This window comes from Cupressus sempervirens, chromosome 4 (assembly GCF_028749045.1).
Source record: "Cupressus sempervirens isolate cs-2001-9-10 chromosome 4, ASM2874904v1, whole genome shotgun sequence".
Taxonomy (NCBI): Eukaryota; Viridiplantae; Streptophyta; class Pinopsida; order Cupressales; family Cupressaceae; genus Cupressus; species Cupressus sempervirens.
In genome coordinates, this window is record NC_143121.1 from 581,667,849 (window position 1) to 581,739,937 (window position 72,089).

The following is a 72,089-nucleotide window of genomic DNA, read 5'->3' on the forward strand; positions in this document are numbered from 1 at the left end:
GTAACCCTGCTCGACATGAGGGATTGTTACTACTAATTCATGAGCATGTCAAAGTATAGATGATTAGAAAAAATCCCTTGCTAAAAGTGGAAGCTGACAATGGTAGCTCTAGCTACTTTTCTGATTATGATGACACTTAGAGCATAAGCTCGGAGGGGGAGGGGAATAATTCATTTGGAAATAAAATTAGGCTCAAGAAAAGAAGTCATCCTCTCCAATTACCCCAAGTAGAAAGATTCTAAGGGGTCATGGCCAAAAAAATCTCTGGTCAAGATGAGATGGACTACAATGAGGATGAGGAGGGCGTTGCTTCAGATGATGAGGGTAAGGAGAAGGAAGAGGAGAAAATGGTAGAACATGCTGGGAAGAAATGGAAGAGGAACGATACGAATGATGAGAGGGTTTTGAATCAAGGGGTAGAAGTTATGAGTCTCCCTCTTTCCCCTATCCATCCCCAGTCCCATCCTGAGGAGAAGGAAAAGGTTGATATAGGTGGTAAAGAGGGGGAAGTGCTAGTGAAAGATAGGAGAAAAGCTTGGAGGAATTTCAATGTTAGGACTATGAAGATTGGAATTTTTAGAGAAGCTATGAATCCTTAGATTCTAGTGGCTAACCAGGAACAACCCTAGCTTGAAGAGCTCATTGACCCAACTATTGTGGCTATCACTAATAATGCTACAGAGATGGGAATGAATCTTTTGAACAATTCTTGTAATAGCATGATTTATAGTTTTAGATCAATCAAGTGGCTATATCATGAGCTAGAAGAGGTCAAAGAGAAGGTTGGCTAGTTGGAGGGTAATAAGAAGAATATAGATCATGAGAACCTGGAGGACTAGTAGGAAAGATTCAATCTAGCTGAGAGAAGAATAAAGAATGTGGAAAACTACAACCATAATTTGACTAATTAGATGATAACTCTAATCAATTTGATCAATGAAAACATTCTCTCCTTAACTAGTGTGCTTAAAGACAAAGGCATGTTGGTTGGTGAGGATGGTAAGGATAGAGGTAGAGCTAGCTCTAATGAAGAGTAGCCCTCTTGTTCTATCTTTTCATTTTCTTGTTGTATCTTTTTTGGCTTTTGGTTCCCACTTTTGCTAAGTACTATTAAAAGACAGGTTTATTTTCTAGCCTTTCCATTGGCCTCTATTTCTAGCTGGGCCTTGTGCTTATTATTAGCTATTAGACTTGTTTTTATCTAGTTGGGCTTCTATTACTTATTTTCAACCATGTTATTATAGCTACTTTTTGGTTTCAGGGTCCCTGTAAAACCTATTTATCTTATAAAAAACATGTGTATTTAAGTATAGAGGAATTTTTAATTTTCAGTTATTTTATTTCCTCTTTAAGTGGGTATTTATTTAATTATAAGGGAGCAAGTTATTTTAATTAAATAGGAAATAGTTAATTAAATTAAAAGAGGGGTTTTTCTTTTAATTAATTAAATGTGGATGAATTATTTAATTAAAAGAGAGGTTTTCTTTTAATTAAATGGGGACTTATTTTATTTAATTGAAAGGGAGATTTTACTTTAATTAAATAATAATTAGGATAAAATGATCAACTTTAGAAATGAAATAATCAAATTTGATCAAGGAAATTGACTTGAATTGATTTAATAAAATATTGCAAACCATGTTGGAAATATTCAAGACTATGCTAGGTTACTTAGAGGGGAGGGGTGAATCAGTCACCTTAAAAACTTTGCAAAATTTTGATCTTAATTGTAATAATCCAATAATCATTTAATTCATTAAATCAAATCTAACTACATGCATAAGAAATTGAAAACATACACATTCATGGCATAGAAGCACAATAATTTGATGGCCTAGAAACCTTCCAAATAGAAAGTAAAACTAGGGTGGGGATGATACCCACAAAACTTCAATACTGCAGCATAAAGTTGGTCTGTTAAGACTTACAATGATCACTTCTAATGATTTTCCCTATTAGGAGCAATCAGGACTGTTAGGTCCACCTTGTTAGAGGTTTTACAAACATATAATGAAGTATGCACTCAGTAAAGAGATTTGACAAAAGACTGTTAAGTCTACCTTGTTAGAGGATTTGGACTGGTTCACTTGTTAGAATGTAATAGTAGATCTCTGACTTACAATTGATTTGTTGATAGAGACTCTTTGAGGTACTGATCACCTTTATGTGATAGATATGACTATGGTTCTCCTTTTTTGATATGGCCTTACAATATACTTTGTTGTTGGTTCAAATTCACATGCTTTTTCATTGTTACTTTTTTTGATGCAATACATTATGTGTGTGTGTGTGTGTGTGTGTGTGTGTGTGTGTGTGTGTGTGTGTGTGTGTGTGTTTGTATATACACACATATATATATGTGTGTGTGTGTGTGTATATGTGTGTATATAATATATATATATATATATATATCAATCCAATTTTCAAAATCACAAAGTCAGCCAATATACAAGTTAACACCAATATTTCAAAGTTGGCTCAAGTGAAGACAATTAGGTTCTGAAGACTAACTTGGTGACGTTCTAATACACAACATGCACTATCATTACTCAGCATCATCATGCATTTGGTAGAAGTAGAAGCTTGGTCTGTACTAATCATCTCATAGTAGTCTTAAAGTCGGTCTGCACTGGTGACTCAGTAGACACAATGTAACTTAGTAGAAACTAAGTTACTCATTTACCATGACTTCACTTGATAAGAACTAATCATCATATGGCTCAATTAACACTAACTTTGATTCACATGAACTGATAGCTTGGTAGAAACTGTGAAGCTTGGTAACCATTGATCTACTCAAGTTAAATTGTTGGACTTCACACTACCTAAATTCACTTGGCAACCACTAGAATTCTTAGTAGGAACTATAAAGCTCAGTGGCTATTGAATTACATGGAAAACACTATAGGTTGTTCAATGAGCTTCGTAACCATATAGAATATGAATAAGTGTTGTCACTAATAACAAACTTGACTTAATGTCAACAAGCTCCCCCTTTGGTATTAGTGAAAACATGTATATACATTACAGTGTGATACTAGCTCAATATTATTTTTGAGATTTTTCAAAATTTGTCTTTTTAAGTATATAAAATATACTTTCCTTTCCTTTGCATGATTCTCCCCCATACAATATACATACTATTTCTCATATTTTGTTTCTCATATATACATACTATTTCTCCCCCTTTTTGTCAATAATGCCAAATATTAATTCAAAACTTATTTACATAGAGACACCAATATAAGAAAGAAACTCAAAATGTAACTTAAGTAAGAATGCTAAAGTCTTATCCCAATTTCCTTCCAAAACTTTGCACATATGTAGAACAACTTGGAATTTTGTAGAGAGTTCTATCATGTGATCTACAATTGACAAGTTCTTGTCATGGATCAATTTTTTTGAGTAAACAATGTGCTTCTGCATTGTGTCCATGATGGGAAGGATCATATCTGAATATATATCAATGAAGATAGGATCCTTGCTTCTTCTCTCAACAATTCTGTCTGCACATTTGACAAGAATATGATTTTCATATGATGTGCAGAGCTTTAACTAGGGTCAAGTTGCAACTATTGTGCACTAGCCTTTATGTCTTCATTAATCTTTGTCATTTTTCTCTTTATTTCCTTTGTGAACTCAGTAACATTACATAATTTTCCAAAAAGTGATGTTACATTTGTGCAAGATTTTTCAAGATTGGTCAAAATTGAGGAGAGCTCCACTTGCTGGATGGCAATTTGTTGAGCAATGTGCTCAAGCACTTTGTTATAAAATTTATTTTCTCCTCTCTCAATCAATTGGTCCTAACCAGTTGAATCCTTGTTAAACTTCTAGACTACTTTTTCCAATTGAAACAAAATCTATTGAGAAGTATCAACTTCAACACCTATCACTTCAGTAAAAATATTCTTAGCACTTTCTATGATATTATATTCTTTGTCTCTTTCCTCTCTTAATTTCTTCCACTTTGCTTTCTTCTAGAGGATTTGATTGGCTATTTGCATTTGATCTACAATGGCATTATCAAAATCCCACTTTGGAATTTCAATCTCTTCATCTAGATCAATATCCTCCTCTATCTCCTTTCCACTCAAAAGTTTTGTACTTGGTTGAGTCTTAGGTTCAACTACCTTTTTACATAATGTCTTAGAATCTAGAATGGAAACAATAGTAGAGATAGTAGGGCTAGCTAAAAAAATTGATATAGTACCAACAGATGGAATACTGACTAGTATGCTTACTAAATCCAAAATTGATATACTTATAGAAGTATCCAAAACTATAGAAAACAAAACTGTAGAATCTAAAATTGTAGAACTTGAAACTGTACTTATTTCTAATGAACACAAAATTATATAACATGTTTTACTCATTGCTAATGAACCTGACTCAAGAACTGAAGAAGAGGGAGTTTGTAGCTCAGTAGATGAAGTGGTAGACACTTCCATTAGTGATGTGCTGAGCTATGAGGGAGTGAAGAGTGATTGGACATTTGATGTATTTTTTGTGGTCACAATCAAACTTGTTGAAGTTTTCTTCAAACTTGATGTAGCTATTGATTCTCTTGGAGAATGAGGAAGTGAGGAAATGACTGTAGCTATTATCTTCATAAGATCAGTCTCCTCATCATTTTCTTTGGCTTCCTTGATAGCTTCTTCCTCTTTATCTTCTTCAACTTCTTCATTGTCAAACTGTATTATCTTAAAGTGTGTTCCTTATTCCTCATCATCACTATCATCATCCTTGACTTCTACTAGAAATTCATTCTATTTATGCAAGTGATCAATATTCTTCCACATACCTGTAGCATTCTTGACTACATGCTCTATATCTTTTAACAAGATTAAATAAGTATTAAATCTAAGAGTCACCTTGTCTTTATTTTTCTTCATAAACTCTTTTACCTCAGCATTGGTAATGCTCAGTAACAATTGCCTTAGGGTTTGTTCATAGATATCTTTTGCTATTTGCATAGTTGAGTCCCATCTTGGCTTCAATCTCTCTAATAGATCATTAGAAATCTAGGAGGCTATCTGATCAGGGGAATACTTTATTTTACCCATCTTGGTTAGCACCAATTCTTCAATCTTCTTCTTCTCAACCTCTATCCTAGTCTCACACTTTAGTTATTTGAAGTTAGTTATGCCTACACCTTCTTCCAATTGCTTTGGTTTTTCCTAGAAGGTGGGAGGAGGCTTGCTAAATACAACTTCACTACCTTTCTTCCTAGATCTCCTGGTAAACACTATTGTGGATGGCTTAGGTGGCTTGGTGATGATCACCTTTCCTTTCTTCTTTATATGTTCTTCTTCCTTTTCTAACTCTTCTTCATTGTCTACTTCATGATCATCTTCTCCCTTACCCTTAGTCAACATAAGAGGTATGCTGGTTTTGAGTTTTTCTATTCTCCTATTGCCTTTGTTAACCACCTATGGAAGCTTGATTTCAAGCTCTATTCTTGCCTTGGCCTCATCATATGTTCCAAAGTGTGGGGCCTTTGGATCAACTGGTTCATTTATCAAGGCTTCAATTATGTATTTTGCTTCATCAATGTTCACCTCATAGGGAAGAGATTTTATCCATACAACTCTTAGTTTTATTGCCTGATTGTAGACTTTGTCACTATCTACCATGAAACAAACATCATCTTTGTAGTTTTCAACTAATTTATTGGGATTCTTGAATCTGTTATTCATTTTCTCCTTGAAGACATCAAAGTAATTATCCATTATGCCAACAAAATTCTGACCCATTTCTACAATATACTCGTTAATCTAACACAAAATTGGCACATCCTTTCTCCATATGATTGTACCTTTGGAAGGGAAAAACTTTTGAACATAGAAAAATACACATGTCAACAATGAACCAAATTTACAAGGATTTTTCTTGGATGTCCTAATACTTTCCATGTTTTTGTTAAACTATTTCAACAACAAGTCTGAAGATCATAGGATAAATTGTTCTTCATGACCTTGAATGCCAAGTCTACTGCTTCGCATGAAACACTATTTAGATGACTAGAACTGTAGATCATGTGTGTGATCACATCTATGTCAAATTTCAATTTTGCATCTATTACACTACTTATCTTCATACCTCTACCATCCCACTCGGCTATGGTTTTCTTCTCTAACTCCACCTGACCTAGGGTTTTAGTAGTCTTGGCTTTGGACTACCAAAAATTTAAAAATACTCCAAAATGCTTCCCCAACCTAAGATTTGTGATAGTCTATCATCCACTATCTATTTGGATCACTTGGTGAATGTTTCATAACTTGATAACCAGACATGTGTGACTAGTTACTCCCGACCTTGCTCAATAGAGTCCATGACCCAACCTTACTCGATAGATAAACTAACTGGTGATAACTCATGCTAATCTTCTATGATCCCCTTGTATCTTGAATACTCATTTAGATCTTAGCTTCCTTTCAATTTTGGAAATATTTAGATGTGATCATGATAACATAGTTCCAATTCTTGCTTAAGAACTTAGTTGGAAATGGTAGAGTCACCCACTTCTTGAGTGACATAACCATTATTTCTTAGACTTGATTCCTTAGTGGATTTAGGAATCCATTGCTACCTCATTTTCTTTCTAATTTTGCCTACTTTAGCATTTTTTTCATCTTCAATTCTACCTATATTCATGCAATTCTTGGCTAGATTACCAAATTCTATACAAGTGAAACTTCTTATGGTGGTATCTCTTTTCCTTGTGTGATGTTTAACACAGTTCATGCCAATGTGTCCATACTTTCCATAGCAAAGACATCTACACTAGGTGTTATAGTCCCAACCAAATATTGCTTTCATAATTTGCTTTGTTGGATTGAATGTCTTGGTTTTGTAGTCTAATGCCTTGTGACCTTGTTTCTTGCATTTGTGACACTTGCCTTCAAATTTTGGTTTCTCTTTACATTCATTAGCCTTGTGACCATGTTGATTTCAATTGTAACATTTACCATCGAATTTTTCTTTACCATTACTCCAAAATTTATTTAATGTATGACCTATCTTACCATAGTGATTGCAAGTAGGTCTTTGATTCCTTTGAGCACCTTGTTGGGAGGATTCACCTTCCTCTTTGTATCCAATTTCTACTTTACCTTTTTGTCTATAGAAATTCTTCTCATTTAGTTTATTCAATCGATTCATGTCTACTTGGGATTTCATCATTCTCTAATTGATTTTCTTTTCAGTATTTAGGTCAATTTTCAATCTTTCACTGATTTGTTTTTTAGATCTCATCTCACTTCTTATTCTTTTATTGATTTGTCTTTTTGAATTTAGATCATTCCTTAATCTTTCATTGGTCTATCTTTGACTCATGATTTCTTCATTTGTATTGGAGATTTGATCTATAATATCTTCATGCTAAATGGATTGGTTCTAGATCTCATCTATTTCTTCTTTCATCCTATTCCTTTGTTCCAAGAGTTCACATAGCCTTACTGACTGAATTTCTTGTTCTCTTGTGAGCTTTCTTATTTATTCTTGTAGGGAACCATTCTTATCTAAGAGTTCTTTGATTTTATCATTTTCTTCATCTTCTATTTAAAGGGTAAAGGTCTTTAATCTTTTCTTCAATGTATTGGTGATCATTCACTTGATTTGCAAGTTCCTTCCTTATTTTCAAGGATCGAGAAAGTTGCTCCTTAGCTTTCTTGAGTTGAGCAATGGTCATTTCTAGATCTAGCTTTTCATTGTCAATTTCCTTATCAATTCTAAATATCTCCATTATCCTTGATCTTTGCTTGAGCTATTAAGCTTTATCCTAAGAACCAAAAATCTCTGATACCAATCATTGGAAATATTCAAGACTATGCTAGGTTACTAAGAGGGGAGGGGTAAATTAGTAACCTTAAAATTTTTGCAAAATTATTATCTTAATTGTAATAATCCAATAATCATTTAATTCATTAAATCAAATCTAACTGCATGCATAAGAAACTTAAAACATACACATTCATGGCACAAAAAGACAATAATTTGGTGACCCATAAGCCTTCCAAATAGAAAGTAAAACTAGGGTGGGGATGATACCCACAAAAACTTCAACACTGTAGCATAAAGTTGGCTTGTTAAAGCTTACAATGATCACTTCTAATTATCTACCCTATTAGGAGCAATTAGGATTGCTAAGTCCACCTTGTTAGAGGTTTTGCAAACATACAATGAAGTATGCACTCGGTAAAGAGATTTGACAAAAGACTGTTAAGTCTACCTTGTTAGAGGATTTGGACTAGTTCACTTGTTAGAATGAAACAATAGATCTTTGACTTACAACTGATTTGCCGATAGAGATTCTTTGGGGTACGAATCACCTTTATATGATAGATATGACTATGCTACTCCTTTTCTAATATGGCCTTACAATATACTTTGTTGCTGGTTCACATTCGCATGCTTTTTCATTATTTCTTTTTTCATGTATCATTCATTCATCCATATGGATATGATACAATATATTACATATATATATGTTTATATATATCAATCCAATTTACAAAATCACAAAGTCATCCAATATACAAGTTACACCAATATTATAAAGTCAGCTCAGGTGAAGACACTTAGGTTCTCAAGACTGATTTGGTGAAGTTCTGATACACAACTTCCACTATCAATACTCAGCATCGACATGCATTTGGTAGAAGTAGATGCTTGGTCCATAATAATCATCTCAAAGTAGTCTCAAACTCATTCTACACTAGTGACTCAGTAGATATAGTGTAAATTGGTAGAAATTGAGTTACTCAGTTACCATGACTTCACTCGGTAAACACTAATCATCATATGGTTTGGTTAACACTGACTTCACTTCACATGAACTAATAGCTCAGTAGAAATTGTTAAGCTTGGTAACCATTGATCTACTTGAGTTGAACTATTGGACTTCACACTACCTAAATTCACTTGATAACCACTAGAATGCTCGATAGGAACTACAAAGCTCAGTGGCTACTAAATTACATGGTGAACACTGTAGGCTATTCAATGAGCTCAGTAACCATATAGAATCTAAATAAGTATTGTCACTAATAAAAAACTTGACTTAATTTCAACAAACCATTGATTCAAGAAATTGATAAATTGAGTAATGAGGGCCCATAGTCTAGGTGACCATTTTAAGGTGCATACACTAGCCTTTGTAGATACTTTGATGAAGAAAGATTCACAACTTTCTGTTCATGAAGGCTCAGTTGACCTATCTACTAATATTGAAATATAGATTCATTCATTAGCTGCAACATGTGATAACTGGGATGCACATTAAAGATTATCATGGAACTACACAAATGATTCCTAGACAAACACAATATCAGTATAAAACCCAAATGACATAAGTTTCAAAAAGGGGGATTATGAAGTTTTTGGGATATGAAGAAGTTTTGGATATCTACTCCATAAGAGTAATGAAGAAGAAACAAAAAGGAAGCATTTAAGAAGGGGGGGTAATGGAGAAATAAGGTATGAAGGATATTCAACAATTTTGCAAATTTTGAAATTTTGAAGTTTTGTATTGAAGCCATGTAACTAAGACACATTATATGAAGTATGCATTAGACTAGAATGTATATGCCATGAAAAGGTGTTCTTGTCACTCATTTCAAAGGGGGATATTTATAATCTCATATTGGTTTTGAAAAAGTAGTGACAAAACACTTAGTCATTATTCAAAAAAGATCAAAAATTGTCAAGCATTATAGTTTAGATAGTACATGTTGAGAAATATTATAGTTAGTGCCAAGCACTGGTAGGTTCTGAGAATTCAATGCATGTTGAGTCATTTAGATGCTGAGCTAAGTGAGGAAGCCAAGTAAATAGTATGTGCTAAGTGATTTTGGTGTTGAAAAAACACTAGTGTGTCGAGCTATTCAGAAGTTGGGTTACAGTATTAAGAGCATCGTGAAGCTCGAGCATTAGTGCCTTTGGATGTCGAGTGAAAAGTTTATGATATAGATGTTTGTAATGGTAAAAACTTCTATGTAAATGATTTTTGGTCTAACATAATCATATTTTACGATTATGAAATACAATTATGGAGTCATAGTATGAATCCCTATACAATACATGCAACCAATCAAACTGAGGGAAGTATTAGGTGACAATAAGGATCAACCATTGTCATTGATTCTTACCTAATCCATCACCACCAATGTTTATAAAACAAGAATAAACCCTAAGAAGTTTAGAATGTGTATATGAATAGATGAATGCTAAGTGTTTAGAGGGCATTCATGGTGGCTAAGATGGCCATGACAGAGCTATACATTATAGAATCAATTTGAGAAGAACAAAATAAAGAATTGAAAGGACAAAGGAGACATATCTAATAAGGAAAATCAAGGTTTGAAAAACAAGGATAAGATCTGAAATCAAGTAGAATGGTTTTGATCGAAAGATCATGGTGTTGAATCATTCTAACAAGTGATACAGAGAAAATCTCTTAACCGAGTAGTACTAATAGGCTATTGTAAATCTCTTAATTGAGTGTGTACTTTATTGTAATTTTAAATCCTCTAATAAGGTGATACCTAATATTCTTTATAAGTCTTTAATAGTGTAGACCTCTCATAAGGTAGATCATAGATTATGATCAAACACATCCTAGCCATAATAGGCCACAATTTACAACTGCAGTAGTGAAGCTTTGTGGGTGTCATCCCCACCCCAATTTTACCTTCTCATTGGAGGGTTTCTAGGTAAAAAAATTTATTGTGTTATGTTTAATTTACTTTATGGTATGGATGTGATGCATGTTATGTTATTTCAGTTTACAAGTTAAGTTATGTGATGGATGTTGGTAATATGTTTTAAGAGGCAAGAGTTTTAAGTGTTGATTCACCCCTACCCTCCCACCCCTCTTAGAACTTACTTTCCCATTGTTATTTCCAACACAACCTAAAAAACCATATGCATAGTATTCTAAGATTTTTTTAAGTTATAGTCACACATAAAAGAAACATAAATGGGCTATAGGAAGCTATATCATTCAAGCCATTGTGTTGGTTATATTGAAAGTGATTAGACCACTACAACAAGAAGTAATTGGATAAGCCAAACTGATAATTAATATATACTAATAATTTCTTCTAATGTTGAAAACACAAAAAATGTGCACAAAGGGTACATTTCTAAATGATTTCATGACTACTTCAATTCCATAAACATGAATATATAGTAGAACTTCAACTACCAAATATATTGAATGTCATAATGAAGAGTCAGTGTGCAAGTTCTAGTATGATACAAGACATTAATAGTAAGTGTCATTGTAATGAATGAGTGCATAGGAAGAACAATCTAAATCATGAGGGTCTCGAGTTTTATAAACAATGAAACACGAAGTGTTTGGAAAATATTGTGCATGAAACATGTAAAGCTATATGGAAATGGTCATCCCTATAGAAGTAAATCCCTTTCATCTCTAATCAAATGTGGCTCAAACTCACATAGTAAATATAAGTATTTAGAGATACACTAATTATACATGCATATTATATCAAAAGAAAGTGAAATCATGAGCATGGGTACCAAAGAAAGTATATTTATTGAAGAAATAAACCAAAAAAAAGAATGAAAGAACATGATATGAAGATCAAAGCATGATAATAAAAAAATATGATATATTTTGAAATGTGCCCTTACCCATAAACATTAAAGACCCCTCAATGTATTGAAGGAGAAGGCCTATGAACCACACAAAAAGGATATGGAAACACCATGAAATCTGATGCAAAGAGCACAACAAAAGTGAACTTTATGGGCCTTCCAAAAAATTTCTAAATTATAGAACTAACTCCATTCTAGCACTCCTTAATCCTTACTTTGTTCATAGACCTAATCGGCCTAATTAGGTTTGGATTACAAAGAAAGTACCAATGAATGGGTACATAGAATCAATCCAAAACTTTAGATATATTATTCCACTTAATTCATAAGTAGGGATTCACATTTATAATATTTTCCAACCATTCAATAAATGCAAGAATGTCACAACTTTTAAGAATAATTTCTCAATGAGGGCAGAATTTAAAACCCTTAATCAGTCATTTATAACTTTAAAAAATGAAATAATTTTAAAAAATCCTTTTCGAATGTTCAATAAAAGTGAGTTATCAACATTTTCCCCAAATTGTAGCCAAATCTAAACAAGAAACTAAAAGTTATTACAATTTCCTCAAAATCTTTCATATTACAACAGAATCTAACCAATCTACTCCTCCAATTGATAGATCACAACCTAGAGTGTCATCTTTTCATCTGAATAGATCATTATTCCATATGGCCCTCCCTACGAATCAATTTTTTGCTACCTTTAATGGAGGGAGTCCTCTCATCTTAGCCCAAAGACATGATATCCCAATATCTGCTCTTAAAAGTCTACCAGATTTTACCAGTGAAACTTCCATTTCCCCAATAGAACATATTTAGAAAGTTTCAAACATCTACAATATACATGGTATTACAAAGGATGATGTTGTTGTTAGACTTTTAGCCTCATCATTAAAGAAAAAATATTTACAATGGTATAGGGGATTACCACATAATTCTATCAATAATTGGGATGAGTTAGGAGAAATATTATGCAAACATTTTGAAGATAAAAGTGACCACCTATTACTTTTAGAACAACTAACTATGATTAAGAGAGGACCACATGAATATATGATAGATTTTAATTATAGATCCCAAAATACATGGGATAGAATACCTGCTACAGTAAAACCTTCCCCTAGTAATGCTTTCATGTGTTACCTAAGAAATTTCAATATCGATATTGCTACTACTTTACAAACCATGGGAGGGGATACCTTACTAGCTGCGTATGAAATTTCTATAAGAGCAAAAAATACCTTGATTCAAGGAGGGAAGTTAGCTCCAAGGCCTCAAATGCCTTTCTTTCTTGACATTCCTACTCATCCACCTATAGTAGCCCCTATTCCTACCACATCCACAATCCAACCTCTTGCCATAACCCCAATAGCCTCCACATCCTCCAATGAGTTAAGAGAGTTGAAGAACATGATGCAGGCCCTAATGTAAATTATAGACAAGAAGTTGCAAGATCAAGGTTCCAATCTATAAAAGAAACTAGAAGACAAATTCTTAGTGGTGTAAAAGATGAGCAACAAGGTAGTGACCTTAGAAAGGAAACAAGCTCAAAACAATAGGCCTTCCCAACCTTGTCACCAAGCCCCATGGATGTAAAATAGGCCTATGGGTAATACCTCAGCTACAAATGGAAATACAAATTTAGTAAGGACATTAGTCCCTAAAATTAACCTTTCTCAAGAGAAAGATGGTTTTCCTTCTTGCAATCATCAATATGAATATATCCTATGCCATGAGGCAGAATCATCTTAGGCACTAACCATACATGATCAAGAATCATGATAGTAGTATAGTGCTAGTAAACCTACTAATGTTTCTCACCTATAGTAGTAGGGTGATTGTTCTTTTATGAACCACCAGGTATAGGAAAATTGTCATGCTAACCATGATAACTATGATGTTATAGCTCATAATACTAGAAGAAAGAGAAGATCCATTGAGAATGCTACACCTCCTCCATCAAACCAGGTTTCAACTTTAGGTGTTTCCCCTCATATTCCAATTATAAATGCATAATGAAATTTTACTCTACAATAGAAGAAAAACATAAGAAACAAGAGATCTACTAAACCTCAAGCTACTAAAATTCAATCATCAAATCCTATAGGCCCTAAGGCTCCATTCAAAGTAGTTGTTATCCTCCCAACATAATAGATCAAGTGAAAAGGACTAGTGTTCATATTCCTATGTGGGATGTTATCACTATGCCACCATAATTGGAGCTACTACAATAAGAATTAAAGAGTACAGAGGTGTCAAATCAATTAGCCACCTTAGATGATGCAACAACTTTCATGCAACCAACAAAAGAAGGAAACACAAATTAAAAACAATCCTCCTCCCTTTTATGTCTCTTTGATTATAGGGGATAAAATAGTTCATAATTTCATGATAGATTCTAGAGCTAGTAGTTCTATGATGCCTAAATGTGTAGTTGAACTCCTTGGTATTAAATATGAACCAATGGTTAGAGATGTACTTCAATTAGATGGTATCTCTATTAAAATGTTAGTAATCCTAAAAAATGTTTAAATGGCATTGCATGCATGCCTTGGTTGTACTGTTACTCAATACATATCAGTCATTAAGGTTGATCCACATTTTCCCATCTATCTTTCTAGAGACTTCACTACATAGATAGGTGGTTATATTGCATCAAATTGGTCCTATATGTTCTTTAGGACAAGATATGAGACAAAAGCTTCCATAAGGGTAGAACCTTTGGCCCTTAATCACATACAGACCTACACACCTAGCCCTATAAACATGAATCATTCAATCCATGAGATAGATGATCAGGGCATGACACAGGGACCTACCACTCCCCTAATAGAGGATCTTGATTATCTTTGAGATGAATCAGCCACTACTTTTCAATTTGATCTAGTGCAAGTAGTTGAAGAGATAGGCCTTGGTACATATTGCATATTAGAGAAGGGTGCTTCTATTCCTAATCTCATAAAAATAGAAGAGGACATTGACTAATTATGGACCATGTTCTTTGATGGCTTGAGAAACAAGAATGGCTCAAGAGCTGGAGTGATGCTTGTCTCTCCTAGTTTGGAGAAATTTTACTTCTATTATAAACTCATATTCAATTGTACTAACAATATAGCCAAATATGAAGCATTGCTTCAAGGCATCTAACTTGCAAAAAAGAGGGTAATCAAATATTTAAGGGTCTTTGGAGATAGTGAGTTAGTTGTTAACCAAGTAAGGAGCAAGAACATCACAAACAATAATTTGGTCAAAGAATACAAGCATAGAGTTTGGGATCTTCTTGATGGCATCCAACCATTTAATATCAAAAGTGTCCCTAGAAGAGATAACAAACATGATGATAGACTGGTAAAAATAGGCTCTCATTATGATATACTATAGCATGTTGAGGACAAAAGAGAGTAACGCATCATACTAGTTATCAGATCTATAGTTCCATATAACCATGCCAATTGGCAAGTGTTTGACTCTAATGTGGAAATTGTCAACTTTATGCAAAGAGAAGTAGAAATAGAAATCAGTCTAGGCTACAAAGTCAATATGGTGATCAAATCATGAACCTTAGCTCCAATAGGTTTCCTAAGGGTCTAGTCACTTTAGAAGGTGTTTTCAATCTTGATAATTAAGCAAGGATTAAGGGTTTGAAACTAGCTACAAATAAAGAGGATCACATACCAGTTGCCATTACTGATGGAAAGTTCTCACTTTGGGAAAGGTATGCTCTAAAGTTGAATAAGAAAATTTTTGTTCATTTATGTCAAGAATTCAATGATGTATTCACATGTACATGTGATGATTTAAAGGTTTTTGACCCAAGTTTGTTTCAACATACCATAAATTTGAATAGTGATGCAAAGCTTGTTAGGCAAAAGAAAAGACTAGTTAATCCTAGGATTGAACCTATGATGAGAAAGGATCTATCCAAGATGATAGAGGCTAATATTATTTTTCCTATCAAGCATTCCTCTTGGGTAGCCAACCTTATTTCTATTAGAATAAAGAGTGGAGAAATCAGATTATGTGTATATTTTAGAGACCTAAATAGGACCTCTCTTAAGGATCACCATCCTCTCTGGTCCATGGAACAAATCTTATCCAAGGTTGATGGCTCTAAAAGATATTCCTTCCTAGATGGGTTTTTGGGTTATAACCAAGTGTTAGTCTAGGAGCTTGATAGATACAAGACAACCTTCACTACTAAATGGGGCACTTATGTCTATATAAAAATGCCTTTTGGATTGAGCAACATAGGTGCTAACTTCCAAAAAGCAATGGAGATGGCTTTCAAGAGCATGCTTGAAAAATTTGTGTTGGTCCACCTTGATGACATAACCATCTAGTCAAAGAATGTGGTAGACCACTTTGGTCATCTTAGGCAGGTGTTCGTCAAGTGCAGGGAATATGATGTATCCTTAAATCTAAGCAAGTGTGTGTTTGCCACCAGTCAAGGAAATTTTCTATGGCATATTGTGTCTAGGGATGGCTTAAACATTGATCTATAAACATTAAATGTAATTCTTTCTCTTCCACTTCCTAGTCATAAGGGGCTACAAAGTTTCCTTGGTGGAATCAACTTTATAAGAAAGTTCATTCCTAACCTTATTACCATGGTCAAACCCCTTATAGCCATGTTGAAGAAGAATATGTTTTCACTTGGAAAAAGGAAGGGAGAGCCATTTTTAAAGAAATCAAAGAAGTAATAGCATCAACTCCTACCCTTATCAATCCCAACTTTTATAAGGATTTCATTCTCTATACCCTTGGGGGTGAGTCAAGCATATCAATTATCCTCACATGGCTAAATGATGTAGATGAAGACCAACCTATAGCCCTATTCAGTGAAGGCATAAATAATTATAATGACAAATACAATTACATGGAAAAGAAAGTTCTTGCTATCATAAGAGCTTTAAAGAAATTCAGACACCTATTATCACATAACAAGGTCTAGCTCCTAGTTCCATATGCAAGTGTGAAGGATTTCCTCTTGAACAAAGATATCAGTTAGAAAAGCGCTAGCTAGATCACCATGTTCATGGAATATGACATTGACATCAAAATCACAAAGCTTTTAAGAGGTAAAGGATTGTGTGAGTAGATGATTTCATCCTAGGAAATGATTGAAGAGGTTATACTATTATTAGTGGATGAACAACTAGTAAAGCATGAAAATATGAATACTTGGATACATGATATGAAAACCTGCTTATTGGGAGGAGGATACCCACAAGGATTAGATAGAGATAAATGAAGACAATTTAAATTGTAGTCTAGTCCTTTTGTCCTAGTGGATGGGATTCTTTCTAGTAGAGATCTCAATGGAGTCTTATTAAGATGCATTAACCCTTATCAGAAAAATAGAATGATCAAAGAGTTTCATGATGGCCTTGATGGTGGCCACTTCTTGGCTAGAACAACCATTAAGATAATGAGATTTTGTTATTATTGGTCAACTCTATTCAATGACTACCATAAACATGTGAGGAAATGTGAGATGTGTACCTTATTTTTAGGTAAACAAAGGTTAGCAGCTCTTCCCCTCCATTTTATTCAGGTTGATCAAACATTTTCCTAGTGGGGGTTGGCTTTCATTGGTCCAATCACTCTTCCTTCCAACTCTAGTCACAAGTGGATCATAGTTACAATAGACTACTTTACAAGGTGGACAAAAATAGTAGGTTTGAAGGATGCCATAGAGACTTCAGTAGTGGAATTTCTTGACGGAATTGTTACTAGGTTTGGTGTCCCTTCAATAATTATACTAGATAATGCCAAGTCCTTTGTTTGGACTCACATTTTATCTTTGGCAGTTAATCATGGTATTTATTTGAGCACTTCCTTAAATTAATATCCCCAGGGAAATGGATTGGCTAAGTCATCCAATAAGAACCTAATCAAGATTATCGAAAGGACAATTGAGGAAAATCAAAGGTGTTGGCATTCAAATTTAATGATAGCTCTTTGGGCTAATAGGAATACATCTAAGAGAGCAATTGGGAACTCACCCTTCATGCTAGTATATGGGAGGAAATCAAGACTTCTTATTTTATTAGAGTTTCCCTCTCTTGAATTAGCTCATCAATTGGATCTAACTGAAGATAATGCCATGATAGTTAGAATGGCATAATTGATTGAACTAGAAGGAAAAAGATAGCAAGCTATGTTGACACTTAAGACACATCAGCAACAAGTCAAAAGGATTTTTGATAGGAAGGCTAAAGATAGGGTTTTTAAGGAGGGAGACCTTTTTCTCAAGTGGGCTACACACAAAGATAAACTAGGAGACACTCCAAGTTTGATGTTATGTGGAGTGGCCCCTATGTTATCACCAGTTGTAAAGAGGATAATGTTTTTAAGTTATCTAGGCCTAATGGTGATATTCTATTAATTCCAGTCAATAGAATTTACCTCAAGCCTTGATTCTAGGGAAGGTTAAGGGTTTCTATACATAATAAAGTAGTTTCTTAGTTTTCAATAAGTGCACAAGTACGAGCTATTTCTCTATGAAATAGTAAGGTTTTGAGCTTTTTGCAGTTGTAGAGGTTGTAATTTTCTGTAGTTGTTTGCAAAGCAAGGCTCATTTTTGTGACTCTATAGCCCAATGGATTTCTCAAGGCCACTAGCTATATGTTAAGAAGGTATGCATCCCCTCTAAGTTGCCAGAAATGTTAGCCATTTAAACCTCCTACTCTCACCTTATTTTATTCTCTTGTTGCCATCAGTGAAATTTGATTAGAGATATCTATTCATGGCATCAAGTTTGTACAATATGCCAAGAATGTGGCTAAGACCTAACTAAAACCCTAGTTATCCTTTTTAGTGATGTAATTTTTATTACATTTTTTAAGGATTGGATTACACATGTGTCACTTAAGTTGGATTACCCTTGTGTCCTATTCATTTAAATCATTTATGCATCCACCTTTTATTTACCTAAGTCCATTTTTAGTGGAACCCAATGCTGGTGACGAAACATTGGACAAGTGTCAACATTCTAGGAGGTCTTAATGGATCAAATGAAGAAATGTCTCAAAAGCCCGCAATAAATCATGGTCATTGATCTGGAAGAAAATCAACATCTATCATATTCTCACTTTTCAAAGTTGCATGAAGGATAGCCAAAGCGAGAAAGTGATTGTTTGACACATGGACATAGTAGGCCTAGGTGTAGACCACAAAAAGTGTGTTAGAGAAAATTGATAGAGTGGCATGTTTTGGTTAATTAAAGGTGCTGACTTTTACAAAGAAATTCAGTTATATAGATATCGTCAGATCTTGTTAGATCAATGGTTGTTGTATTCTCACTTTTTGAAGTTGCACAAGTTTAGAAAAAGTGAGAATGCATCATAATGACATGTGAAGATGGTAGGGTCAGCCCATATTGTGAATTTATAAAGGTTGTTGTTAGTATTAGGTTCTAGGTGGCAATTTTTAATTTGCTACAGATACAAAGCACAAGGAAAAGCATTTCTTTGTCATAGCTATTAGATTTTAGCAAATCAACGCCTATCCCTTTCTCACTTTTTAAAAATGTATGAAGGATAGCCAAAGAAAGAAAGTGATGAAATGAAATTTGTCCTATTTTATAAAAGGGTACATGTAGGAGACGACATGATTGCAAGTGGTTGGATAAACTCTAGTTTCTAAGTTACAAAGGTGCAAAAGATAGTAGTAGTTAAGTCAAATGGTTATCCTATCACCGCAAATTGCTAAGAGTAACCCAAGATTAAGGTGGCAAAGCTGTAAAAGCCTATTTTTGTAGTTTCACAAGGTTAAGTAATGAGTAAGGATTCAAGTTGTGAGGTTGTGATGGCATGCAATAGTTAAGGGTTATTACAACATTACAGGTGAAAAAGAATTGAAGATATAAACAGTTGTGAAGAAGTGACATATGAAAAACATAGTCAAGTAGATAGTCATTTCAACATTGCATAGTTAAGTTAGGAGCAATGATTTTGAGTTGAAAAACTATGAAGAGAACCTAGAAGTTAAAAGAAATAACTAACACATCATTACAAGCATTTAATTTGAACTAAAAGCTAAGTTGCAAATGTGTGAAAGAGTAATCAAGACTTTTAAGGTCTGAGCAGTTGTAGCATTGCATAGAGTTAATGTTAACCTTTAGTTTAAGTTGAAAATTAGCAAAATAGTTTGATTGCACCTTCATGGGGTTAAGGTTGTAGTTAAGACTTAAGGTTGCAAGACTAGAAACAAAGAGAAAGTTTTAGTTAGTGGCTAAGTGTAATATCACAAGGTTTTAGCTATAGCTAAGGACTTTGGTTGTGAAGCTATGAAGAGAAGTGGTGGTTAGTCAGAATAATGTTCACAACATTGCATGATTCAAACAAGTCTTGTGTATGATAGTCCCAAATTTTTAATGAGGTTAGAATAATGCATCATAGTATCATAGGTAAAAGAAATGTTAAATTCTATATTGTGGTGAAGATGTAAGAAGTAAGTTTCATCATCATCACAAGGTCATAATGATTAGTGAATTGAAGTTATAAACAATTATGAAGAAGTGATAAAGCTTAGAATGAAGAGGTCATAGTTTCAAAAAGCCATGCATTCAATGAAGAAATAGGGTTGCAAAGAAATGAGAAAGAGGAAGTGCATCATCATAGGCTTGACATAGCAGTTAGGAAGAATAAGATCATTTGGCAGAATGCTTCAAAGATATGAGGCTATGTGGCAAGGTCGAACATTGAATTCAATTGACTTGATGACATAGCTTACCTAGCACTATTATAAAACATTATCAAAGTAGCTCAACTATGGTGAAAAAATCCTTTGATCACCTGCAAACATCCTTTGATGTTCTCAAGGCCTAATAAATGAAAAATGCATTCCTCCAGCACCATGGTAGTTCATCTACTAGTCAAAGTAGTTATGGCTATTGTTCTCTATCTCTTCAAGGCTTGAGTTACACATAAAGATCACATTTCTTGTATATGGATGTGCATGCGATCAAATCTTCCTTAGATTAGTAGTTATCTATCTCTATAGCTTGAAGACAGTGGTTGATATTTAGGGTTTCAATTAAAGTTTTCCCAGTTATGCCTAAGCTATAAAGGCAAATTTTGTAACTATTTTAAGGGTTTGTCTCTTCTTTGGTTTTGTATTAGTTGTATTGGATACTCTACTATTGTAATTTCCTTTTCTTTTGAGTGAATATATTACTCTATTGTACCTCTTTCTTCCATTAATACATGTGCAAAACCTTCTTGCCTCCTGTTAATGTATTTTTTTTCATTCGTCAAGCTATTTTTTGTATCTATTTTCCTTTCAATGATATAAATTTAAGTTCCTTCCTCATAAGATTCCATTAGTTTCTTATTTGTATGTGATTTTCTAGGTACTTTGGGATTATATTGATGAACTGCACAGTTCTAGGTAGAGATAAGACTAAATGTACTATTTGGTGCATCACCCCTCTAGATTAGACTAGGTAGTTTTATTTCATGCATTTCCTTCTCCCTTTTCCTTCAAAGAAGTAGTTAGGTGCATCCTAATTGTGAGGAGGTTAACCTTCTCTAGACTCAATCTCATTGTTCAAGTCTCACAACTTGGAGATTGTTTCCATATTTCATAAGGTTTCTTTTAGTTCAAACATCAACTAAGGGTGCAAACTTTTGTGACAATAATAGTTTCAATGTCCTCTATGATTTCTATTCTCTCTATGACTGTTGTAGAGCTATCCATCTCTAATGATCTAGGCAGTGCTACTATTGATGAAGGTGTGATCACTTCATTTCTAGGATATTCAATGTATGCTCTTCTCACAAGTTCTTAATATCTTATTGACAAATTCTTTAGTATCCCTTGTGACCTCTTCTTTTAGACCTCCCATGAGACTTATAACTCTCATTCTATCTTGCACAAGTGGATAGAGTTTTTGCATGATCCTTTACATTTGTGTAGTGTTCTTTACATTATAACATTTTCTAATAACCTCTTCTCTCAAAGTTTCCTCTTCCTTATTTGTTCTCAATTTGACTTTATTCATCCTTCATACAATTCTTTCAAAATTTATCCATGACTAGTAAGTCAAGGCTTCTTAACCTTAATCATGTATTAGATTATGGTTGCATCTGAATTTCTCTACTCATAGACTAGATATCTATTATAGTATTTATTTAGCCTCTTGAAATTATCTTTGTTTAAGATAAAGTCATTTAAATTCTCTATTGTAAGCTTCCAATTTTTATTTTTTTTGTATACCCTATTCTCATTGTTGTGGTTGTTTTGGTGTCATTTTTCCTTTTTCTAGGATTGGTGGCCATGTCTTTAACTCCTTATTGCTTTGATATTTCTTCTTGTTCTTGTTTCACTTCAACTAATCTTTTCAATCTCCTTGTGGTAGTAGGTGTAGAACATTAAAAATGAATTATTCTAACATTTTCCATGCACTGATCTAATGTGACTAATGGTGATGATGGTGTAGGTGTTAATGGTGCACTTCTAGGGCATGCTTGAACTAGTAGTGGTGGGACAACTAGGACATGTTTCTATCCATTCTACTTCATCTCAAATAAAGTTTGTTTGACATTTGTAAACTCTTGTGGTTTCATCTATATTTCTTTAAAAATCTTATTTATCTCCCTATTAACCTTCTTCCTTTCTTCTTTTTCAATCTTGGTTTGATAAAACCATTCTTATATTATCCTCACAAGTACTAAACCTTGAACTATTAGAATCTAAATCAGCATTTAGGATCCTTTTTGTGTATCTTTAAATTGCTTCATTTGTAATCTCATAACCAAGTGGGCTACATACATCACTCTAGGATTGACCACCTCTATGTTAGTGAAATCAGTATCTACCATGAAACATAATTCATCTTTGTACTTTTCAACCATAGACTTTAGAATTCTTGTCCTTTGCTTCATGTTAGATTGAAAAGTTTCCACTATTCCAATCAGACATGGACATGAATGGAAATCTCTTAAAAAGGTGGAGAAACATATAGGTTATCAAAGACTGAAATTTGAATTGAGTATTCTTGGTTTTCTTTATCCTTTCTAGATCTTTTATTAGTTGAATTTGTTGGAAGTCTAAATTAGGAATCAAGATATTGAGAGGGGGGGTGAATCAAGATCTATAAAACTTTTATCCCTTAAAACAACTTTAGTGTTTTCACCACATTCTCCATCTCATATCTAATTCATGCATAACATAACTTGAAAAATTAGATGATGTAATGTATAGATCTAATTATCAATCACATACATGAAATGTAAACAAATAACACAAATATTTGGTTACTTAGAAACTCTCCAAGGTGAAGATAAAAATTGGGTGGGGATGACATCCACAAATCTTCACTACTGTAGTAATAAAGTTAACCTATCAGGGTTATAATTTTGATCACTTCTGATAATCTACCTTGTGAGAGGTCTACCCTATTAAAGGATATTAAGACTATTAGATTTTAACTTGTGAGAGGATTTTAAACTTACAATAAACTAAGGACTCAGTTAAGAGATTCGCAAAAGGTCTATTAAAACCACTCTATTAAGAGATTATCCCCAATTTAATCTGTTAGAACTTTCTTAGTACGTAATCCTTCAATCTACACTATAATTGCTGATTACAGATCTTTTCTCTTCAATTTTGATCTAATATTTAATCTAATATATCTTTACTCTATCCTTCACTACTTGATAAGGTTTCTATCTATGTTTTATAGTATCCAAGCTTAAGTCTCTTCCCTTCTTCACAATGTTTGCACTTTCACACTTTTATCTACTATGTGATCACACACATAACCTGCTCGCTCTTCTCCACACCCAAAAATAGGGTTTAGACATTTCTTATTTAAAGATTTCTAAAGATTTTAGTAGACTCTTCCCTATTTGCTTCTTCATCTGATTGATTGTTCACTGCTCATAGGGATTTGTGATCCACATCTTAAGTGTCAAATAGCTTCTATAACAACCTCTAAAAATATTACATGTTGTGTCTATGTCAGCTTGAAATGGTTTACTTTAAATTTTGTATTGTTTCTAACTTGGATGTCAATTATATGTTTCTTGGCACTTAATGTCTCTAATGTTTGGCATTCATTGTTCTTTTTGTTGTAGCTTGGTCTCTACTATACACGGCAACTTCTATGTAACTTGGCATCAATGTGATTTGTCATCTTGGCATTCACTAGGCTCATCTTATACTAAAAATATTTAGTGACTAAAGACTTGCTCATGTCCTATAGAGCTCATCATATACAAGTTTATTTATAAGTCTTCATATGACTCGGCCTAAATAGAATAGCTCAGTCACATTGATGAGAGACTAACCTTGCCTCATATATGACTAAATGTTTGACACTAATAGACAACAAGATTTAGAAAATACCTACAATCTCCCCCTCTGACATTAGAGGAAAAAACACTTTGTCATTATTACATCATTACAATAAAAGAATAAGAATAAGAGTACTCCCCTAAGCCTATGACTCGGTTCTTATAGAACTTCAAAAAATTTGCCAACTAAACAATATAATCAATACATATATTACATGATTCTAAGTAGTTTAATTGTGTTTGTGTCATACCATGTTGATCTTCCACACTCTGACTCTGACTTTTTTGTACTCCTTTATCTCATCATTATCCCATTTAGTATGTAATCATAAATATTACATTCCCCCTTGTTTTTGTCAGTCATGGCTTTTGATGGGGTTGAGTGGGTGGAATCAAACCATATTTTTCAATAAAAGGTTTGTGTACCTAGTTGATCATGGAAAGAGCATAATCCCAAGTGGTTCTAGTTGATTCCAATACATGAATCTACAATTCTAATCAAGAAGCCAAGTCAATTAAACTATCAACAATCAAAAGATTATGATCTACCTGAATTAGATATTTTGTTGATTTTAGTTTACATTGTATAACCTCCAAATAAGGTATCAACATTGACTAGATTGAGATCATTTTGGCCTGCATATTGTTGTCAACTAGCTATAATTTGGCCAATTTACCCTGTGTAAATAATAGCTTATTATAGTGTATTGTACTAGATTCAGCTAACTATGAAATAAAGCTACCTATTTGCTTCATTTTAGCCTGAATCCATTGTAAGTTTTCCTAAAAATTAGTTGTGAGTCTTGAAACATCACATAAAATATTATACAAATGTTGTATCTTATGTACAAGTTATTATGTGCTTTGTATATTTGCATGCAATTCAACCTTTCACTTTATATTCAAATTTCTTCACTAACCATGCCATTAGTTTCTCATTAGCTTCAATAATTATTTGTTCAACAATCTGTACAAGCTGGGAAATAGTTGGGGCTTGCTCATCAATATTTTGTACCTCAAATGTATCAACAAAAATGTCCTTTAAGTCATGCAACAATTACTTTTTTTGTTCTCTTCTCATTTCTTCATGTTTTTTCTTCTTTGCCAAAATCTCTTGTAACATGATTGTTTGCTCCAAAGTGAGATTTTCTAAGCCCCATTTTTCCATCTCAATGATTTTGTCCAAACTAATAGAAATATCTAGAGAATTTTCTTTGATTGTTTTTCCTTTTCTAGGGGATAGAGTGTTTCTTCTTGATATTTCCTTTGTAGGAGTAGCTGATGGGGTGTCAGCGAAAGTTCTTGTCTAAAATTTAGTGCTTGAGAGAAAAAACTATAGCACTCAACACTATATTCTCTTCTCTTTTTCCTATTTCCTTGATTCCTTCATTGTGAGGTCCTGAAACATTTAGTCCTTCTTGAACTGTGGTAGAATTTTCTACACTAGTTTCTTTTGTTGCCTTCTTTACTTCTTTATCTTCTTCTTCAATGTCTGAGGGATTTGCTTACCAACTAGTGTGTCAGGTTTGGTGGCATGAATAGGTGAAATTTTTCCTTGTGGTTTTAGCACACCTGAACTCTCTTCATCTTTGTGATCATCTTCAATGGTTGTGGTCTCAATTGCTTTCTCCTATTTTACTCCATTAGTGGTTAGATAAAAAAAAAAAAATTTCACAATAACTCATTTTGTTGTACTGTTGCTTCAATTTTATTTTGAAGAATCATAAAAATTCTAAACTTAGGAATAATTTGGTTCCTATACTTATCCAAAAATGTTGACTTCTAATCTTTCATGCTTGATCAACTATCATACATGGCACATTGTTTAATCTACTCAACTAATAGAATTTGTGAGAAAAAATTCTCACTACGAACTCAATCACTGGATTAGTGATGGTAGAGATGGATACACTCATCCATTTTACTCAACCTTTGTGTTAGCCTCATTTTTTCTCTACTCAGACAATGTACATTCTGCTTGTTTTCCAATGTTGGATACCATGTAACCTTGTGAATTGTCTTCTTTGATATCTCAATAGGTAAATTAGCTAGACATAACTTTATGTCATGGGTTCTTCTTAGCACTACCTTAATCCATTCAATCTTGAAATTCCTCAAAAAATCTAGGGCTTGAGTTAGCCCTTTCCTTTCAATAAATTTGAATTCATTCTTCAATACTCCATTAAATAATTTTTCACATGCCTCTTGAATCTCATAATCACCAACTTCTCCAATCTTACACATGTAACAAATTTGTACATCATGGATTATAATTACTATAGGTGATAATGATGATAATGCACCCATTAAATCTCCTTTCATAGCAATCTTAGGAATAGCTCAAAAATTTTGTGGAGGACAAGTGTTGTTCTTCACCAATTGAATGTTACTTACCTCTACTCCTTGGCTCTTTCTTATTAATGATGAAGCTTAATTATTTCCTCATTAGGATTTAAAATTTTGTCCTCTAAACAACTTGACACAACTTAAATCTTCACTCGATCAATCTTTCACCTTATAATCACTTTTTCAAATCACTCAAATTGCTCTCTCACTCATATTTTGTTGTTCTTTCAAAATCTAAATGCAAGGTGTGAAAAAATGACTTCAAAATTCCAATATGTACTTTCTTTTTCTCCTATTAGGGTCTCCATTAATGTTGTGTTCTATGTTACGTGGAATCCAGCTATCTTGGTTCATATTGTGCCTTTGAACTCAGACTTCACTATACAACTCAACTAATTCCATCTAACTTGGTCTATACATTATTTTGATATTGAAGTACTCAATCCATATTGCAATGCTTGGTCAATATAGACAATTCTTACTAACATTTGATACTCATTGTGTAAATGATTCTATTGCACTATTCTTTTCATAGATCTATTCTTATGGATATTTACTTATGTATATGTGAAATTTAGCATATTTTATGTTAGGAACTAATGTAAGATAGAGCATTAAAAGGAAAATTCCTTACCTACCTTTCTTGATTAGTTTGAGGTGGTGTGATCACTTTCTCCATTAGATAGGGTGACCTTGACTTCATTTGTTCCACTGCCTCTAGCTTCCACCTTTTTTCTTCCAAGTTAGATTCATCTCCTTCTTTGTTTGTTAAAACTCCACTTTACCTTTACCCTTGTTATATACTTTATTTGGTACTAGTGCTCTATTCCTGCAATTCTTATTTGCATGTCCAACCTAGTGAAATTTTGAACACACTTTCTTAGATGCATTCATGTTTGCCTAGCAGGGTTTTTCTTGTGATCTACATTCATATTCTTTATGTCCAAACTTTTGACAATTATAAAAATAACATTCAAATCTAGGTGTTGTAAATGTATTATTTATTCTTGATCTACACTCATGTATTTGATGTCCTTGCTTCTTGCAGTAAAAACAATAACCAATAAATTAGGGTTTTGCATACCATTTTTGCTTCTACATATGTTTGTAGTATGACCAAGTTTTCCATAATGATAGCATGTAGGCTTGCCTTTTTACTTTGAATTCCTTAGCTCTCTACTCTTCGATGATTCTCCTTCTTTAGTAGTTGAATGTTGCTTTATATGTTCTTGTCTAAAAGTGCTTCTAAATGACTTAGGACCTATGCACAAGTTCTTTCTCAATCTTCAATTCATTCCTTAGTAAGTCTGGCTATGATCTCAGATTTTTGAATTCCATGTCCTTCCCATTTAACTCCTAATTTGTAATAATTGATTGATTTATCATTTCTAGTTGAGCTTTTGTAATATTTTGCACATTAGATGACCTTTCTTTAAGTCTTATAGTCATTTGTCTTTTGTCTTCCTTAGCCAGAACCTTGTCTTCTTTAGATTTTTTCTTTTTTTTTATCACTTCACATAGTATTAATGACTGAATTTCATGTTCCCTCTATAATCCTCTAACTTTTACATGTAGGCTATTGTTCTTCTCAAGTAGATTTGCAACTGTTGCATTACTTTCATTTCAATTCCCAGTATCAAATAGTCCATTAGTATCAACTTCTTCATAATTTATGTCATTTAGTTGAATGGCCATATCCTTTTTCTTTTTTAGAGATTTCATGTCTTGCTACCTCAAGTTGTTGTAGTATGAGTTGGATGTCAATCACTTGATTGCTAATAACATTTCCCAATGTAAGCCTCCATCTCCAAGATCTAAACTCTCAAGCTGTTAGACTTTCTCAAGAGAACCAATGATGTGAAACCAATTGTTGAAAGTCTAAATTGGGAAACAAGATACTAAGAGTGGGGGATGAATCAAGATTCTTAAAACTTTTATCTCTTAAAACAATTTTAGTGTATTTTCTCATTTCATGTCTTGCTACCTCAAGTTTTTGTAGTATGAGTTGGATGTCAATCACTTGATTGTTAATAACCTTTCCCAATGTAAGCCTCCATCTCCAAGATCTAAACTCTCAAGCTGTTAAACTTTCTCAAGAGAACCAATGATGTGAAACCAATTGTTGGAAGTCTAAATTGGGAAACAAGATACTGAGAGTGGGGGATGAATCAAGATTTTAAAAACTTTCATCCCTTAAAACAACTTTAGTCTATTTACCATATTTTCCATCTCATACCTAATTCATGCATAACATAACATGTAAAATCAAATTTTGCACCGTGTAGATCTAACTATCAAACATGTGCATGAAATTTAAACACATAACACAAATATTTGGTTACCTAGAAACTTCCAAGGTGAAGGTAAACCTGGGGTGGGGATGAAATTGACAATTTTTCACTACTGTAGTAATAAAGTTAATTTGTTAGGGCTAAACGTTTGATTACTTGTGATTATCTACCCTATGAGGGGTCTTCCCTATTAAATATTTTTAAGACTATTAGGTCTTACCTTATGAGAGGGCATTACACTTATAGTAAAGTAAGGACTTAGTTATTTTGGTCTAGTCTTTAATCTGATATATCTTTACTATGTCCTTCACTACTTGATAAGGTCGTTATCTCTATTATGTAATATCAAAACTTAACTCTCTTTCCTTATTCACAATGTTTGCACTTTCACACTTTGATCTACTCTATGAGTGCATGCATAACTTTCTCACTCTTCTCCACACCCAAAAAAATGGTTTAGACCTATCTTATTTAAAGATTTTTAAATGGTTTTCTAGACTCTTCCCTTTTTGCCTCTTCATTTGATTGGTTTTTCACTGCTCATAGGGATCTGTGATCCACATCATAAGCATAAAATATCCTCTATAACAACCTCTAAAAATATTAAATGTACTTGAAAATGACATCAAATGAGTCATTTGTCTTCTTTTCTACCCATATCTATGTGTGTTAAGGTGTCTTATCTTTAATAAACGTTTCATTGAATTTATCTACATACTCTTTCACATTTTTCTTCTCATATTTTTTTTTCCATTCCTTCTATAATGAGGTGTCATTTCATTCTATGATCTTATGTTATTTCTCCTCAAATTGTTTCCAAAACCATTTAATTATCAAAATATTTTTGTATGACAAAGGTCATTGCAATTATAACATGTTATGGCATTGTTTTCATATCTAGGTCCTGATTGACTAGTCGGTAATCTACAATCTCTAGCAATTTGTCCATAAGTGTTACACTTATAACACATAACTCCATTTCTTATGAATTTTTTGCACCAATAGTTTTACTAACATAGGGTTAGTACCTTGATACATTCTATTATTATTTCATCTAGGTTTCCTACATTCATTAGTTCTATGTTCATTAGTATAACAATTATGACAATAACCAAGAAAAGGGTTAGTATACTTACCTATACAATCCTTCTTCATGTGATCAAATTCATTGCATGCAAAGAATCTTCCATTAAATTATTTCTTTACTTATTTATATTTTTTAAGTACTTCTTTGTTTAGAGCTTCATGTTGTTAGTCAAGTTGTTGGATTACTAGATTTGGTTTTTTAGAAACTTAAAATCTCTTAGATGATTCTCCTTTAGTGTATCCAATTCATGTCTTATCATACATAGGTCATTGTGTCATGATCTACTCATCAAGTTTCTTAATGTTGGAATACAACTTCTCAAGATAATGATTTTTTTGTGTAAGCTCCCCTTTCACAATAGTGTTATGCTTCTCAAGAGCTATAAATTGTAGTTTGTAGATTCAAGCTCAGATGTCATATTGGTCAATTTGGATTTTAGATCTGCATTCTCAAATCACAAATCTAATTGGCTTTAATACTAATCTTTCATTGAAATCATCTTAATATTTATGATCTTAAATTCATGCTTTAGAATCTCATTCCCCTTCTTAATCTTATAAATTTCATCACTATCCTTTATCTGATGATTTGACTCATTTTTCTTAGAATTGGTAGATTCAATCTTCTCTTTCAACTTCTGAATGAAATCTTGTGTATCTTTAACTTTGATTTTTTAGGTTGTCTCTTTCTTCTCTAATAAAATCAAGTTCCTTAAGAGACTTCTTTAGATTATTTTGCAATTGATCCATATCCATAGAGATATTACTCAAGTTGTTAGTCCTTCTCTAAGTAACTATCCTCTAATACCAATTGTTAGAAATATGAAATACTAAGAGTGGGGGGTGGGGTGAATCAGTATTCCACAAACTTTTGCCCAACTATGGGTATCCCTAACAACCTTTAAACATGAACATGTGATTAAAATAAAAAGTAAAAATAATAGTAACACAATGCAACTCATAACACCATTATTATTAACTAGTGAAACCCTGGCCAAGGGAAAACCTTGGTGGGGATGACACCCACAAAATGACCCACTAATCAAAAAATGGTTGTGAAAGATATTGACATTGTTCAAAGTTTATTACATTTGTATAATGTATTTATCCTTGTTAGAGGGCTAGGCCTTGTTAGAAACCTTAACCCTATTAGGATTTGGTCTTTTAGTTACAAAATTAGCAAGCTAAATCCACTTCTAAAATATGCATATACAGTGATATATTTTGAACACAAAAGGTATGGATACAAAAACCTTCTTGACTTTCCTAATATCTTTAGTACTTAATTTATCCTTGGTGTCTCTCTCTTCAAAAATTTACATATACTTCCTTTTCTCTACTCTAATACAAATTTCATATTATGCAATTATCACAATACAATGACATAGTCATCACATCACTTTACATCCAAAACACTTTGCTTTGTACTCATTTGTTTTTTTCCTGATGGCTTTCAAGTGTTCACATGTGTCTCAAAACATAAAATTACTTCATGCTAAGTTAGGGTTAAAATATAGGATTTCATCCCATAATAGTTAAGTAATTATTTTGGTAAACCAAAATAATTCCTTAACACAATTTACCAATTCATTCCCTCTACTTTGTACTTCCTATACATAATTGTAATTGATAAAACTCTAATAAATTTGTATGTACAACTCATTATGACATGCTCACTTGGGGATATGATATTCAATGTCCATACTACCTCCTATTATCTGTGCACATGCCAATTCACTCTCTATGAATCTCTCCATTAAGAAAGGTGTCTCTACTAACAGTTAACCTTTGTTACACTTAGATAATTTTTTGAGTTATCTCATACAAAATATAACTCTAAAGTTTTCCTAATCAATATAGCATATATGTTTCCATAAATGACAACCTCATAGTATCCCCTTAGCCAAATTTCCAACAATCTATACAATCCCTGGATGAACCCAACCAATTTATAACTTCATTTATGCATTTAATTGATCTTTGACCAAAGTAAAAATACAATGATATATATTTCATTATTGAACACTAAAATTAAATAAATTAGGGAAAACATACCTTATGACCTCAAATACAAGGATCAAAAGGATTTTAACTTTTAATGTACACTCAAGGAACTCCTAGAGGATAGTGCAAAGATGAAGAGGGTAAGTATTGAACAAAATCCAAGAATAGTGGCTCAAGAGCTCAAGCAGTTCCAAGTGGTTCAAGTGTATAACTAGATCTAGATGGTACATGTAATGTAGTTGCAAGTAGTTTAGGTACTCAAAAAATTCTAGGTGGCTCAGATGTTCAAGAAACTCCTAGTAGATTAGGTTCAGACATTAAAGATTCTCTAGTAGATAAGATTGCATCTAGTGCTCAATAGGATTTGGTGATGTCTAATGTGTTATCAAGGATCAACATAACAAGAAAGATGGACGGTAGAAGGATTATCGGTAATAGAACCATCAATAAGACTCTAGAAAGAATAGTTCCAAATAATGAACATAATAATGGGGTCATAGTTATATAGAATTTAGTAGATATTGAGGTAGGAAGATCCCCTCTCATCTTAGTTAGTGCATTCCCCAGACCCCTGACCTTCCCAATAGGGGTGATACCCAACAACCCATTTGATGACATCAACGATGAAGGTATAAGATTCTGATGGATAGATGCTCTTATGCATTGGTTTGCATGAATTCTAGATTACAGGCTTGCTAGACATTGCATATAAATATTGTATTATAGTATTTTTTGATATAGTTGGGCCTAGTGTTATAATGGTAGATCTATACAAGCCACATATCATTTATACTATTCTTGCATTTTTAGATTTTGTCTCATTGAAATAGTACTAGTGTAACTTCTTTATGTTTTGTTGGACTGTGTTACTTATAATTAATTGAATGAATGAAATAAATCTTTGACTCAATCATCCCAAAACTGGATTGAACTATACATTGAAGAGATGTGGATCGAAGTGCACACTCTTATTAAAATATTTTTTATCTTGAACCACAAAAAACATACAATAAACTAGGTATTAATTCATCACTTTAGACTCTAAAAATATTTTTTACAAAATGTTGCTCACACCCATCTAATCATACCGTAGAACCATCAAGATCTAAAACTTGAAGAACCAACAAGCTTGGAACCCCTAAGCAAGAGAAAAGAGAAAAATAAATAGAGAAAATAAGAAATTTAGATGCAAACTATAGAAGAAATGTGTAACTTTGTATCTAAACTAGATCTAGAAGAAATCTAGATCTTAACTAGTTATGTGTAATCACTCCTTTCTCAACTAAAAATGCTCCACCTATTCAAAATGTCTATTTACAAAAATAAACCAAATATCTTCCTCACCATTTGCACTACCTTTTCATGCTTGTATATACCCATGATTATTATTTTCTACACATATATTGTATAATAGTATGCGCATATATTATTCATTATAAAATTTACACTTAAATTTTAATCATTTATGCATTTTACACTAATATTTTAGGCACTTTGGATACATTAATTATGCATCCTAACTTTACTATTATTTTCAAATTCCCACTCTGCTATCCCCTTTCCAATTTTTAGTTTGAGTACCACATGATGATGTTTTATTAGAGGCACAAGGTCACACACTAGAGTAGTCCAAATAAACTAAACATGCATGATCTTGCAAAAACCCTTCACCTTCAACCATCATGAATTTTCAACCTCTTATGTTAACTCGATCATTAACTAGTTAATACTCAATTATAATTTCTATAAGTATTGTGCAAGATCACACCACTTTATGTAGGCCACTAGGAACCCATGCAAATGTATGCTTTCTTACCATGTGTCCCTTGCAAATTCACCCATGTCATGTACATTGGTATTTTACAACCCTCAATATGCCTCATCATGTAAATATTTTAGATATTATGGAAGAATATAAATACCAAGGAACAATCTTTCACAACAAACTCAACTAGGAAACTTGTAGAGATAAGTAGATACAAGGGGAGTGGAGGGCTTCCTTTTTACTAAAAAATAGTGTATATAGGAAAAATAATTAGATATAAAAACCAAGAAGATTTATTTAGGGTTTCTAGTCACTCTGGTCGTACTATATGGCTATGAGGTTTGTGAGAGAAGCCTATATAACCACAAATACAAGAAAATAGAAAGAATACAAAAAAAACCTTATCATTAAGAACCTTAAATTAAAATCAATGATACCATATGAGATCCTCTTGGATGAAGAAGGAGTGTTCCCAATAGAAGCTTATGCACTTATTCATTTTCTAAGATATCTAAACAAGGTTGAAAATATGGACACATAATGTTGGCCCAAATTTATGGTTGAAGAGGGATTAAATAAAAGAAATAAAATGTGGATGAAGTAGAATGAAAAATGGCTAAATAAGGGGGACATTGAAATATTAAAATTCCACAAAACCAATGAAGAGATAAAAAGGATTGTACTACAAATATTTAAGGCTTCCATTTGGAAAAAAAAGGGGGGAGGATATACCCATTATGTGAAAGTGTTCACCCCATGTGGTGTCATGAGGTTAAAGACTACCTATAGGTTGAAATGAAAGATAATTCTTGGCTACTAGTGGAGAAGTTGAGAACAAGATCCAATAAATTTCAATGTGAGAATGGTAGATGGACGATACCCAAGGAGGTATGGGAAGAAACAAAGTGTTAGAAATTTTTTTAGCACTCCCCTCAAGATTCGTGACAAGGGATTAACCACCTCTTGTGTACTATAAGTTGTGTGGTTGTATTGGGCATTGATAGATAATTATTTTGGTGCAATGGAAACCCCACTCTAACAAGTGGTATTAGAGCTTGGTCATAGGTTCAAATCCTTACACCCTCAGGTAATGCTAAGGGGGAGATTGTTATAAATTTTTTCAACACACCCCTCAAAATTTGTGATGAGGACTTAACCACCTCCTCTGTACTATAAGTTGTGTGGCTGTATTGGGCATGATAAATCAGTCTTTTGGTGCAACAATAACCCAACTATTATAAGTGGTATTTAGAGCTTGGTCACAAGTTCAAATCCTCAGACCCTTGGGTAATCTTGAGGGTGAGATTGCTATAAATTTGTTTAGAAGTCCCCTTAGGATTTTGTGACAAGGGCTTAACCACCTCTTGTTTACTATAATTTGTTTAGTTGTATTGGACATTGATAGATTCATCTTTTGGTGCAATGTTAACCCCACTCTAACATAAAGTACATCTTCTACAGTAAAGGGTGCATCAAAATGGAATGACACTTTATTTTTTAGTACGCTACCTATGAGAATATCCTTTCAAAAATTAAAGGAAGGCCACTCACATTATCTTTTTGAATAGGAAAGTTGACATAGTAAATAACATAAAAATGGTCCCATAGACTAGTTGACATAGAAAATAACATGAAAGTGATCCCATAGGTTGGTTGACCTCATGAAGGCTATTAAAATATGTTCATTCATTCATACCCCTAATCAACTTATCAAAACTTCACATTATCCTTGAAGTCCCACATAATTATTTTTGTCACCACATTCCATGCATGTACATACAACTAAGTGCATGCCTTCAAAAATGAAATTAGTGAACATTCATTTATTAAAGTTTATGTAAGCATGGTGTAGGAGCACCTAGGTAGGCTAAGGATAGACCTAGGGATTCTTTGTTTATTTTGGCTTTTATTGATTGTATTCACATAACTACAGTAATAAGAGGATCAAATTGATCCTACACTAAGTTTAGCTAGGTTACAAGAGCCCCACAATGCAATATTGCTCCTAATTGCTCAAAATTGGTCATTTGGCTCAATAGGTCATTTTTAAGTTTTGAAGGATAAATAGGTAAATAAAATGTTTAAGGGTACTGATTAGGTGTTTTGGATCCATATTAGGCCTTTTGGAAAGTTTTATATAAAGTGGAGAAAGTTTGAGTAGACAATTTGCAAAATTGCAAAAATTGCACATATCTTGCAAAGTTGTCATTGACAACTTTTCCAACTTTTGTGCAAAAAGAGAAACTTCTTTGTGGGACATTTTCAACCACCTAAGTTAGTTTATTTCAGTCATTCAAAACCTATATAATTCCAAATGCAACCTTTTTAATATGTTGGAAAAGTAAGACTTTGTAGGGTACAGATTGTGCAACAACATCTTAATAGTAGATTTTGTGTTTTTATCAAGTTCTTAGCATGTGTATTAATTAGATTTATGGTTTCCTATGTTGGAAGTTTTAGTGGAGATTTTAATTCAATAATTTTTGTAGTTTTTTTGTGGTTTCATATGGTTTTTAGTGCTTAGGTTAATTATTTTGTGTTCTAACAATTTGTTGTTCTGAACAGGGCACCTAACACAAAATGGGTTCTTAAGGTCATTTCCCACTGCATGAAATGTATGGCCTTTTGGGAATTGGAACTAGAATCCTCATACATAATGTAAAAAAAATGGGATCCCATGGGAAGTATGGCAAGTAATTTTAGTGTGATTCCCTAGGCAAGAAAACCATGTTTGGTTAGGGATCACATATTTGAAAAAGAGCATTTGGAATAGATTGAGAGTAAAAAGACATTAATCCAAGCATATGATGAGTATGAAGAAGGTATATACTAACCAAAATATGAAGGAGAAGTCTTGGTGAGTTTTATAAAGGGATTTTTAAGTGAAACAACATCAAAATCCTTAAAACCCTCAAATTAAGTCTAAATATGTGCTTGTGTTGTACAGACAAGTTGGGGGCTTAAGAATACTGAAATATCCAAGTACTCTAAAAAGGGTATCCAGAAAGATGATTTTTTTTTGCCATTGTTATGGTTTTTTTGAAAAATATTTTAGTTTATTTGTGTTTGGAGGGTTAATCCTTATAGCCTATTTCTAGGCATTTAAGTACAAATTGACTTGTGATTTGAAATTCGATTAGGGTTTTTTTCTTGCTTTAGGTTTAACATCTTGATGAGGGACCTAGGATGTATCTAAGTGTCCATTTCATCATTTTGGTATTCCAATCAGCATTGGGGTTATTTTTGAAGTTATGAGCAAGTGTGTACTAACCCATTGATGTGTACCACTTGAAGGAATAAGATCTACTAGCTAAGATCCTTGGAATAAGCAAGGTGTGTAGAATCCCTATTTGGTCAAGTGAATGACCTAGTGAAGACCCTAAAGAGCTTGGGGTTTGAGAGAAATATTGGTTTTCATGTCAGAGTGGTATAAGAGTAAGTTAAAGATTTGGGAATAGTTGGTGGATGTCTACAGCTATTGGAGAGTTAGTAGGTGAAACCAACATGGTGAATAAAATAGAACTAGCCAAGGAAGTTGATGAGAAAAGGGAGAAGAATAGGGTTCTTGAAGAATCCCTAGTAGAGGTAAAGGTGCAACTAGATGTATTTGTTGAAGCAGAGAGGAGGAAGGAAGAAGAGGAGTATGAGAAGGGTAAAGAGGTAGCAAAGGAGGATATAGTCCTTAAACTTGACCCTATCTTGAATGAGGAGCCCTTCTTGAAGGCTATCAAAGCCCTAGGAGGAAAAGCTTTGCAAGGTGTACCACTTTTCAATGGAAAGATGGACATAGATGCAGTCATTGACTAGATAGATGGCATGAAGAACCATTTTGAGTGTGAGGGGGTATTAGAGGAACAAAAGGTTAAGGTGTCTATTTAAGGCTCAAAGGCTCAGTATTGACATGATGGAAATAATTGCAAGATGAAAGAATTAGCATGGGAGAGACTCCTATAGTAAATTAGAAGGCTATGGTCACTAAAGTGAAGGAGAACTTCCTACCTAAAGACTTTGAAATCCAACTCCACAAGTGAAGGCAAGGATTGAAGCACCAAGACCTAGATGTGACCTCTTATACTAAGGAATTTTGGAGGCTATGTCTGAGATCCAAACAACAAGAAGATGAGCCAATCAAAGTGGCAAGATATCTCGGTGGTTTGAAGTGGAATATCCAAGAGGAGCTTAGTTTGTGGGCACCTACCACAATTCAAAGATGCCATCAGCTAGCTCTAGAGGTGGAGGAAAAGAACAAAAGGAAGGGTGATTATAACTTCAAGGATAGAGGAAAGGTCAAAAATCAAAGAGGACAAAGGGGAGGCTACCAAGGTAGATGAAGTGAACTAAATAATTAAGAAGAGAGCAAGCTCACAAAAAGAACTAGTGACAACTCTTCAAGAGGTGGTTACAATAGAGGGAGAGGAAACCAAGTGGGATATAATAGGGGAGAGGATCATGCAGATCCAACTAATACTTTTCATGTGTTATAACTATGGCCATTTGGGTCATCCATCCTATTGATGCCCAAACAAGCCTTCTTCCTCAAACTGAGACAAAAGAATGGCATATGTGCAAGAGGATTGCAGCAAAGAATCTGATGTAGATCATATTGAGTCTAGAAAAGGTGAGAATCTCATGTTTAGGAGAGTTCCAATCAAATAACTAGCTCCTAATGAACCTAAACATAGAAGGGCAATGTTTAGGATAAAATGCAAAATCCTAGGAAAAGTATGCAAGGTGGTGGTTGATCCAGGTTCTATTAATAATCTAATATTAGAGGAGGTTTTTAGTAAGCTAAAATTGTAGAAGATACATCATGACAACCCTTACAAGGTTACTTGGCTTAAAAAGGGACAGAGCATCTTGGTAAATGAGAAAGCTTGGGTAGATTTCTCCATAGTAGGAGAAAGATAGGTTGTTGTGTGATGTTTTTCCTATGGATTCTTGTCATCATTTTCTAGGTAGACCTTGGCAATTTGATGGAGAGGTTTTCTATGATGGAAGAGCTATCACATTCAAAAAGGGAGGGAAGACCTTTAAAATCTAGTCATTGGTAGAAGAGGATGAAACACAAGACAAGGTGCCTAGTGTGTCATTTTGTAGTGGAAAAGAGTTTGTGAAAGACCTCAAGGATAAGGAATTTCAAAGTTTTTCAATATAGCTAAAGTCTAAAGCAAAGAAAAATGCAGCCAAGGAACCTTTACCAATTTAAGTCCAAACTTTGCTTGAAAAGTACAAGGACATAGTGAGCGATGGTACTCTAGCTACTCTACCTCTTAGGAGAGTTATAAGTCATCAAATTGACTTTGTTCTAAGTGCTTCCTTACCTAATAAAACAACATAAAAGCTCATTCTAGATCAAAACTTAGAAGTGGCAAGACAAGTCCAAGAATTGATGGATCAAGGTTTGATACAAAAGAGCATAAGCCCATGTGTAGTTCCTATTGTTTTGGAATCTAAGAAAAAGGGGAAATGGAGATTATGTATAGATTCAAGAGAAATCAATAGTATTACAATTAGGTATAGATTTCCCATACCTAGGACTAAGGATCTCATGAATTTCCTTGGAGGAGCTAAATATTTCACTAAGTTGGACTTGAAGAGTGGTTATCACCAAATAAGGATAAAGGAGGGAGATGAATGGAAAATAGCATTTAAGACTATTGATGGTCTTTATGAGTGGCTTGTGATGCCATTTGGTCTTTCCAATTCCCCTAGCACATTCATGGGGATCATGAATGGAGTGCTCAAGGATTTCATAGGAATATTTGTAGTTGAATATCTAGATGATATAATTATCTTCAGCAAGACTAGAGAAGAGCATATCAAGCATCTTGAGGCAGTTTTGAAAAGACTTCATGAAGAGAAGCTATCCATCGACCTTGAGAAGTGTGATCTATTCAAGGAGGAACTTATGTACCTAAGCTTTTTGGTGTCTCAAGGAATATTAAAGATGGACAAGGAGAAAGTTGATACTATACTAGATTGGCCAACACCTACCAAATCTACTGAGGTAAGAAGTTTGCATGGTTTGTCACAATTCTATAGGAATCTCATTAGGAATTTCAATGGGATTTGTGCACCTTTTCTAGATACTATAAAGGGTGGAGTTAGGTCTAAGTTTAAGTGGGCCTTAGAAGTTGAAAAGTCATTTGAAATGTTGAAAAGACAAGTAGCTACATAACCTATCCTACAATTACCTAGTTTTGAGAAATTGTTCACCTTAGAATGTGATTTAAGTGGCTTAGTAGTAGGTTGTATTTTGAGTCAAGAAGGTAGACTGGTAACCTTTTAAAGTGAGAAAATTAATGAGGCCAAGAATAAGTATTCATCCTATGACTTAGAGCTCTATGCCTTAGTTTAGTGTCTTAGGAAGTGGAGACATTATTTATTTCCCAAAGAATTTGTCATTTTTATAGATAATCAATCTCTTAGCTACATAAACACTCAAGAGAAGCTAAGCAACAGACATCTGAAGTGGATTGAGTACTTGTAGGCCTTTACATTCATAATCAAGCATAAGAAGGGGAAATTAAAAAAAGTGGTAGATGCACTAAGTAGAAGGATCATGACAATCAAAGAGATGAAGCTCCAAAGATTAGAATAGAGAGTTTTCAAAATATTTACAAAGAAGATGAGGAATTTACTGAAGCCTACAAGGTATACATGGATTTTGAAAATCAATTTCATAGCAAATTTTCAAAATATACTTTTCAAAATGGGTTTTTATTCAAGGGTAACAAATTGTGTGTACCAAGGGGCTCGATGAGAGAGAAGCTAATATAGGAAAAGAACAATGGCAGCCTAAGTGGTCATTTTGGCATCAACAAAACCATAGAGTCGATGCAAAGGTTCTATTATTGGGAAAATTTAGCAAGGGATGTAACCAAGTATGTGGAGAAATGCATATTGTGCATGAAAATTGAGGAATGAGAAATGTGGGTCTATATCAGCCTCTACAAATTTTGAACAGGCCATGGGATTGTGTAAGTATGAATTTTATTGCTGGTTTGCCTAAAACTAAGCAAGGATATGATAGCATCTATGTTGTTGTTGATAAATTCAGAAAAATGAGGCATTTCATTCCGTGTAGGAAAACTAATGATGCAAGTCATATTGTCCATCTATTTTTCAAGGAGGTTGTATGGATTCATGGACTTCCATTGAGCATTGTGTCAGATGGGGATGTTAAATTTATAAGCCATTTTTGGAAAACCTTGTGGAAAAAGCTTGGTACAAACATGTCATTTGTTTCTTCTTACCACCCCCAAACTGATGGTCAAGCTAAAATAGTTAATAGGACCTTAGGGAACCTTCTAAGGTTCCTAATTACAGAATATGGGCAAAACTAGGATGTTATCATTTCAAAAGAAGAGTATGCCTATAATGATAGCAAGAAAAGGACCACTAGAAAGAGTCCTTTTGAGATAGTTTATAAAATGCATCCAAGGGGTGTATGTGAGCTGATATATCTTGGTGATATGGATCAGAGGAGTGGTCAAGCTGAAAACATTGTCAAACCATGAAGGAGATTCAAGAGCAAGTCAAGAAGACCATCCAAGACAACACTCAAAAACTCAAGGCCAAAGTGGATGAAAAGAGGAAGGATATTCAATTTTATATTAGGGACTATGTAGTGGTCCATTTGAATAAATAAAGGCTTCAAAAAGGTGTTCCTACCAAGCTGCAAATGAAGAGGGTAGGCCTTTGGAAAGTTCTGGCTAAGTATGGAGAAAATGCCTACAAGGTAGATTTGCCATCAAATCTAGGCATATCACCTCTTTTTAATATACAAGACTTGGTGGCTTTCAAGGGATAATTACTTAATATCATTCCAAGTGTTCAAGAAGACACTAAACCTGCTACAACACCTTAAGTTAGCAATTTGGAAATAGATAAGGTGTTAGATTGCAGGGTGAAGAAATTTACAAGGCACAATGTGTATATGGAGCATCTCATCGAATGGAAGGGAAATCCAATTTTAGAGGCTACTTGGGTTTCTAAGAAAAAGTTCAAGAAAGTTGGAATACCCCTGGACATGTTGCCATCAGGTGTGACTTAGTTTTTTTGATGGGGGGAGTATGGTGTAGGAGCACCTAGGTAGGCTAAGGGTAGACCTAGGGGTTCTTTGTTGATTTTTATTCTAGTGATGCTAGCCACATCACTATAGTAATAAGAGGATAAACTTGGTCCTAAGATGAGGTTAGATAGGTTATAAGAGCCCCACAATGCAATATTGCTCCTAATTGCTCAAAATTGTTCATTTGGCTCAATGGGGCATTTTTGGGGTTTGAGGGATGAATAGGGAAAGAAAGTGTTTAAGGGTCCTTATTAGGTGTTTTGGATCCATCTTAGGCATTTTGGAAGGTTTTATAGCAAGTGGAGAAATTTTGAATAAACAATTTGCAAAAATTGCACATTTCTTGCAATGTTGTCCTTGACAACTTTTACAACTTTTAGGCAAAAACAGAAACTTCATCATGGGAGCTTTTCAACCACCTAAGGTAGTCAATTTTGTTCATTACAAGACTATATAAATCCAAAATCAACCTTTTTATTAGGTTGGAGAAGTAAGATTTTGTAGTGTACAGACTGTGCAAGAGCATCTTAATAGCAGATTTTGTGTTTTTCAAGTTCTTAGCATGTATATGGATTAGATTTAGGGTTTCCTATGTTGGAAGTTTTATTAGAGATTGTAATTCAATTTTATTTTTATTTTTTGTCCTTTCATATGGTTTGTAGTACTTAGGTTAATTATTTTGTGTTCTGGCACTTTGTTCTTTTGAATGGGGCAGCTAGCACAAAATGGAGTCTTATGACCATTTCCCACCATATTAAATGTACAACCTTTTAGTACTTGGAACTAGGCTCCTTGTACATAATTTACAACAAAGGGTATCCCATGGGAAGAACAATAGGTATTTTTAGTGTGATTACCTAGGCAATCAAACTAGTTTGGTTAGGGATCATAGATTTAGAAAAGAGCATTTGGAATGGATTGAGAGTACAAAGGCATCAATCTAGGCACATGGTGAGTATGAGGAAGGTATTACTAACCCCAATCTAAAGGAGAAGTCTTGGTGAAGTTGCTAAAGGTTTTTTTAAGCCAAACAACACCAAAATCCTTGAAACCCTCGAATTAAGCCTAAAAATGTGCTTGTGTTGTACAGACAAGTTGGGGGCTTAAGAACAACATATTATCTTGGATCATGAAATCCAACCACTTTTTCCTATCAAGCATAATAGGTTTTGTAAAAGCCTTCCACACTTCACCAAAATTAGGATCATCTAGACACAAAGTATTGAGTTCCTTGAACCCAACCGCCTCTTTCTACATTTCTATTAGCAAAAGTTGTCTTCTACTAAGAGCATCTACAACTTTGTTAGACTTCCCACTCATGTGTTTCAAAAGAAATGTATAACTCTGCAAAAAATCAACCCGCTTCAAATGTCTTTGGTTTAAATTTCCTTGACTATTAAAATATTATAAAGCTTGATGATTAGTATACAAAAAAAACCCCTTAGAAATAATATAGTGTCTCCACTTCTTCAATGCTTGAACTATGGCATACAATTCTTGATCATAAACAAAACACTTTTTTGGAATCATTCAGTTTCTCACTAAAGTAAACAAAAGGTCTACCTTCTTGGCTCATAACAACTCCTATTGTAGAACCACTAGCATCATAGTCTACTTGAAACACCTTGTTAAAATTTGGAAGTGCTAAAATAGGTTGCTCAGTAACTTTCTATTTTGATAGATTAAAACTCTTATCTACTCTTATAGTTCACTTAAATTATTTCCTATCCCCTCTCATTGTTTCATTCAAGGGTCCACAAATACTACTAAAACCTCTTATGAACTTTCTATATAACTAGCCAATCCATGAAAAGATCTTACCTCTACCACACAACTTCGAGTAGGCCATTCAAGGATACCTTTCACTTTCTCTAGGTCCATTTTTAGACCTTCTACTGAGACTATAGATCCCAGGTACACCAACTTCTTCTTTACAAAACTTCTCTTCTTTAGGTTCATCAACAACTTTTCTACCCTCAACTTATCCAATGCCTTGTGAATATGAATCAAATGATCCTCCAATGTCTTACTAAAGATCAAAATATCATCTAGGTATATAATTACAAACTCACCTAGAAACTCCTTAAGTAACTCATTCATGAACCTCATGAAAGTTCTTGGTGCATTGGTTATCCCAAAAAGCATGACTAACCACTTGTACAGTCCTTCTTTTGTCTTGAAACTAGTCTTCCACTCACCTTCTCTGATATGCATCTAATGGTATCCACTCTTCAAATCTATCTTTTTGAAATACTTAGCTCCACTCAAATAGTCCATAATATCATTCATCCTTGGAAATTGAAATTAGTACTTGATTGTGATCATATTGATAGCATGAGAATCTCTGAACATCCTCCATTCTCCACTCTTCTTTGGTGCTAATATGGTTGGTACAACACATGGACACAAAATCTCTCGAATCAACCCTTTCTTCAACAACTCATGAACTTGACTATTCAAATCTTCACTTTTTGCTAGTGTCATTCTACGCACTTCCTTGTTTGTCAAACTAGCTCTTGGAACTAGATCCATCTAGTGACTAATCTTCCTCATTGGGGGCAATCCATCAGGTACATTATCTATTACAATATCATAAAAATCTCCCAACATATCTACAAATTTTGTAGGTACCTTCTCTATTTCTTATTTACTAACTTTCAGAATTATAGCAAAATACATATGCTCATGCTTCATACCTTTAAGAAACTCTTTTCCATCAACAAAACATATTCTGGTAGTACTACATACCTTTTCTTATTTCTCCTTCAATGGCTTAGTAGTAGGTTGTATTTTAAAGGGCTTTTGCAAAATATTTTAGTTTTTGTATATTTGGAGGGCTAATCCTTGTAGCCTTTTTCCAAGCATTTTAGTGCAAATTGACTTGTGGTTTGCAACTCGATTAGGGTTTTGTTCTTTCTTTAGGTTTGGCATCTTGATGAGGGACCTAGGATGTATCTAAGTGTCCATTTCATCATTTTGGGATTCCAATAAGCATTGGGATTATTTGTGGAGTTATGATCAAGTTTGTACTAACCTATTGATGTGTACTAGTTTAAGGAATATGATCCACTAGCTAAGATCCTTGGAGGCAATAGGGTATGTGATGCAGGAGCATCCAGAGGTATAAGGGCAATCCTATGTCACCCAAAAAAATGTACTTAGATTTAGTTTCTATTTCATGTCTTTACATTTTTGGATACCCATTTGGCTCAAATAAAGGTTCCAACTCTCATAGTTCAACTATCAGTGCATTTGAAAATCCCGAAAAAATAGGAGCATGCAATTTGGCCATCATTTTGGTGACCTAGAAGGTGTGACTTGGCCAGATGAATGTAATTGAGATTTAGAGCATTCCAGAAAAAGAATCAGGTCAAAAGGCCCCACGGTTTGAAAGTTATTGCAGTTTTTCGAGTTTTGGAGACCTCCTAAGAATGCTTCAAAGTCAGGTTTGGGGCATTAAATGACCTCGAAAAGGGTCAAAAAATGGGGGACAAGTGAAGCTTGTCCATAGGGCTATAGAGCGCTTCGAGAGCTTTCTGAAAATGTAAACGGTTTGTCAATCGGAGCTACGGTTCAAAAGTTATGCCTCCCAGAAGTTCGGCTACCGTTTTTGGATTCTTCTAGATTTGCACCGACTTCTAACGCGGCTTTTGGAACCTTCTATTTTGTCGGTGGATGCCTACTAGCACTTTCTAGAATGTACTCCTAGCCCTTAACCCTCCGGGGTCTATTTAAGGAGATTTTTGGCATTGTAAAAGGCAGTTTGGATTGGAGCTTGAGAGCAGGTGCTAAAAGGAGAAATATTCTCCAGAGTTATGCTATTGTAAGCCCGTAGGGCATCTTTTGAAGTTTATTTTCTTTGCACTGTTGTACTAGCTGATTTTCTCAGTTAATATAATTCCCTTTTCTATTGTGTCCATTCTGTTGTTGGGTTGTTGTGCCCATCAAGTGGTATCAGAGCTGGTTTTCCTGAGTGTGTAGACAGAGCGCCGACTGTGAGGCAGTTTGCACCAGGACTGTGTGGTTGTGGGTTCGAGTTAGAAGATGCCTCCATGAAGAGAGCGTGGTGGAAGGGCCAGAGCTATTGATCCTGAGGAGGTTAGAGCCCTCCAGAGACAAGTACAAGCATTGCAAGAGGAGCTTTGTAGAGGAGCAAATATTGCCGCAGATGACAATAGTGAGGATGACAATGAAGAGGAAGTAATGGAAGTTGACGGGGAAGTTCTGAATCCTGTACAGGAAAGGCTTTTTAGGGCCATTACTAGGTTTGGGAAAAGACCTACAATTGAAGTGGGTATATTTTCAAGAAATTTGAAACCAGATGAGTTGATCGATTGGATCAATGAACTGGAAGAATACTTTGAGTATGAGGATATAAGGGATCCAGATAGGGTTAAATTTGCAAAGGCCATGCCAAAATCTGGTGGCAAGAGGTTCAACTGGAAAGACTTAGAAGAGGAAAGGAGAAGATCACAAGATGGGATCGCATGGTGGACAAATTGAAGAAGCAATTCATTCCTGTGGACTATGAGCTTGATCTGTTTAAGAAGATGCATGGGTTAAAGCAAGCAGGAAGATCAGTCCAAGAATATACAAAGGAGTTTTACCAACTCTTGATTAGAGCGGGGCATGCAGAAGCAAATAAGGAGAAGGTTACTCATTATATCAGTGGGTTACGACCTAGCATCCAGGAGGAATTAAGTCTGGTAAGAATGACTAGTGTTGAAGAAGCATACCAGTTTACCCTACGAGTTGAAGAGAAGCTGAGTAAAAGGTTTGAAGGAAGACAAAGAGGGCGCGGTCAAGGAGGAAGGGGAAGCGGTAGATCATCTAGAGGCTGCAATGAAACTCAAAAGAAAAATGAAGATGAGGGTACTAGCAGGAACCAGAGGAATGAGGGTTTCAACCACTCCCATGATCAAGATTTTGGAAATCAAAGAGGAAGAGGTAGAGGACGTGTACAAGGAAGAGGAGGCTTCTGTGGTACCTGTTTCCATTGCAATGAAGAAGGTCATCGTGCCTTTGAATGCCCTCAACGACAAGGAAGGATAGATAGGAGAGCTGAGGGCCAAGCTAGGGTTGCTCATGTGGATGAGGATGCACAATCATCACATTCAGAGGATGCAGAAAGAGGAGAGACCTTGGTAAATGAAAGAGTCCTACTAAGTGGTGAAAATGAACCAGGACAACGGAGGAGTTTGTTCCGTACCAGATGCAAGTGTGAGGATAAATGTTGTGATGTGATCATTGATGGTGGTAGCACTGATAACCTGGTATCCGAAGAGATGGTCTCTAAGCTGAAGCTCAAGAGGGAGAAACATCCCCAGCCCTATCGGATTTCTTGGGTAAAAGATGATCATAAGGTCCTGGTAAGTGAACAATGTTTAGTAATATTCAAAATTGGGAGTTACCATGATGAAGTTCTCTATGATGTTATTTCGATGGATGTTTGCCATCTATTGTTGGGTAGACCATGGCAGTTTGATAGACATGCAATACATGATGGACATGCAAACACATACTCTCTGACAAAGGATGGAGTTTGCCACAAATTAAAGCCCATGAAAAAGGAAGGTGAAAAGGTATGTAGCAATGCTAGGATTTGTCTTGTTGATGGAAGGAAGTTTTTAGATGGCATGAAACATCAGCGTATGTGCTATGCTTTGATTCCTAGGAAAGATAAAGAAGGTAGTAGTGAAATACCATTTGAAGTTTCAAATTTACTAGGGGAATTTGAAGATATTATCTCTGATAATGTTCCAGATGGATTGCCACCAGTAAGACAAATCGATCATCAGATAGATCTGATTCCAGGAGCTAGTTTTCCTAACAAGGCTGCTCATAGGATGACTCCTACTGAAATAGAGGAGCTAAACAGATAGGTTTAGGAGCTGTTGAGGAAAGGCTTGATTCGAGAGAGCCTGAGTCCATGTGCAGTACCTGCAGTACTTGCACCAAAGAAGGATGGAGAGTGGAGGATGTGTACAGATTCTCGAGCTATAAATAGGATAACCATCAAGTACCGGTTTCCTTTACCAAGGATGGATGATCTTATGGACTGCTTGAGTGGAGCTCAGTACTTCACAAAGATAGATCTGAAGAGTGGCTATCATCATATATGGATTCGAGAAGGAGATGAGTGGAAAACAGCCTTCAAGACCAAGGAGGGTCTTTATGAGTGGTTAGTCATGCCCTTTGGATTGACGAACGCCCCAAGCACCTTCATGTGGCTCATGAATGAGGTACTTAAGAAGTTCTTGGGAAAATTTGTTATTGTCTATTTGGATGATATTTTAATTTTCAGCAAGACTTTGGAAGAACATTTACTGCATATTCGTAGTGTCCTTAAAAGGCTAAGGGAAGAGAAACTGTTAATTAATCTAAAGAAGTGTGTCTTTGCAAAAAGGGAGTTAGTCTATTTGGGATTTGTTATATCACTTGAAGGTCTCAAAATGGACCTAGAGAAGGTAAAAGCCATCTTGGAATGGCCTACTCCAAGGTCGGCTACTGAGGTAAGATCATTTCATGGTCTGGTTAGTTTTTATAGGAAGTTTATTAAGAATTTCAGCGGCATATGTGCACCTCTAACTGATACAATAAGAGGGGATAGAAAAGAGTTCAAATGGACTGCAGCAGCTACGAGAAGTTTTGAATTGCTGAAGAAGAAGGTGATAGAACAGCCTGTGTTGGCACTTCCAGATTTTAGAAAAGTATTCCAGGTGGATTGTGATGCTAGTTGTAGCGCTATTGGGGCTGTATTAAGCCAAGAAGGTAAGCCTATTGCATATTTTAGTGAAAAATTGAATGATGCAAAGAAGAAGTATTCTTATTATGATCAAGAGTTCTATGCAATAGTTCAAGCCTTAAAGAAATGGAGGCATTATTTATTGCCAAAGGAATTTGTTTTATATACTGATCATCAGGCATTACAGTACCTAAATAGCCAAGGTAAATTGAATCAGAGGCATATGAAGTGGGTAGAATTCTTGCAGAGTTATACATTTGTGTTGAAGCATAGAAGTGGAAAATCTAACAGGGTTGCAGATGCATTAAGTAGGAGACAGTTGTTGCTTACAACAATGCAGGTTGAAGTAGTTGGGTTTGATGAACTCAAGAATTTGTACCCCGAGGATCCTGATTTTGCTAAAGCATGGAAAGCTTGTAAAGAACCTGTTGCTGTAGATAGAACCAAGTGGTTAGACTATTTGATTCAGGATGGCATGTTGTTCAAAGGTAGTCAATTGTGCATTCCAAAGAGTTCCATGAGGGAAAATCTGATTAAGGAGAAACACAGTGGAGGGATGGCAGGACATTTTGGTCAGGATAAGACCATTGCCATTCTTAGAGAACATTATTTTTGGCCTCAAATTACACAGGATGTGAAGAAGTTTGTACAGAGTTGCCAGGTTTGTCAAGTTGCCAAGGGGTTTAGTCACAACACTGGTCTATATCAGCCATTGTCTGTTCCATCAAGGCCATGGGAGGACATAAGTATGGATTTTGTTCTTGGATTGCCAAGGACACAAAGGGGTAATGACTCAGTATTCGTGGTGGTTGATAGGTTCTCCAAAATGGCACATTTCATTCCATGCCACAAAACTCATGATGCTGTCCATATTGCAGACTTGTTTTTCAAAGAGGTGGTAAGACTACATGGTCTTCCAAGGAGTATAGTTTCTGACCGAGATACTAAATTTGTGGGGTATTTCTGGAGGACATTGTGGAAGAAGTTGAGAACAGACTTGAAATTCAGTTCCACGCATCACCCACAGACTGATGGCCAAATAGAAGTGGTAAATAGAAGTCTGGGCAATTTGCTGAGATGTTTAGTTGGAGATAAGCCCAAGGGATGGGATTTGATTCTACCACAGGTAGAGTTTTCTTATAATAACTCTGTAAATAGGAGTACTGGAAAATCACCATTTCAAATTGTATATGGAAATAGCCCAAGGACTACACCAGAATTGAGGAAGATAGAACAAGGGGAGAGAACAAGTGTTGAAGCTGAGGAATTTGCTGAACACATCAAGCATCTACATGAGAAGGTTCAAGCACACATTATCAAGATGAATCAAGAGTATAAAGCTAGGGCTGATGCAAGAAGAAGACATAAGGATTTCCAAGTAGGGGATCTAGTGATGGTGCACTTACGAAAAGAAAGATTTCTAGTTGGTATTTACAACAAGCTGAAAATGAAGAAATTTGGCCCTTGCAAAATTTTGAAGAAACATAACTCAGGAAATGCATATGAGGTGGAGCTGCCAGATGGTATTCACATTTCTCCCATTTTCAACATTGCAGATTTAACAGAGTATCATGATGATGGTGCAAAAGAGGAGCTGGTTTTAGAGCCATGTCCAATTCTTGCTTCTAAGAAGGAGGAGATAGAAGACATTCTAGATCATCGTGTGGGTAGGAGTACCAGAAACAGGCAGTATGAAGAGTATTTGGTCAAATGGAAAGGACGGCCGATCGAGGACTCAACTTGGATTTCAGCAGCTGAGGTTTCCCATTTGGGATTTCCTCTACCATCCATAAAGTGACAGGGTCACTTTTCAATCTACCCTGGGTGTCTGATGCAGGAGCATCCAGAGGTATAAGGGCAATCCTGTGTCACCCAAAAAAATGTACTTAGACTTAGTTTCTGTTTCATGTCTTTACATTTTTGGATACCCATTTGGCTCAAATAAAGGTTCCAACTCTCATAGTTCAACTATCAGTGCATTTGAAAATCCCGAAAAAATAGGAGCATGCAATTTGGCCATCATTTTGGTGACCTAGAAGGTGTGACTTGGCCAAATGAATGTAATTGAGATTTAGAGCATTCCAGAAAAAGAATCAGGTCAAAAGGACCCACGATTTGAAAGTTATTGCAATTTTTTGGGTTTTGGAGACCTCCTAAGAATGCTTCAAAGTCAGGTTTGGGGATTTAAGTGACCTCAAAAAGGGTCAAAAATGGGGGATGAGCGAAGCTTGTCCATAGGGCTATAGAGCGCTTCGAGAGCTTTCTGAAAATGTAAACGGTTTGTCAATCGGAGCTACGGTTCAAAAGTTATGCCTCCCAGAAGTTCGGCTACCGTTTCTGGATTCTTCTAGATTTGCACCGACTTCTAACGCGGCTTCTGGAACCTTCTATTTTGTCAGTGGATGCCTACTAGCACTTTCTAGAATGTACTCCTAGCCCTTAACCCTCCGGGGTCTATTTAAGGAGATTTTTGGCATTGTAAAAGGCAGTTTGGATTGGAGCTTGAGAGGAGGTGCTAAAAGGAGAAATATTCTCCAAAGTTATGCTATTGTAAGCCCGTAGGGCATGTTTTGAAGTTTATTTTCTCTGCACTGTTGTACTAGCTGATTTTCTCGGTTAATATAATTCCCTTTTCTATTGTGTCCATTCTGTTGTTGGGTTGTGTTCCCATCAGTATGTATAAGCCCTATTTGGTCAAGTGAATGACCTAGTGAAGACCCTAAAGAGCTTTGGGTTTGAGAGAAAGATTGTTTGTCACATCAAAGTGTTTCCACCTTAACAATGTAGGATAAAATCCACTAAATAAAACATATAAAAGTTGCATTTGCGATGCCATAATGACCTTGAGTAGCCCCTTCCCTGCTCACAAGTATGCACAAAGACCTCAATTAAAAAAAATTAATGTCTTTTTCCCTAAGAGCATGTATACATCATTAATTCTATAGATATGGAAATATTTTCACTTCTGATCATACCCTACTTCTAGCATGGACACTGATCTAAAATGATTGTTTATGCTTATGTGATGCATTTCTTGCCACTACAGAATATTAAAGCTTAAACCTCCTATTGAAAGTGTTGGTATTTTATTGCAAATAAATTAAAGCACCCTACTTAAAATAATGATCTATGTCATTGCACATTGGTTGATGTCTTCTATTGGAAATAGCACACATGGGTGCCAAACATGGATCTCCCCATTTCTCTTGGTAGACCCCTAATGGAAAGCCATCATGCCCATCATCATGGGCTCCATATAATCTCTACACTTAATCCATTTTGAAAGTGTGTCCCTTCTACACCCTAGATGCCACAACACTTGAGTGTCTTCTAATTCAATATATTCGTTAGTAGCCACTTGCAACTTGGAAAATGAAACTTCTTCCCTAAAAAATGGCATAATCTCCCTCTAGGTAAGATAATGCAACCACGGTGAGTTATATTGGGGGAATATCACTGTCAATATATATTAAGTGAAAAAAATGAGTGTAGCTATTTTAGATATAAGTATAATTTGGCCCTCATTAATCATAATTGGGTTCTCAAACACCACTTTAATAAATCATCTTCATTAATCTTCAAAGAAAATTGGTTTCAATGATGAATGTCAAACCCATGATGTCATGACTCCAAAATTTTACATTTATCCCATTGGTCCTCTAAATGATTAAAATTATGGATTAGGGATGACCCAACATTTAAGGAAGTGAATTCAAAGCTAGCATTATTGGACACAACATGCAACAAAAATTGAGCCTCATTCAAGTAGCCTTAAAATTTTAGCTGAACACCTAAACTGACAATAGGAGATGGTGAGTAAACTCTTCATCACATAAAAATGTATCCTTCAAAATAGAATATCTTAACTTTTTCCCTTTTACAAACTTCTCTCCCTTTGACAATAATACCAAAGGTGCTCATTAGATCTTTATGACTACTCCCCTTATGGAGTAGTCCATGTTTCTCATCAATTCATACTTGTTAAATTTCAATTGTAGAACATGGATTGATGTTTTCCCTTGTTTCTCTACTTTAGGCTTCATATGAGTAGTATCCCTAACTTCTATCTTAGATACTCAAATATATCCTTTTGAAGAGGTTTTATGAATATGTCTACTACTTGTTCAATATGTTTCCACACTTGTATTATCATAGTTGGTAACCACTAACTCCCCCATCTTCTCTTGAATTCCTTTCAATATTTTTTGGATCCAAACAACCTAAGTATACATCATTAATGTATCCACATACACTACTTCTATTGTTGAGTGCGATATGTAGTTTGTCTTCTTGTTGACCTATACATTTATTTTTCCTCCAAGAAATAATTCACCAGTGGTTGTGCTCTTTCTATTATCTATGTTTCCCACCTAGTTAGCATCAATAAAGAAATTAAGCTAAAAGTCTCATTTGTTAGGATGCAATAAGTCTTATTCTTTAGTACATTTTAGATATCTAAATATCCTCTTCATATCAACCATGTGTGATTCCTCTTGATTAGGTGAAAATATAGCCAATATACCAAAAAATTGTCCGATATACAGTCTATTGTGTATAACATACTACTATTTACCAATCATGGATCAATAAACAGTTTCATTCACTCCAGGGCTCTCATCTTATTTTGACAACTAATAACCAATCACCTATGGGGTGCCTAATATTTTTTCTTCTTCCATACTGAATGACTTTACAATCTTCTTCACATAGTTTATTTTCCCATGAAGATTTCTCTATTTAATTGGGAAACTTGAATTCCAATTAGGAACTTGATCTCATTGATCATGGACATTTCAAACTCTCTCTTCATTTATTTAGCAAATTTTGTTCTCATCCTATCATCTCCTCCAAAAATGATGTCATCTACAAATATCTCAACAATCACAAAACTACCTTTTATTTCCTTGTTTAGATATGTATTGTTGATGTCACTTGTTCTTACAAATACAATTTGTATCAAGTATGAGTGCAACCTCTCATACCATTCTCTGGTTGCCTCTTTTAGTTCATATGTGGCTTCCTTTAGTATGTACACTTGATTCTTGTCTTTTTCATTCTCAAACCGTTCTAGTTGTTTAATGTACACATGTTACTCTAGAACTCCATTTTGAAATGTGGAGTTTACATCCATCTAGTATACCTTAAAAATTTTGAACATGGAGAAGGCTAAGAGTATCTTGAATCCTTATATTTTGGCCACGGGTTCAAAGGTCTCTCCATAGCCTATGCCTTCTTTTTCAGAATATCCTTTTCAAACAAGTCTAGCCTTGTTTCTAACCACTTCTCCATCCTCATTCACTTTGTTTTCTCTTAAGATTTCATCTTTAGCCTTTTGAACATTCTTATTACCGCCATAGATAATTCAAATCTTTTCCCACATATCATACATTGTCTCCAACTATTCTACATCTTTGTATTCGACATAGGACGATGTGTTGGCTAGAGCATCCATTATTGTTGTATGAACTTCTTGCTCTACATAACTCTACTATGCATCTCTAAGAGTTTATAGATGCAACCTCATCTTTATACACTCTGAGTTGTAGTTTTCCTTTGAAAACCTAGGTACTTCTCCTTTACACATCTTGATCTTTTCCTTGATTTGTTAAGCTCCTTAATTGATAGGACCTTGGATCTGATGGCAATTCTTCATCCACATATAGGTAAGTATACTAAGAGGGGGGTGAATCAGTATACTCTATACAATTTATCTTTCCTCTCCTTTTTTTTTCAAACCAATCAATAGGTCAATGCTAGTTGTAACTCAACTGATCAAGATAAGAAAAAAATAAGGAAGACAATCACAACATCACATAACATAGTATTTATCTTGTGTAAACTCGGCTAGGGTAAAAGTAATAGTGTATTATTTGATCCTCACATAGCTTACACTCTTCTAAAGTGAACCCAATCAAGATCTTATCTCTATTAGAAGATGACAAAGATACTGCTACATGTCATGTTCTAATGGGACTTAGATAAGAGATGTTAAAGTCTTTCTTGGTTAAGTGTAGCCTAGTTAGAGAACTTTAGAACACAAACTAATGTGCCACCCTTTTAGGGGATACAAAGAACCTATTAGTGTCCACCCTCGAAAGGATTTTCTATTGTAGTGAATATAAAATAATAGTGGGATGATCTAAATAAAATAGCTACTTTTACTTGGCTTGAATATTGATCTCCTTAATTCTCCTTGGACCTATGTGCAACTTTCTCTACAGTCACTTAGCTTTGCAACTCATACTCGATTGCTCATGTGTTTTGGCTCACCACTACTACATTTGGGCCAAAGTTGTGAATCATGACCGCCACTCATCATCTAAGTGACAGTAATAGAAATTGGCCCCCATTGAATAGGCATCAAAATTGTGTTGTCACAAATTATGACAGCATGGGCATCTATTGCAATTGCAATGAACAAAGCTATTGTAATTTGGAAAAAAGAAAGGCAAATATTTCCTCTTCACATTGTTATATGTTTTATGGTTTATCATCGCAATTACAATGTCCTATATTTTAAAACAGCGGAAAACATTGCTATAGGCCTAAAGGGCATCCACTAGAAGGGATGTCACAATGGAAATGGCATTCGATGGCAATGCCATTGGAGCGAGGGTTATCCATTGATAGTTTCCATCACAATTATGATGGCATGCAATGACAATGTCATCCAAGTGATGGCTACCTATTAGACAAGTCATTGTAATTATGACAGATTATTGCATTATCAATATATATATATATATATATATAATTATAATTATAATTTAAGATGGTCATATATGTTCAAATGGTACTATCACAAATCTCAAAGTAAAATCAATAGATGAATAGGGTATTGATTTCAAGAATAAAGCCTTAATGTAGTGAATTTATTTTTATAAACCCATCTTCCTAATAAGGTATAGTTGAATGTACTAATGGATGTATAAATCAATCATTACAAATGAAAATTGGGCATAGGTATTTGATACATACCTTCCAATATGATTGAAGTTCCTAGATCTTCTCTTTCTTGAACACTCATCCAATCTACCTACAAAATCAATTTCGTGTTCTCCCTTTTTGCTAGTTTGACTAGAAATTACTCCTTTGGAGACATTGAAAAGACAATTGAAGACCACTCACTTTGAAATAGATCACTTCTCCATTACTCAACCCATAACACTCACACACAATCCAATTAAAACATAGCAATTCAACATTAAAATCACAACAATTCAACTTGTTAACAGTCAACATCAAAATCGTTATGTACAAAACTTGCAGGAAATAAATTACAATTAAAAAACATTAATGCCCATATAAAACTATTGAAAAATAGAAGAAGGAAGGTTGGAACAATCCAATGAACAAAAAAAAGACAAAAGAAGGCTAAGTTGCAACTATTGTAGCTATCTCTGAGTTTTCCAAATGTGTCACTAACTCTAGTTTCTCATCATAAATGTGGCTCTAGCTTCTCCTTCTTGGGGAAGAAGTTATTAGTGCTTAAGTCATACCAGCCCATACAATTCATATAGCTCACACCCAAATGGATTCAAATGCATTTACTATGTCCATATCATTCTTAGGTTCTCATCCTTCTATTCATAATCCAAGTTATTCTCTCACTCACTTCTTTAGAGCTTCAAGGGGCACTTCTTTCTCAATTTTAGTGTGATGCACAGTTACAAGAGTTGGATTTAGCTCCAGATTATTTGGTTGATAGTTTACTTGGCTTGAACTAAAATTCTAAAAATTGGAAGAAAAAAAAAACACTATGAAAAATAAGGATTTCAAGTTTTGATTTTCTCCATTTGAACTACTTTCTAGATCATGTTTCTCACTATAGTGTCAGTCTTGACTATTTGAAGGCACTGAATTATGTAGAAAGAATAAGTAGAGGCACACATTATTTACACATTTTTTTATGGTTTCATTTTTTTGTCACTCTTTTGGTGGTTTGAATAATCATGGTTGACTAGCATGTACAACAAGGACATCATTTTTTATCATGAACAGAAGTGCTACCATTTTGTAGTTAAGATTTTAGATTTTTTTAAAGTTTCCTGTAACCAATCACTAAGGGAGTTATTGGTAGTTGAATATTTTCCAATTTGAGTAGGACATCCACGAGCCTACAGCTAGATGTTCTTCTATAATTGTAGTTGTCATTGTCGTTATTGTTGTTGTTGTTGTTGTTGTGTATGGTGAACATTTTGGACTATCAATTGAAGGGCAACAAGGAAAAATATGTTTGTTGGGATAGAACTAGCCTAATAACTAGTACCACAAAATTTGAAATTTTTAATTGCAAATCTTCATTTTAAGGAATCTAAGAAACAAAGAACAAATGAAATGAACTTTAAAGACTTTTGTAGGATGAATTGAAGGAATAAAAAAAAAATTTATTAACATTATTCAAGAAATTTTTTGAAATTGATTCAACTACAATATTTATCATTTTTTCAATCATTTTTCTTCCTTATGCTATCTTGTATTCTGATAAAAGGTCTTATAATATGATAAGAAACATTTGTGATAAAATTCTACACCTAAATTTGAAAACTAGCATTCATAAGAATCCACAATGTTTTTAAAATTCTATTCATTATTGATAAGTAAACACACACACACACACACACACACACACACACACACACACACACACACACACACACACACACACACACACACACACACACACACACACACACACACACACACACACACACACACACACACACACACACACACACACACATATATATATATATATATATCCATCATTAATTATCTAATGATGGAGTTCACTTGGGTTGATTTTCTTACCAAATTAGTCATTCCTAACTATATAATGCCATTTCCACAAGATATGGACATTGTTGTCTTATAAGAAACAAAATTTTAGAAAAAAACCCAATAATATTTCAATGATCTATTAATTTGAGGTAATGTGATGAAACTAGGTTAACTGTCCAACACACCTAAATCTCTACCACCTACATTTATCACCAGAATTGGTCTTCACTAGAATTTGAATTTTTTTTTAAACGAAAGCATATACATTAGATTTATGGAATGAGATTCAAGTGGTCTTACAATGTAAGAGTTGTGTTGGTTGTCGTTGTAGTAGAAGTTCAATAATTCATTTGAATTTAACCAAATAATCGGTTGTGTATCCAATGCCAAAGCTAGGACACTACGAATACTAAACAAGTCACTAAATGAGACACATTTTTTTGTACATCAATCAAAGGAAAACTATAAATAAATTTGTGTAAACAATAGGTAAATTGATGAGGCAAGAGAAATTAGTTCTAGCTACATGTAAAATACATGGATCTTGAAGCAATTGAATCCATTCTATATATCCTAAACTAGAAGGGTCATATACAATATAAACAAGAACACTCTATATCACTAGAAAAATAGGACCATCTATATATGTTCATGTTAGCAGCTCAAAATTTTTGTTTGAGCATTTTGAAACATATTATGTGAGTTTTTTCTTTTAGGAATATTTGAATCAAATTCTATAATTCTTTTTCATCATGAGTTATGGAATGAAATTCTATGATTTGATGTCATGATGAGCTATTCAATAAAGAAATGAATTTATAATCAAACACTATGATTCAATGTCATAATAAGCTATCCAGTAGTCAATTATAGATAGTTAAAAATATGATAGAAAATGTTGATAAAAGAAAAAATCACATAATCTAATTTAAATATATTCAAACTTAAACATAAACTATAGGAACAAAAATGTACTAAACATCAAAGTTTAGACAACAAATTAAAAAGTGGTAGTTTTTTTTCCATGTTGATTACATTTCATTCTTGTTGTTTCATCTATGGAGCATATCATACAGTTTTTTTCAAAGCTACTTCAAACAAGAACATGAACCTTCTAAAAAAAAGTAGATTGTGGATTACCTTGCAAGGGAAATAAAATTAGCTCCATAAGCATAATTTTTTTTTATCTTGAGGCATTTGGCCACTCTGCCAAACTTGAGTAGGAGAGCTCTTGACCATGAGAGCCCTCTAGTAACATGGCAGCTTCGGCATTGCTATAGGTTGTGTTCCCCTAAGTGATTGTGGCCTTTTTTGTACTATGATCCATGCTCCCACATATGCATCTACAAAAAAAAATTTATAATCCCCACAAATCACATTCAAAAGATTTAAAATTAGACCTTCACTCATCAATCATAATTTCATCACAATATATAATCAACACAAATTAGATTCAAAATCAAGCCTTGCACTCATGATAAACCATATTTTCATTAATAAGTATAATCTCAACAATAGAATACCTTAGAGAGGAATAATTTGAGGAAATCCCATAGAAATCCATTCTTTTGAATACTTCATACACTACAACCAAATTTCATAAATCAATGAGTTTGACTATGGCATCTTGCATTGTCTAAAACCAAGATATTCATAAAGTTAGTTGTCATGCAATCATAGGTTAATGTTGAACTTCACTTGGTTTTGAGAATAGTTTAATATTCTCTACTAATTAGGGCCAACCATGTGAAGGTGGAAGCTCATTTTACCCCCCCACCCCCCCCCCCCCCCCCCATCTAAATTCCTCATTAACATCTAAAATTCATTCATTCTATTAATAAATTGCTAACATTCATGAATTCTCACATGATAAAATTCATTAACACATAAGTTGAATTAGAACATTCACATTAACATTAAAACATAAGATTCATTAGAACATTTAATAGAACATAAATAAAACATCTAGACATTAACATCTGTCATTATCAAATAAGTTATATAAATAAGTTACATAAGTTCACATGAATCATTTATTTTCTACTTTTTTGTCCTTCCCTATATTGTTGTAAAGGCATATCCATGTCATCATCGATATTTTTTCTCACCTATAGATGTGCACTTGATGTCCTTTGCAAAGGAAAGTCCTCTACAATAACAAATAAAAGGGTTAAATTTTGAAAAGTTTAGACTTTATATATTTTAAAGAACATTGTAGTGCTCTTTACCTTGTTAGCTAATCAGACAACCCCCCTCTTGTCCTTGATATTATTTTTCATCCATCTCATCATTGGGATAATTATCATCGATGACATCATCACTAACACTATCCTAGTCATCCTCTTTGTTGTCATCATCATCATCATCAGTAGCAACATCATTTGCATCAAGAGCATCATCGACTAACTCTCAATCATGATCCACTTCTTCTTCCATTTCATTATACTTTGTTGTCCTTCCCATTGGATAATTTCTAACAAAAAATGAACAAACTAGCTTATGTGGACCTCTGAGTAAAATACTTGCTCACATTGGCTTGGAAGAACATAGGGCTCATCCCCAACTAGCTCAAAAAACCTTGTATTAATCATGGGAAATCCATGCCCAATAATAGTTCTATCAAGATCATTTTTATTGATTCATATTCTATACCATTTGATGATGAAGAGAACTAATTTGAAGGAATTAAAGTCACGATCAAATATATCAACCAAAATTTCATAGTATCAATTTTGAGATTCTTGAGGATGTAAGTCATTTCTAGATGAAATATTGGTCACCTAGAAGACTACACTTATCCAAGAATCACAAGTTCTCTTTGTGTCATCTAAATCATTGATACAAAATTTATAACCATTGTGTAACATAGAATTGTGGTGTTTCACCTACAATAATGTCAAACATGTATAAATTATTGCATCACGAGTTCAAAAACATATAGTTGATTAACAAACTTATAAGCACCTGGAGATCTCTTAAACCATATGCTAAATCTAGTTCATTTTGTGTAACATTGGGATCTCCATTGAAATGAGCTTGCTTAACCAATGAAGAAACAAATTCACATTTTAATCTATGACCAGAATGTTGACATTGTTCAATCCATACTATCATCCAATCTTTGATTGTTTGCAATAAACAAATGTATTGTATCGCACTCTTTAGCAACTGTACAAAAGTAAATAGATGACTGAGAATGGATTTATTTTAAAGATTAAGAATTAATTAACTACAATAACATCTCATAATTTATTTCTTTTCACTTTCCTAAATCTATCATTCCCCACCAAGTTCTCCCCTTCAAATTCTTTTAATGGAGTCGAGGTCCAACATGTAATCTATATGGGTCTTTACTGCAAGATTAAGAAGATATTGAGTAAAGTACACCATCATCTGGTATAACATATGTCCCTTAATCATATAACCCTCAGTCCATGCTCTTTTTTTATCCAAACCCTTCAAAAATTTCAACTGTCTCTCAACTATCCACATTGACCTAGGTTGTATAGGTCTACACAATTCAATATTCTCAACTAGGTGTATGAGGTAGTGTTCTTGTGCATTGTAAAAAGTTGAAGGTAAACACTTTTGCATTTCACACATTAGTAGACAAATTCTTTTCTTCCAATATTTTATATCTTCTTTATGGTTTTCTTTAGATGACAACCACCTACAAGGGATTCAAGACACAAAAACATATAAATATGAGACTTTACAATATATTACTTGTTTGATATATTGAACAAATATCACTACTTACCTCATGTATTTTCCAAGATCATATATCACTTGTTTGATATTATTGTCAAAGTTTTTGGGAAGTGATAGGGGTAGCACATACTGAAGAAATTTTCAACTGATCATTTCATTCTTTTCTAACGTAATACAATTAAAATTGAATGCAAATTCACAAATATATTGTAAATACAAAAGATTGTGACTTACCTTAATGAAGATATGTCAATCATGCATTTTCATCCTTGGGCCAAATTCACTTTTCTTTGATATGAGATTTCTTATATTCACAAAAAATCCTATAGGAAATTGAATTTTTTGTATGATTTCTTCTATAGCATTACATTGTTGCTCCATTAATAACCAAAGAAGGGAACTTGCATTTATCTAGTCTCCATTACTATTTGATTCAAAGATTTTTTTCATTGCATCATTGGAATCATGAATGTCAGTATAAATTTTGGCAAGTTTTTATTTGTCATGCCTTCCATCCAATATTTTCCACAATGTCTCTGTTACATTCTTTGCAATATGCATAGTATTAAAAAAATGCATAATTTGTAGCTACTCATCATAGGACAGCCTAATAAATTCTATGGGATAAAATTTTAGTCCTTTTAGAAAGTAGTTACTATTGATGCCTTGATGACTTCGAATTTTATTATATTCTGACTACCATAGGTGAGATGTCATTCTTTGTGGCTTTGATGAAGTCTCCTCTTTCCCATTGAAAAGATGTTTTTTGGCACTTTGACACTTATGATTTATGTGGTGGAAGTGCCTACTCTCATCAAACACCTACTTTCTTAAATTTTTATAATGACGAGATTTCATCTTTGGACCACACATTGGACACACAAATTTTTACTTTGTTTGAAGACCTACAAGATAATGATACAGTTCGAGTAAAAATGTTCATTTTTTGAATTTGTATTATCGCGTACAACTAGATCTTAGCATAACATACCACAGAAATGTGTTAACCTTGGGGCATCATGAATTGTCCACACAAGCATTGCATGGAATTAAAATTATTTTTGTCCAATTGGTCTATGATATCACACATAGTGAAACCATTCCATAACACTAGTAAATCATCGATAAGGGGCACAATATATAGATTCATATCTTTCACTTGGTACTTACCTAGTTGAATGAACAACATCAATTAATTATTGTGCTCATTTCACTCCAAGACTTATAATTACATGTAGGTACCAATAAAATAATAAAATACCTAGAAAAATCATTGTCAAAATAATTTTCTCCCTCTTTATTGACATCCATGGAGAAAGGTTATTGTTGATAACAAAAATAGGCCACACTAAGTAAATGGATCTCATCTCTCCAAATGGATTGACACTGTCAGTTGCCAAAGAAAGTCTAAGATTTTGAGGTTATTCTTTAAAGTTTGGTCACTTATCCTCTATGTCCATAAATGTTGAACCATTTGTAGGCATTCAAATAATGTCATCTCAACTTCTATCGCATACATGGTAATCCATAAATTGTGCCAAGCTACTGCACCTAAATAATCATTTAAGATGTAGAATAATGGGGATGGAACCTTAGGAGGCACCTTTTTTGTCACTTGATCATCTTGATATCTTCATGTATGGGATTCAAGGTATTCTATTACATTTTTGGTGTCCTTTATGGTAAATTAGGTGATCTTTAGGACAAGCATCTATTGATTGATACTCCATTCTAATATGTTTCATAGTGGCACATAATTCTCAATATGAGCAAAAAATATAAGTAGTTAGTATAAAAAATCTTACTAGTACATATTTCACCTTTTATATACTATAATGATGTATTTCACCAACCTTAGCATACATGACATTGTTATGTTGGATAAACCATTCATAACCTTAAAATTCACCAATAACAATACAACAAAGAGAAGAGTTGATTGGGATCCTTTGTAAAGGGTTATTTTCCCCTTCTCAAGTAGAGGTATATCATGGATGGTCTCAATGTCATCCTCATCATAATCATCATCATCATCAATAATAGCAGCAACACCAGTACCAAATATTTCATGGATCAATACATTTGTACCATCATCTTCAAATGTGTTTTCTTGCATATGATCATCATCTTCCATGGGATCATGATCTTCTCCTTCAATACTCACACCTCCATGTTCAAATCTTCATGTTCCTCCAAGATCTGTTGGTCCATATCATGTACCATCCTAGGGAAATTGGCCTATATTAAAATGATGATAATCAAACCCCCATTCTATAGTTCATATGTATATTAATTGTGAAAACAATATAACATACAACTTACCAATGGATAATAATCAAACCCCCATTCAACGTGACCACTCTCTCTAAAATGTCTCTTAGTTGTTTTGATTTTGATTCTTCTTGTCTTTAAGTCATTACAACTACTGCAAGTACAATAACATTTGTCACCGCCTTATCTTTGAAAGTTAGACAACGATCTAGTGATTGTCTCCCTATTTTGATCAAATTCTCTTGTATTATCTAACATGATTCTTCTTCATAGAAATAACTTATCCTTGTACCCTTATTGAGTTGGTTGTGTATATCTACAAAAATATTGGACATGTTGTACTTAATGTTTATATCTGCACATATGATTTTGAAAGAAATATTTCTTGTAATTAATATTTATATCTACAAAAATATTGGACTATACTTAATGTTTTTATTTGCACATATGGTCTTGAAAGAAAAAAATTGGTGTAATTAATTTGTATATCTACAAAAATATTGGACATGTTGTACTTAATGTTTATATCTGCACATATGGTTTTGAAAGAAAAAAATGGTGTAATTAATGTGTATATCTACAAAAATATTGGACATGTTGTACTTAATTTTTATATCTGCACTTATGATTTTGAAAGAAAATATTGGTGTAATTAATGTGTATATCTAGAAAAATATTGGACATTTGCTTAATGTTTATATCTGCACATATGGTTTTGAAAGAAAAGTTTTGTGTATTTATGCCTCTTCATTTTGATTTTTTTTAAAGGAAGCTTGTCAATGGTAATAGAAAACAAGAATGAATTTTCTAAGAGTTTACAATTGTTCAACAAAATTAATGTTTTACAAGAAAATGAGCCTTGTGATTTGTGTTGCAGCTTCTTCTTGGATTACAGTTTTTTTCTTTATTCAAAATTCTTGTTAGGTGTTTTTTTTAATTTTTATTATCTAGTGGATTATCAAATATGATTCAAAATTCTTTATTATCTCTTTTAGCTCTATATTGTCATAATAATTGATAATGAAGTGTAATGATAGATTCCCATCATCATTAGTGATCTATTTTTATTTTCTCATTAAGTGTGAATCCAAACTTTTTTTCTTTCCTTCAACTCTTTATTATTCTATTTATTATGATCTAAATCTTTTTTCATTTCTTGTAGCACTCTATTATTCTAATGATAGATCACTCAAGGTCAAAAAACAAAAACAAAACTACCACTCTAGTAGTTTCTCAATTGCCCAATATAATAATATCAAATATTTACAATCTATAATATTTATCCTCCTATTTCTTTAAATCAAAATTTTTCATTTTCAAGTTATTTTGATAATAGAACACCCAATACAATAAAAATATTTATTGACCATAAATATTTATAGATCAATGTAGAAACTAGGTACAAAAATAAAGACATTAGTCCTTAGTCAAGAATAATGATATCATTGTTTCACAATATTTATTGCTAATGTATTTAAGTCAAATGCAAAGTTTTCTTCCTCTAGTCATTTGTCAATAGTCCTATCAAATATTGGCAATATTTCCCTAAAGAGGATTAGGCAATTTTGTAATCTAATTTTCTCCTATTTCTCTTTTTAACTCTCTACTATTTGATGAATTTTCATCTATTTGAAAAACTCCATAAGATCTCTCCATTTTTATTACATACACATTTGTGTTGTAGCTTGTGTTGCATCTTTTGCAAAGGAATGAGCATCATGATTATGGCATTTACACAGAAGAAGAACTTGCTTCTTTAACTCCTTTCACTCAACTCTTTGTTGAAGTTATTCTTCCAGTAGTGAGAATAGTTTCTAAAAATTCTTGGGAGCCAAGGGACACTAAACCTATGCTACATTTTCTAGATACATGGGAGAATTTACTACCAGATTCAGTACTTCATAACATTCTAGATCATATAGGATGCCCAAATTAATAGTAGTAATAGATACTTGGGTCCTCATAGGGAGAGTGTGCCAATACATGCATGGTTACATCCTTGGCTTCCATTGTTGGTCATGTGTATGGAGCATTTATATCCAATCATTCATTATAAGTTGGGGAATGCACTTCATGCCTGGCATGCAAGTGATGCATCTGTATATGCAATTTTATCACCTTAAAAATTTGTATTTGATCTTGATAGCTAGGAATAGTTGATCATTCATTTTATTGTACCTAATCTGATGACAGTTCTATAGGAGTTTGCAATCAACACAGCTAATTAGCAACTAGACCAATTTAACTAGGTTATGGCTTGTTTCTTACTAAAAATGTCTACTATGATATGTTTTTGTAAAATTTCACGCGAGCTCTACCCATTTTTCATGGTTTGCACTATTTTTGAGCAGGATCTTAAGCTAAGTCTCTTAGCATAGGTTGAGTGAGTTTTATTATTTTATTATTTTATTTTTGGAATATGTATGTAGTTAGATCAACTTTACTATTGTGATAATATGTAATAAGCACCTTCAAAAAGATCTCTTTGTATATATAAAGACTACAAGTTATGCAATTTTTCATGTATTGCATCTACATTTGCTTTGTAATTTCTTATAATAGTATTTCAATGTTCAAAACCACTTCAACATCCTTTGCATGGTTTAGAGGTAATTTCATTGTGGCAAAGGCTTCTTAAAGGGAATGAGCCTTATAATTATGGCATTTACACAGAAGCATAACTTTCTTCTTCAACTTATTTCACTCAACTCTTCACCAAAGTTATTCTTCCAGTAATGAGAATAAGTGCTAAAAATTCCTAGGAGCTAAGGGACCTGAATCTATGATATATTTTCTGGAGACATGGCAGAAGTTACTACCAGATTCAATACTTCGTAACATTTTGGATCATATAGGATGTCCAAATCAATAATAGCAATAGATACTTGGGATCCTTGTAGAGAGAGTGTGCCAATACATGCATGGTTACATCATTGGCTTCTATTATTGGTCCAGCATATAGAACCTTTATATCTAACCATTCATTATAAGTTGGAAAATGCACTTCATGCCTAGCATGCAAGTGATGCATCTGCATATGCAATTTTATCACCTTGAAAAATTTTATTTGATCCTGCTAGCTGGGAACAACTAATTGTTCATTTTATTGTACCTAATCAGATGATAGTTCTACAGGAATTTGTAATTGACCCAACTAATTAGCAACTGGACCAATTTAACTAGTTTATGGCTTGTTTCTTTCTAAAAATATCTGCTATGATATATTTTTGTAAAATTTCTTGCGAACTTTTTCATGGTATGGATTATTTTTGTTTAGGATCTTGAGCTAAGTCACTTAGCATGGGTTAAGTGAGTTTTATTGTTTTATTATTTGAATTTCCGAATATGTATGTAGCTAGATCAATTTTTTTATTGTGCTAATATGTAATAAGCACCTTCAAAAAGATCACTTTGTATATATAAAGACTAGGTTATGGCTTATTTCTTTCTAAAAATATCTGTTATGATATGTTTTTGTATAATTTCTTGCGAACTCTACCCATTTTTCATGGTTTGGATTATTTTTGTGTAGGATCTTGAGGTATGTTGTTTAGCATGGGTTAAGTGAGTTTTTTAGTTTTATTATTTGGATTCTAGAATATTTATGCAGCTAGATCAATTTTTCTATTGTAAGATAATATGTAATAAGCACTTGATGCAACACATGGAATGAGTATCTCCAAAGGAAATGTCCTAGCCCCCAACAATATAACCACACAGTAGAAACACAATAGCAAGAAATAATAATGTAAGATCTGATACAAACTCACAATAATTTGTTCATAAATATAATTAATTACATGCAATATGCCCGATTGTAAGGCCTTTCAAGTTAGGGCCAAATACAAATAGTAATTACAAAATTAGTTCTAAAATATCCAACAAGATCCTACTTACAAGCAATCTTAGCTAGTGTAGATACACAACTAGATAAGAACACCAAGAAGAATCCACACTTGTACCCTCAGGTCCACCAAGAGACCCTCTAGTTCCTAAGTCATAGCTCTAGCTCTTCAAATTTGCATCTATCCTTTGTTCCATCCCAAATCAATGACTAAAAGAATCCAAAAGATCCCTAATTATACTAATCTAAGCCACAAGTCAGCTCAAAATTCTAAAAACTAAAACTACATACTTGAAGAGCTACAAGTTGGTCTGCAACAACAATTAAATGTCTAGAAATTGATATACGAGAAAAATCATGATATCTTCTAGCTCTAATTGAATTAGAACTCGTGCTTCAAATTGTAGGTAAAAATTTAGGTCCTCTAAAACCCCTTAAATGAAAAAAGGCTGATTCACCAATGATAAGTGTCCATCCATCCAAAAATTCAAGCATAGAAAGCTATCACACAAAATTGCTAGAAATTGATACTCCAGAAGAACTTCCATATATCCCAAGTTATATGGAATTATAACTTGTACCTTGGATCATGTATATTACTATAGGTTCTCTTAAATCCCTAAAGTTTTAAACCTCTCATTTATTTCTCAAGATTAGTTATATGGCTTGTAACAAGCGCCTAGAAACCAAAAAAACATAGTTCCAATAGTAAGGTAAAAATAGTTCCAACTTCAACTCAATCCATCCAATCTCTATGCAATCATGAGGAAAGGTTCCCAAATGTGTCTCCAATACATCCCTAACCATGAAAGTATAGATCCACCAAATTCCAAACTCAATTCTCCTCAACAATTAACCAAAATTCCTCCAAACATGTAGGATTGCAAGCAAGCCTAGGATGCTCCTGCAAGCACATTAAAAAATATCTCTTTGAATATATAAAGAAATACATGTTTAGATAGAAATATAAATACATACATCTTTAGAAGGAAAAGAAAAGAACATTTACATAGGTACCTCTTCTTGCCCTTGAAAAAAATTGCAAAGGAAGGGCACGCAAATCACAAGGGCAATTCACTATAATGAAATCATAGAGCTACAACGGCATGACAATGAAATGCAAAGATCACAAAGGCATATAAATGAAATGCACTGGCCAAAAGGGCATGGTAATGTTCACAACTCTCTACCCTCATTCAAATCTCTCCACCTTTTTTGCATGTAGCTCTTCACAATCAAAACAAATGGGGAATGATTTATGTCGTACAAGGGCATGGCACAGCAGTGAAATCACAGAGCTACAAGAGCATGACAACGAAATGCAGAGATCACAAAGGCACATCAACAAAATGTACCAATGCACCATGTTGCGTGAAAGATAAAGGATCAATTATACAAAATGATAAGATCATATGTGACAATACATATTGGGTTGATGGTTTGAAATATAATTTGTTGAGTGTAGCATAGTTGAATAGTTCAGGCTTCTGAGTTGAATTCCAAAATAAGAAGGCATAAATCTATAATGTTATTGGTAAACTAAATGAAAGTGGAGAGAAAATAAGAGGTAACTTGTTATATGTAGGCCTATCTCAATATACTTGTCTATTTGCACAATTTTAAGATACTTGGGTATGGCATAAGAGGATATGTAATGTGAACTTGGATAATTTGGTAAGCATTAGTAACATAAATAAAAGTTCAAGGATTACCAAGTTTAAGAAAACCTCATAAAGTAATGTGCAAACAATATCAAATGAGTAAAATGAAAAAGTCTAGTTTCAAGAGAAAGACTCATTATTATAATGATATTTTAGATTTGGTTCATACCAATTTATGTGGTCCTATTGGAGTGAAAAAAAATTATGGTGAAAAATATTTAATTCTATTTGTTGATAACTTTTCTAAAATGATGATTGTAATGTTTCTTAAAGAAAAATTTGATGCATTTTAAATGTTTAAGTAGTATTTGGATAGAGTTGAAAAGGAAACAAGAAAAAATCTAAAGTGCTTGAGATCAAATAGTGGAGGTGAATTCATATAAAATGAGTTCAACATATTTTGCAATAACAAAGGAATCAAGAGACAAATCAGTACACCAAGGACTCCACCATAGAATAGTATAGCTCAGAGAAAGAATATATCAATCATGCATTGTGCAAGAACATTGATAACAGAGAAGAACATTTCACAAAAGTAGTGGAGAGAAGTTGTAAGTACTGCAATCTATACTCTAAACAAAGTACAAGTGAAGAAAGGTACAAACAAAACACCTTTTGAACTTTGGCATGGATATGCACCTAATGTGAATTATTTCAATTTTTTTGGAAGAAAGTACTACATATTGAAAGATGCAAGAAAAGAAAAACTTGATGCAAAGAGTGATGAAGGTATTTTTCTATGATATTTCACTAAAAAAAAAATCTTATAAGTATTTGAATTCTAACACTAACAAAATTGTGGAAAGTGCAAATGTTAGAGTTGATTAATTTTCATAAAAGAATGAAGAACAATGCAATAAATAACTTGAAGACTATAGAAATTGTGTTTATGTTTATGAAGGTGAAGCTATTACTTTACTAGAACCAAAGAAGGTGGTTGTCGAGTACTAATATCTAGGCATTGTCGAGGTTCTATAAAAGAATTCTATTGAGCATTAGTAGACTGCCAAGCATCAAGATATAGGAGTTAAATTATAGACGTATAATATTGACTGTCAAATGAGGGAAGTCAAGTTGTGGCTAGAAATACCTGAGGAAGAAGAACCAAGCGAACCATAGAAAGAAGAAAAAAGATCTAAACCTATTTTCACAAAGTATGTGAGAAGACATCATACATCAGATAAAATCATTGGAGATAAAGATTTAGGAGTCATGACAAGAAGAATAGTGAATAATGATACATGCTTATTATGTGAGTTTGAACCCAAATTAGTCAAAGATGCTTTGGAAAATGAAGATTGGATAGGAGTAATGGATGAAGAGGTTGAGAAAATTGAGAAAAATAAAACTTAGAAATTGGTACCTAGACCAAAGGATAAGAATTTGATTATTACTAAGTGGGTTTTTAGAAACAAGTTGAATGAGAAAGGAGAGGTAACAAGGAACAAGATAAGACTAGTTTGTAAGGGATATGCACAAGAAGGAGTTGACTATGGTGAGAATTTTTCCACAATTGTAAGGTTGGAAGGAGTGAGAACTTTGCTTGCTAATTCTTCTTACAAAGGATACAAAGTATAACAAATGGATATCAAATTTGCATTTCTGAATGGAATCTTAGAGGAAGAAGTCTACATTAAACAACCTAAAAGATTTTTTGATCCTACTAAGAGGACTATGGTATTTAAGTTACACAATGAATTATATGGTTTGAAACAAGCCCTTAGAGCATGGTATGAAAGGTTGCACAATTATTTGGTGAAAATTGGTTTTGCAAGAACTAATGACAATAGCAATCTGTATTTGAAAAGTGAATCTGAAAGTAAGATATTGCTAACTAAAAATTGTGTTGATGATGTTATATTTGGAGGAAAAGATTCAATGTGTAAGTCATTTTCTAATGAAATGAAGAAGGAATTTGAGATTTCAATGTTTTGAGAGATAAAATTATTTGTTAGTTTACAAGTTAATCAAATGAAGGTGGTATATAGATTACACAATCTAAGTATATCAAGGAGATATTGAAGACTTTTGGAATGGAAAAATCAAGGCCTGTTGGAACACCTATGGTTAATGGACATAAATTATCAAAGAATGATGATTCTACTGAGATGAATCAAACACTATATAGGTCAATGATTAGGAAACTACAATATGGTGTACATAGCAGATTTGATATTGCATTAGTAGTTATAATAGCTGCTAGATTATCTTCTAATCCTAGAGAGAATTATATGATGGAAGTGAGAATAATTATGAGATATCTGAAAGGAAAAAAACATTGTGGATTATGGTAAAATAAAAATGACAAGTTTGAGTTGAAGGTCTTCACTCATGCGGATTGGGTTGGAAATGTCGATGACAAAAAGAGTACAAGTGGAGGCACTTTCTTTCTAGGAAAGAGACTAATTTCATAGATGAGAAAGAAGCAAAATTGTATTTCTCAATTGATGAAAGAAGTTGATTATGTTTTTGTAGAAGTTAATTGTTCTAATATTGTATGGATCAAGCAATTGTTGAATGGTATGAAGGAAGAAATTACTGAACCTATTTCTATTTACTATGATAACACGAGCACTATAAAAATATCAAAGAACTGTATGATGCACATAGACTAAACATATTAGGATTAAGTACTCTTACTCAAGAGAGCTGGTACAAGACAAAGAAGTGACATTGGGATATGTAAACACAAAAGAATAGATAACTAGTATATTCATAAAGGCAATACCTAAGGATGATTTTGAGTATCTAAGAGGCAAGTTAGGGGTCATTCTCCTACTTGAAGAAAATTGAGAAGAGATGCACTACTACATCAATTTTGTTGAAATTTACAAGTGGGAAGATTTACTTTTAGGGGGGTGTGAATTAGAAGTAACAACATTTAACCTCTAAAACTTTTAACTAAGATCATTCACATGCATCTACCATATCTAATTAGCATAAAAGTAAAGACATGCATGAAAATAGATAACACAATATTTGGTCACCCAGAAACCCTCCAATAATAAAAAGGTAAAACTAGGGTGGGGATGACACCCACAAATGATCACAGTAGCAATATGTAACTATTTAAGGTTACAAAGTTTGACCACTTCCAATGGTCTTCACTATGAAAGGCCTACCCTGTTAAAGGCTTTACACCCTATTAAAAGTGACTTTCTTAAAGGATTTACAAACACTAACTTGGAATGTTACCCTGTTAAAGGATTTAGCACCTTGTTGAAAGGCTTACAACATGGTTGTTAAACCAACCTATCATCATAGGATTTTCATTCCCAATACAATGGATAGAGATTATTAGAATGTATTGACCTAATGACTTACAATCCTTGATTGCTGATTCCAAATCCTTGTTCTACTCAATCTTATTCTAATCCTTCCTGAGGTGATATGTATTTGATCGAAGTGTTGATGCTCTATTCTATCCAACTATATTATGCAATGTTGTTCTTCCTTCTAAATCCTTATACCCTTCTAAACTTTTCTAGCATTCTCCCATATATCTCTCTTACACACACATGAATTATGGGGTTTTGACCTCTTTATAAAGGCTTTAAAGACTTAGGGTTAGGTATGAATC